The sequence below is a fragment of the Ornithorhynchus anatinus genome, chromosome 7 (assembly GCF_004115215.2).
Source record: "Ornithorhynchus anatinus isolate Pmale09 chromosome 7, mOrnAna1.pri.v4, whole genome shotgun sequence".
NCBI lineage: Eukaryota > Metazoa > Chordata > Mammalia > Monotremata > Ornithorhynchidae > Ornithorhynchus > Ornithorhynchus anatinus.
Genome location: NC_041734.1, coordinates 11,347,034 through 11,419,122, shown reverse-complemented (window position 1 = coordinate 11,419,122; position 72,089 = coordinate 11,347,034). Strand labels below are relative to the sequence as shown.

The 72,089-nt window shown below is 42.6% G+C and overlaps 1 protein-coding gene and 1 non-coding gene across 6 annotated transcripts; both read right to left on the bottom strand.

Moving 5' to 3' along the window:
• Positions 1-19,263: 19,263 nt before the first annotated feature.
• On the bottom strand, positions 19,264-66,817 carry PCMTD1 (protein-L-isoaspartate (D-aspartate) O-methyltransferase domain containing 1). 5 transcript variants are annotated; one of them, XR_003760827.1, is made up of 7 exons: positions 66,748-66,817; positions 56,381-56,815; positions 46,611-46,713; positions 32,100-32,271; positions 28,855-28,978; positions 23,757-24,003; positions 22,148-22,275 (listed from the first exon to the last, which is right to left on the bottom strand). XR_003760827.1 is itself a non-coding variant. In XM_007667373.2 (6 exons), the coding sequence occupies exons 2-6, from the start codon at positions 56,685-56,687 to the stop codon at positions 21,905-21,907; spliced, it is 1,077 nt and encodes a 358-aa protein (XP_007665563.2). In that variant the 5' UTR covers positions 56,688-56,815; positions 66,748-66,817; the 3' UTR covers positions 19,264-21,904. The 5 variants fall into 5 exon arrangements, 4 of the variants coding, with proteins under 4 accessions (XP_007665563.2, XP_007665568.2, XP_028924373.1 ...); XM_007667373.2 differs by lacking the exon at positions 23,757-24,003 and having other exon boundaries at positions 19,264-22,275; XM_007667378.2 differs by lacking the exons at positions 23,757-24,003; positions 66,748-66,817 and adding an exon at positions 61,931-62,139 and having other exon boundaries at positions 19,264-22,275.
• On the bottom strand, positions 49,207-49,344 carry LOC114813390. The gene has a single exon (XR_003761112.1). It is a non-coding gene; the product is annotated as a small nucleolar RNA SNORA7 (small nucleolar RNA).
• Positions 66,818-72,089: the final 5,272 nt, after the last annotated feature.

Genomic DNA, 72,089 nt, shown 5'->3' with positions numbered 1-72,089 from the left:
TACACAAATAACAATGAAAGGAATAGAAAAAGAATTTCCATGAGGAAGGTGAAAGCAAGTGGGACTACTTACTCAGCCAGAGCGGGTTTAGCTACCTCCAGGTATAAGCAAGGTTTTTAGAACAGGGATGTTGACAATATTTGCTCTGGGACCCCAAAAGGCAAGGTTTTAAATGGCAACAGGAGCCCATTGAGTTACACTGAGAAACAACTTTTTGAATTTGAAGTTGGACACTAGATCAGGCTACTGAGGGCAATTAAGGATCGCTCCCCTTGAAGATCTTCTCAAATCGCCTGCCTTGGGTAGTTTTATCCTGTGGACCAATCCCACAAACCAATGACTTCAAGGGCTTTAGTCTATGTGGTTTTTTTTTTTTTACACCATTAGCTCTGCTCATCTGCTAACAAAATAGTTCCTGCATGAGAGTTGTCACAGATTTCCATCTGAATTGAGTTACAACCAACACTCACAGACTGCTTCTTTAGGCAAACTTGGAATGCTTTCCAAGTCCGCTGTCAACCCTGCATGGGTTTTTCATCTAATTCTCTTAGCCTAGGGGTTGCCCAATTCGAGTCAGATCCTTGGGTGAAGTTGGCCTCCCTCACCCTGAACAGGGTGTGACTGGCCACTCACAATATACCGTCTGGGTTGGGTCCTGGGTGGTGAGAATGCCTGGAGACAAACAGCCAGCTGCACTGGATGCACCTAATTCGAAATAAGCATCCAAAAAGAGCTTAAGACATCACTCCCCTTAGCAGGCTTAGTGTGTCAGCCTTCCCACCATCACCTGAGACACAGCCTTTCAACTGCAGGAACACTTTCTCTCTCTGATTGGCTACAAATAGAATCATCACTACACAAAGTGCTCAATAAATAGCGATTGATTGCTCGGGGTCAAGGGTTCTGCCCCTTACATATTTTGGACCTGGAATTTATGCTTCAGCCCTAACTCTCTAAGCTCAGCTGGAATTTAGAAGCTGCCTCTCCCCTACTCAGCCACCCTAAATAATTTTATCAACCAAATGAGATGGGTGCTGAAGGTGATGGTTAATAAGGAACGCTTATGCTTCATCGTCAATGGTATTTGAGTGCTTACTGTGTGCCAAGCACTGTACTGATAGCTTGGGAGGCTATAATAGAGTTGGTAGACACATTACCCGCCTGCAACGAGCTTTCAGTCTAGAGTTTACAGTCACAAGTAATGCTTGTAGCATTATCAGCAAGTTCTAGGCCAACTATACCAAATCTCCTCAACTCTATAGTATTGCAGGTGACACTCCTTTGTTGGGCAGGGTAGATGTACGCAACAGGAGGCTGTTAACAGATGTTTTCTTCAGAGATGCCTCCCCATCACTTTGCCTCGATGCTTCTGCTTACCAGAATTGAAAAATCAAATGATGTAATGTTGTGTGCCAATCATGACCTGTTGGCACCAGAAACAACCTGGAGAGCTGGTAAACCTATTTAAATCTGGCCAAATAATAATGATGGCATTTGTTAAGCACTTACTATGTGCCAAGCACTGTTCTAAGTGTGGGGTAGATACAAGGTAATCAGGTTGTCCCATGTGGGGCTCACAGTCTTAATCCCCATTTTATAGGTGAGGTAACTGAGGCACAGAGAAGTTAAGTCACTTGCCCAAAGTCACACGGCTGATAAGTAGCGGAGTCGGGATTAGAATCCAACACCTCTGACTCCCAAACCCGGGCTCTTGCCACTAAGCCACGCCAAATGTTCTAATTGCGGATCGAAAAAATGCCAATATTAAGTACCGCAATATGGGAAACACGTTTTTTCCATGCTGGGAAAAATACATAGACATTGATTCATACACTATCCTTGGCCCACAAAGGACTCACAAAACTAAAGGGATGGGGGTGGGGAGATAGAAACATTCAAAAGCAACAGGAAAAGTAAATAGTTTATTATTACTTGGCCCAACTGGGATGACGGACAACTCCTTGGCCTCCTAACTGCTATGGTTCAGGCTGCCCTGGCCCAAAGAGGTTCTGCCTGCCCTCTGCTTCTGCAGGGGAATGGGGCTCTACTCCCATGGGGTCTTCAGGGGTAAGATGGGGCAATCCTAGCTGCCAAGCTTCCCATGGTCCCTGAATTCCACTCAACAGAAGTGCCCTGAGGGTCAAATACCTGTCTCAAGTGAGTTTTACATAATCATTTCAAGCCTTCTAAATTCTTCAGAGATGATAATAATAGAAATAATATTAAATAATAACACATAGAGGAGTCAGGATGGAAACAGCACAGGCCTGAGAGTCAGAAGTCCTGGAATCTGATTCTGAGTCTGCCATCTGCCTGCTGCGACCTGGGGTGTCACTCAACTCTGTGCCTCAGTTTCTTCATCTGTAAAATGGGGATTAAATACCTGTTCTATCTCCTACTTCAATTGTAAGCCCCCATATGAAACAGGGACTGTACCTTACCTAATTATCTGGTATCTACCCCAGTGCTTAGCACACAGTAAGCACTTACGAACCACAGTAATTACCATCAGCTGACCTCCTAGTTCTGCTTTTTTCCTTTATTATATACTGAGGTGACCTCACATGAATGATCTATCTTTCCAATCCCTGCATGGAAAATGCTTTTAAAATGGGAGGTGAGCCAACCTGTCCCCATCTGGTTCACATTAGACCACCCTTCCATCCAACCTGCTATGATGGGGACCAGCATTATGGTGCTGTCGCAGTATTAAGAGACTGATTCCCCAGGTCCTCAGGCAGCCAGAATAGCATTCAGTTATTTTCCTTTCATGTCAGCATGCAAAGATATGCAATAGCCCATCAGTCACTCAGACAATCATGTTTATTGAGTGCTTACTGTGTGCAGAGCACTGTACTAAGAGCTTGGGAGAATATAATATAACAATAAACAGAAACATACCCTGCCCACAATGAGCTTACAGTATAGAGGGGGAGACGGACATTAATATAAATAAATTACAGATATATACTTAAGTACTTTGGGGCTGGGAGATGGGATGACTAAAGGGAGCAAGACAGAGTGACTCAGAAGATAGTGGGAGAAGAGGAAAGGAGGGCTTAGTCAGTGAGCAGGAGGGATCTAGAATTGGTAGGAATAAGCATGTTTACTAAGTCAACAAAGACCCATTGGGTATCTTGGGGTTTGCACTACTGTGGTACTCTTCAGAACACCATGAAGAGTAACTCTGCGGCACTTTGTGAATTTGGTATGGCTGCTGTTCAATGTTCAGGAACAGGTGCTTGTTTTCTCAAAAAAGAACTACACACCTAGCTCATTATGTCTCTTGGTTCCTGTGTATTAAAACTATGAAAAGCAAAACCTGGTAAAGTAGTTCAACATAAGAAGTGTTTCCCCACCTTTTCCTTTATACCAGGTCCACACTGACACTTTGCTGTGTCGGTACTCTGTTCAAAGAGGAAGTTATGACAGCACAATTGTGAGTGTGTGTGTGTGTGTGTGTGTGCATTGCACATCTCCCTTAACCACCCCTTCATGGGTTATATTTCTGGACCTTTTCAAGTGACCCAGGGTAATAAAAGATGCACAAAAGATGCTCTTTAAAATCTTAGGTTTTTCAAACATTTTTTTTCTTTTGAACCAGAGGTCAGCAATCTCAGGGCCCAAGTCAGAAGACGGAACTCCTTGCCTCTGGGCCATGGCTCAGACATTGATGCCCTCTCCCATGTCTACTCCCCTAGTTCCAGCCAAAGCGCTTCATCCTCCCAAGTGCCTTGCTGCAGTTCCAGATCCCCATAACCAGTTACCCCCCTTCTCGCTCCAGTCCCTGAGTCACAAGCTGGGGCCCCGGCAGGCATTAGGAGGTTCTGCAAAAACATTAATGTGACACTAGATGAGGCTACAGTGACCAGAACATGGACTCATTTCCCTCAACACAACAACACACCCTCTTCCCCCGGCTCCTTCGAAACCCAGAATCATTGTCCGTGCCTCTTATAGGCTCTTAAGATACAAATTCATTTTAATAAGTTAAAAATATATCCTTAATTCCAAAACTAGCACTTACATCAATACCCTTACATAATGTGATTTCCCCTATCTGTCATTTATTTTAATGACTGTCTCCCCCTTCTAGACTGTAAGCTACTTGTGGGCAGGGATACTATCCACCAACTGAATTGTATTATACTTTCTCAAGCACTTACAACAGTACTTTGCACACAATGAGTGCTCAAAAAATACCACTGACTTGAATTGATCATTCAATCATATTTATTGAGCACTTACCATGTGCAGGGCACAGTACTAAGCATTTGGGAAAGTACAGTATACTAAGTATATTCCCTGCCCACAGTAAGCTTACAGACTAGATGGGGAGGCAGACATTATATGTACATAAGTGCTGCGGGGCTGGGAGGGGGGTTGAATAAAGGGAGAAAGTCAGGATGAGGCAGAAGGGTGTGGGAGAAGAGGAAAGGATGGCTTAGTTAGGGAAGGCCTCTTGGAGATGTGCGTTCAATAGGGCTTTGAGGTGGGGGAGAGTCATTGTCTGTCCGATACGAGAAGAGAGGTTGTTCCAGGTCAGAGGCAGGATGTGGGCAAGAGGTCAGCAGTGAGAGAGAGAGCTAGGTGGGATCAAGGTACCGGGAGAAAGGTACCATTAGAGGAGGAAAGTATATGGGCTGGGTTGTAGGAGGAGAATAGCAAGGTGAAGTAGGTGATTTAGGGCTTTAAAGCCAAGGGTAAAGAGTCTCTGTTTGATGTGGAGGTGAATGGGCAACAACTGGAGTTTCTTGAGGAGTGGGGAAACATGGCCTGAATGATTCTGTAGAAGGGTGATCTGGACAGCTGAGTGAAGTATGGACTGGAGTAGGGAGAGACAGGAGGGAGGGAGATCAGCAAGGAGGCCGAGACAGCAATCAAGGCAGGATAGGAAAAGTGACTGGATTAACGATGGTAGAAGTTTGGATGGAATTTGAAAATGGTGAAATTTATTTATATTAACATCTGTCTCCCCCCTCGACTGTAAGATCACTATGGGCAGTGGTTGTGATTTATTGTTACATAGTACTCTCCTATGAGTGTAGTACAGTGATCTGCACTGTAGAGAAGCAGCGTGGCTCAGTGGAAAGAGCACGGGCTTTGGAGTCAGGGGTCATGAGTTCGAATCCCAGCTCTGCCACTTGTCAGCTGTGTGACTGTGGGCAAGTCACTTAACTTCTCTGTGCCTCAGTTCCCTCATCTGTAAAATGGGGATGAAGACTGTGAGCCCCACGTAGGACAACCTGATTCCCCTGTGTCTACCCCAGCGCTTAGAACAGTGCTCTGCACATAGTAAGCGCTTAACAAATACCAACATTATTATTATCTGCACAGAATAAGCAATCAATAAATATGAATGAATGAATGGAGAGGGAAGGGGAGACTTTAGCAATGTTGTGAAAGTCAAACATACAGGATTTAGTGATGGACTGAATAGGTGGATTGAATGAGAGAGAGGAGTTAAGGATAATGTCAAGGTTACAGGCTTGTGAGACAAGAAGCATGGTGGTGCCGACTGCAGTGATGGGAAAGTCAGGGGGAGGACAGGGTTTGGGTTGAAAGATAAGAAGTACTGCTTTAGACATATTAAGTTTGAGGTGACAGGACACCCAAGTAGAGATGTCTTGAAGGCAGGAGGAAATGCTAGACTGCAGAGAGGGAAAGAGATGAGGACTGGAGATGTAGACTGATAACTAGACTTCCACAACCCAATATTTCACCTGCCTTTTTCAGATGGGCTGCATCTGGTCTGATTTTGCGCCAGTCAAGTGCAGTGCACAAAATCACTATATCGAAAGTTGCATTTATACATGTTTCAAACCTTAACTCATGTTTCAAACCTTAATTTAATACTACAGATCACCTGATAATCTGAAAGTAAAGTTAGATACTGTTGCGTATGAAAAGATTCATCATCCTGGTTAAAATGCATATGTCAAATTACTTGTTCATTTTACTGTAAGCAACATCAAGCAGATCAGTGCGTAAAAAATAGTTTGCTCTTGAAGCAACAAGGTTAATATTTAGGTGTCTAAAACTCATTTTTCAAAGACTGTGTCTTGTGAATCTCTTTCTGCCAGGAAGTAAATCTATTAAGTCCCAGGACTACAGCAGCTCTACATTCTATCCATAGTGCTGGAGGTGAAGGGTACTGTGTAGTACATAACACTGTACTTTGCCTTTAACTTTGAAAATGAATTTGAACAAAATTGTTTGCTAATAACATGGAATGTTTAAACACAAAATTCTTAAGCACCCAATTGCTACAACATGAGAGCTCAAAATACATTCTGATACTAAAAGTACAAGACTGCAGTTCACTTTAAGCCACACTCAGACTAGCAAACTTTCTGGGAATTTCAGATTTACCCCTCAGTTTTCATATTTTCTTAGCAAGGGACATATTAAAACTTATTACGCAGCAATTCCCAAGTGTGCTCACCAAATTATGCCAAGTAGAATAAGGATAGTAGCTCGCCTGTGAAAACATACTATCTCTTGTGTGATGGTTACATTTCAGAATGGATCGCCTATCCCCTATTTTTCTAGGAGCGTGCAACACCTCAATTTGGGTATGTGAAAGGAAATATGTGCTTAGGTCAGTTCTTTCCATGGGTGGACAAACTTTCTCGAGGCTCCTGAAGGCAAGCTCTGCTTCAGAGCTAAAAATTAGAGGTCATCCTAACCTCTGTGGCTTAAATGAAATAAAAGTGCTCTCTGCTGGAATAGGAATTGGAAAATGCTGAAAAACTCTCTAGTTTTGTTCTCAAATAAGCAAAGCTCTTAATAACTGAACACGTCTTTCTGACTGCATCCAACCCCAGTTTCTGACATTCTTCAAGTGTAAAGAAAGCTTCTAACACAATGGCACAACAATGAAAGAAGCAGCCACACCAATTGGCTTATTACTGTAAGTATAAAAACTCATCTAAGACAGTGAAGTCTGGCACTACACCAAGGTTCGAAACTCCCCAGCCTACCCAAAACTTCTTCAAACTTACTGCAACGTGTGCATTCAATTTATCATAACTATCTGACTTTCCCTCGACTTTGCCTAGGAACACTGACATTTCAGAGCCTGCCCGTGAAATTACAGAATTGTGCAATGTGCAGGCAAAAGAATGACTTCGAAATCAAGAAAATCAGCTTCAGCCAAGTGATGTACTGCTTTTGATTAACAAGTGGACAACATGAAAAACTCTGTTCATTGCCAGAAATCTTTTAGGCAGAACTAGAAATCTTTTATCCACAGCTTCCCATTTCCTAAATCCTGTATTTTAAGATATTTACAATGGGTAATTTCCCCCAGGTTGATCTATGTAAATCATATAACAAAATTTAGAACAAAAACTGTTATGACTATTAACAAATGAGACTGTGAGCTAATGTAGTTGTGTAACAGGACAGAATGGGATTAAATTTGAACATGTAAAACCTCTACTGTATCTATGCTGAAATGGGGGAAAAGAGCAGGATTCTGGTTTAAGGCATGTTGAAGTAGTTGGGGAGGAGAGAAAGGAGCGAGGAGGAATGTCTGGAAGTACTGTCCTAGCACATTAGGAAAATCTAAGTTTATTAGTTGCAGAATAAAACTGCTCCTTAGTTCTTTCCTTTGAAAAAAATCCTATCACTTCTGGTTTTTAGCTCATTGTGGGCAGGGAATGTGTCTATTTATTGTTATACTATACTCTCCCCAAGCACTTAGCACAGTGCTCCACACACAGTAAGTGTTCCATAAATACGATTGAATGAATAAACTTAACTTCCAGTTGAGTTCCTTTTTTTCTTTTAGAGAATTCTTGTCTTAATGAAGCTTGTCAAGGGAATTCACAAACTGTTTATAACACAATGCAATCCAGTGACGTTGGCTTAACTGGGTTTAAAATAAGCCTGCCCAATTCTTAGAGGTTTCAAATAGCTCATCATTTATTTCTCTAATTCTTTCTGGGGTGCTTTTCTTCTCCCTCCCAACCTAATTATCATGGCTTAATCACAGGTGAGTGGTTGCCTCACCCCAGAACAAAATTGCGAGCTTTTTGGATAAGGTGAGTTGAAATCTTTACTACATTATTCTTTAAGCCACGTGGCTTGGATGCAGCCACCACAGTCCTTAACACTGTGCAAGTGGTCCATCTTGGGCCTATGTGAAACAGCATCATTCAAGAACTGAAAAGTGCTAACACTTGGGTTGTCCTTTCCATGGTAAGCACTTCCTCCTCCTAATTTGACGGATATATCACCAGCTGTAAATAATTTTAGTACTCTGAGTGTTATTTGGAGTGGCAAGAAGAAATCAGAATTTACAGATACTATGTCCGTAACTGCAAAGTTCCCCAGAACTCTGCATGTGAATTTATCCGTCCGTAATAAACAATCATTTCCTCTAGGCATTTAAGATCCGATGTTCTGCTTTCTCAATTTTGGAACCAAACTGAACTAACTCTTGAAAATCCCTGTCAACCTCATTCCAGATTGATTGCTGACAGGAGCCCCCAAGAGTTGGATTTTAGGCCCACTGTTGTGTAGGCCCTAGTAGTATAGGCTGATTGAATGAAGACGAAATTAAGTGAAGGTAGCTGCCTTTAGAAATGAGCTAACAATGTTGGAAGATGCTAGAAAAGACTAATATTCCAAGCATCAGAGAAATATCACAAGCTTTCCCTGATTAATTTCCCAGCACTTTGAGCCACAGCATCCCTTCAGTCAACTCTACATCTGTCTGCTTTATGGATTTTTGACCTCCCTAGGTGTAAATGTTTTTGAGTCAACCTTATTAGGGTGCAAACTGCATGTGGCCAGAGAATATGCCACTTTCACTCTGTACAGTCTTTTTTAGGTATTTAAGTGCTTACCATCTGCCAAGCACTGGCCACACTCAATAAATGTCACTACTATCAACTATGGCTAGTAATATGGCATAAATTTTGGGATCGTTTCATGGTTCTCAGAGGAAAATGTTCATTTTTTGATAGTCCATTTTCTGCTCAGAGGATAAGTTTCTGTGAGCAGTTCTTGACAGGTATCCTAAGGAAAGTGTAAATGAGTAAAGTGGGTCAAAGAGCGAACAACAGAATGGCTCAGGGGCTAAAGCACTGGCCTGGGAGTCAGAAGGACCTGGCTTCTAATCCCAGCTTTACCACTTGTCCGTCGTGTGACCTTGGGTAAGTCATTTAACTTCACTGGTCCTCAGTTACCTCAATTGCAAAAATTGGGGATGAAGACTGTGAGCCCCATGTGCGACAGGGTCTGTGTCCAATTTGATTAACACGTATCTACCCCAGCGCTTAGAACAGTGCTTGACACATAGTAAGTGCTTAATAAGCATCATTATTATTATAGACAAATCCCCCTGCTTTTGGCAGGGCCATAGAGCAGCTGACTGTGCCACGAAAACAGTAGCTACCACAATATGAACTCAACAAAAGTGCCTCCTAGTAGAAACAACGAATGAGGCTCGATCCAGGCACGAAGACTTCGGGATTGAGAACCTGGATGAAGAAATCGATTCTAGTGCTAGTGGTTTGCACAAAACAACTTGCATTCTTGGTCCCTGACAGTCAAGTTCCAGTCAAAGCACGGAAGCAGCATATTGTGAAGTACATGCAAGTACTGACTCCCATAACTGCCCCATTTTCTGCAACCCCAAAAGAGGAGAGGGGCTATGTGGAGAAACCTAGCAACAGGAGGAGAAGGAAAAAGAAAAAAGACAAAGAGGAAAGGAGAGGAGAAAGAAAAAGATAAGAGGGCAGATCTATACAATAGGTACTCAAATTATGCTAATCCCCTCTACCTCTCACTTCCCTTCCTGCCCCAGGAGGTGGTGTGCACTTCAAAAAGAAAACCCAGGCATCCTGATGCTACTCTTCCTCCTAGCCTGGTGAGAGCTGCCAACACTGCCTTAAAAATATACATTTTATTTCCAGCTCAAAAATGGGGTTGGGGAGAAATTATATGATGGAGGTGATCTTGTGAATAAATACGATATATACAAAAGTCACTTAGGGCCCAAGTGATCACAACGCAGTGGTCCAGACCAGCAGCCGATTGGCAAGGAAGCCGCTTCAGGAGCTGCTGCAGTCTTTGTCACCTACCTCAGCTACCTACATTTCCAGATTCCTTCTGCAGCTATTCACTATGAGATGCACCAGTTGACTTTTGGGTTAGAGGAAGCCTTCAACACTGATGACCCCCAGCCCACGGTGATGTGTGGGCTCATCTTTGGGGAACACTTCATCGTGGCCGAGACAGACGATGATGGTCCCATCAGCTTCATCAGCCCTATACAGACCACCAGCAGCTCCCTCTTCTGCAAATGCCTTCTCCAAACACATCCCCTCGGACTACAGACAGCCTTGCCTCAGGCTCCAGCCCAGTTATAAAGATAACCACATTGAAAGAGCCTAGAGTCATCTTCACTTTAGGGGCACAGGGAAGTTTTGGGAGGAAAAAAACCTTTTTGACCAAATTAGGAGAAGCCCCAAAGTGAAGTTTCGGGTGAGAAGTAATCACCTACCACAGCGGCTTGGTAACCAACAGATAAAATCATGATTCAACAAGATAAGTCTCACCCTCCCCCTACCTATGAAGGTGAATCCTGTCTGTTTGAAGGAGCAGGACAGTCACTCGTGCGTACACCTGCATGTATTCAAATCAAAACTGCTCCACCTGTTGGTTGCCTTAATTGAATTTTCAATTAAGTGGGAAACATTTCAGCCGTGCATTTTGTTTTTTTTTTTTTATCAGTTAGTCAAATTCCTCCTAAAATTCCTCCAAGGTTCTGGTTTTAGGAAACGTCAGAACGGCCTCGCAGTTTCTAGTGTCTCTAAACCCTGTATCTACCACCACCATCAGTCAAGACCCTTGTATCCCTTTTTACTCCATCCTAAGCAGCCTTCTCCGCTTTAGGGTAAATCCTCTCTTCATCCTCCTCCAAATTGTTCTTGCTGTTTTATAGACATTCATGAAGTCCTATTTATGGTCATCTAACTCTGCGCTCCGAAGTGCCTAAATAATGGGGTCAGTGGAGATGATATTTTTCAGGCTAATTATGCCACGTGTGAGGAACCTGGCTATCAATCCCCTGTGCCTTCGGGATCTCTCAGGTAGACAGGAATCTTCATTCCTGACACCCGCTTACAACTCGCCCACTTCTTCCAATATCCAGCTACAGATCATTTCATTCAACGGTTCCTACGCGTTTGGAAGAAAGAGTTTATAGATGGTTTCTCCGGCCCTAAAAGAAGGGCGGGATTTCTCTTCCCCCGGTTAGCAAGACACTGGCCCAAACTAGCTAAACGGCTGCAGGTGATGTGAATCCTTCCCTCTTATCTTTACTTCCCTTCCCTACGTGGCTTGAAGGATGGGGCCAGTGTTGAGAGGGTCTCTTCTAAAATTCTCTTCTTGAGACCAAAAAGATGGTCTCTTCTTGATTCTATTTATTGCTGTTGTTCTTGTCTGTCCGTCTCCGCCGATTAGACTGTAAGCTCGTCAATGGGCAGGGACTGTCTCTGTTAGCGATTTGTACATTCCAAGCGCTTAGTACAGTGTTCTGCACATAGTAAGCGCTCAATAAATACTATCGAATGAATCTATAAAAGCCACCTAAGAGGCGTCAGTGTGTGGGCAGGTGTGCAGTATAATCCGATAGAACCCAGAGTGACAACGACACGGGACAGAGGCGGGTCTGCCTTCGCAGGAAGGACCCTTATCATCATCATGAGTGGTATTTATTGAGTGCTCACTTTGGGCAGAACACTGTGCTTGGGAGAAGCAGAGTGGATTAATGGATAAAGCCTGGGCCTGGGTGTCAAAAGGCCCTGCGTCGAATCCCCACTCTGCCGTATGACCTGGGGCAAATCTCTGTGCCTCAGCTTCCCCATCTGCAAAATGGGAATTGAGACCGCGAGCCGCACGTGGGGCAGGGCCTCCGTCTCCAATCCGACTGGCTCGTTTCCACCCCAGCGCTTAGTCCAGTGCCCGGCCCACCGCGAGTGCTTAACAACCCCAACTCCATCGTTATTCGACCAACCGTATTTCCCGGGGCCTTACCGTGGGCGAGGCACTGGACTGAGCGTTACAACAGAGCCGGCCGAGCCTTGTGTGGGAAAAAAGATCCCACTCCAGTGCCCCCGTTGCAGCCCGACACCCGGAGGGGAGGGAACGGGGGGGGGGGCCGGGGGAAAGGGTCGCGGGGTAGGCTGAAGCCATCCGGGGAGCGCTCTGGAGGGAGACGAGGAGGTGGGGTGGCACTTACAGGACGGCGGTGGTCTGCGGGCCCCTGGGGAGGTGGTCGAGCATCAAGTGCATGCAGCGGACGGTGCCCTTGAAGCAGAGGCAGCGGCTGGGGCAGGCGAGCGCCGGCAGGGCGCAGGATGCCAGCAGGAGCCAGGCGGCCAGGCGGCCGCGTCGGAGCTCCATGGCTGCGGGGCTGTGCGGTGCGCTCGGCGCCGCTGGGGAGGGAGGGCAGGGCCTGGAGGCGCCGCCCCCGACCAATCCGAGAGCCGCGGGATCGTATTACCCTCCCAGACCCCGGCCCCGACCGCCCCGACCTCCCCTCCCGCCCCACGGGCCCCTGCCCCCGGCTACACTGCGCTGCACTACACTGCGCTGCACCCTGCGGCCCACCCGAGGCGCAGACCCTCTCGCCTCATTCATCCGGCCCCACTTAGTCATGCATTCGCTCAACAGTATTTATTGAGCGCTTACTAGGTGCAGGGCACTGGACTAAGCGCTTGCAATGGACAAGTCGGCAACGGATGGGGACGGTCCCTGCCCTTTGACGGGTTTACGGTCTAGTCGGGGGAGACAGACAAGGACAATGCCAATATTCACTCAATCGTATTTATTGAGCGCTTACTAGGTGCAGGGCACTGGACTAAGCGCTTGCAATGGACAAGTCGGTAACAGAGAGAGGCGGTCGCTGCCCTTTGATGGGCTTAACGGTCTAGTCGGGGGAGACAGACAAGGACAATGCCAATATTCACTCAATAGTATTTATTGAGCGCTTACTAGGTGCAGGGCACTGGACTAAGCGCTTGCAATGGACAAGTCGGTAACAGATAGGGACGGTCCCTGCCCTTTGACGGGTTTACGGTCTAGTCGGGGGAGACAGACAAGGACAATGCCAATATTCACTCAATCGTATTTATTGAGCGCTTACTAGGTGCAGGGCACTGGACTAAGCGCTTGGAATGGACAAGTCGGTAACAGAGAGAGGCGGTCCCTGCCCTTTGACGAGCTTAACGGTCTAGTCGGGGGAGACAAGGACAATGCCAATATTCATTCAATAGTATTTATTGAGCGCTTACTAGGTGCAGGGCACTGGACTAAGCGCTTGGAATGGACAAGTCGGTAACAGAGAGAGGCGGTCCCTGCCCTTTGACGAGCTTAACGGTCTAGTCGGGGGAGACAAGGACAAAGCCAATATTCATTCAATAGTATTTATTGAGCGCTTACTAGGTGCAGAGCACTGGACTAAGCGCTTGGAATGGACAAGTCGGTAACAGAGAGAGACGGGCCCTGCCCTTTGACGGGCTTAACGGTCTAAGCGGGGGAGACAGACAAGGACAATGCCAATAGTCATTCAATCGTATTTATTGAGCGCTTACTAGGTGCAGAGCACTGGACTAAGCGCTTGGAATGGACAAGTCGGTAACAGAGAGAGACGGTCCCTGCCCTTTGACGGGCTTAACGGTCTAGTCGGGGGAGACAGACAAGGACAACGGCAATATTCACTCAATAGTATTTATTGAGCGCTTACTAGGTGCAGGGCACTGGACTAAGCGCTTGGAATGGACAAGTCGGTAACAGAGACGGTCCCTGCCCTTTGACGGGCTTACGGTCTAATCGGGGGGGGGGGGACGGGCAGACGAGGACAATGGCAATAAATAGAGCCGAGGGGAAGAGCATCTCATAAAAACAAATGGCAACTAAATAGAATGGGGGAGTGAGCGCTGAGACCGTGCAGAGCACTGCCCTAAGCGCTCGGGAGAGTGGGGTGTAGCCGGCCCGACTCCCTTTCCCGAATTCTTCTTCGAATCCCGGCTCTGCCACTTGTCGGCTGGGTGACGGTGGGCCGGTCGATGAACTTCTCTGGGCCTCACTGACCTCATCGGTAAAATGGGGATGAAGACTGTGAGCCCCACGTGGGACAACCCGATTAGCCTGTATCCACCCCGGCGCTTAGAAGAGCGCTCAGTACAGAGTAAGCGCTTAATAAATACCACAATTATTATGCGATTCGAGAAAGCGCGGCTCGGTGGAAAGAGCCCGGGCTTGGGACTCAGAGGTCGTGAGTTCTAATCCCGCATCCTCCACTTAGCTGTGTGACTTTGGGCAAGTCACAACTTCTCTGTGCCTCGTCTGTAAAATGGAGATTATGACTGTGAGCCCCACGTGGGACACCCTGCCTACCTTGTCTCTACCCCAGCGCTTAGCACAGTGCTTGGCACATAGTAAGCGCTTAACAAATACCAACATTATTATTATTATTATAGTAAGCGCTTAACAAATACCACCATTACAACTTCTCTGTGCCTCGTCTGTAAAATGGAGATTATGACTGTGAGCCCCACACGGGACACCCTGCTTACCTTGTCTCTTCCCCAGCGCTTAGAACAGTGCTTGGCACATAGTAAGCACTTAAATACCACCATTACAATTTCTCTGTGTCTCCTCTGTAAAATGGAGATTATGACTGTGAGCCCCACGTGGGACACCCTGCTTACCTTGTCTCTACCCCAGCGCTTAGAACAGTGCTTGGCACTTAGTAAGCGCTTAACAAATACCACATTTACTATTATTCTTCTTCTTCATTTTCCAAATATACCTTTAAAATCGTTGCTTGCTGCCGCTGCTTTTTTCACCACAAAATAGTGCTCTTAACTTTCAAAGGAGAAACTCATTAAGAGAAACATTGTGGTTCAGTGGAAAGAGCCCGGGCTTGGGAGTCAGAGGACGTGGGTTCTAATTCAGCTCCGCCGCTTGTCAGCCGTGTGACCTTGGGCAAGTCACTTAAGTCCTCTGTGTCTGTTACCTCATCTGCAAAATGGGGATGAAACCTGTGAGCCCCACGTGGGGGAACCTGATTACCCTGTATCTACCCCAGCGCTTAGAATAGTGTTTGGCCCATAGTAAGCACACAACAAATACCGTCATTATTATCGTTATTATTATTATTATTCTTTATTTGCACTTTTGACCAGGCACGAACAAGGAAAAAATGAGCTCTAAATGCTGCAGGAATATTGGTCCTAAATCCCATCACTTCCATGAAATGAATTATATCTTCATGAAATAATAACTATGGTGTTTGCTGCACTTACTAATTACAGTATTTGTTAAGCACTATGTGCCAGGCACTCTACTGAGTGCTGGGGTGGATACGAGCAAGTTGGGCTGGACCCAATCCCTGCCCCACGTGGGGTTCACAGTCTCAATCTCCATTTTACAGATGAGGTAACTGAGGAACAGAAAAGTGAAGTGACCTGCCCAAGGCCACGCAGCAAATGGCAGAGCCGGGATTAGAACCCATGACTTTCTGACTCCCACTGTGATCTATCCACTACGTCAGGTTAAAAAAAAAATAAATTGTGGTATTTATTTGTTAAGCGCTTACTATGTGCAAAGCACTGTTCTAAGTGCTGGGGGGATACAAGGTGATCAGGTTGTCCCACGTGGGGCTCACAGTTTTAATCCCCATTTGACAGATGAGGTAACTGAGGCACAGAGAAGTTAAGTGACTTGCCCGAGGTCACAGCTGACCAGCGACAGAGCCGGGATTAGAACCCGTGACCTCTGACTCTCAAGCCCGCGCTCTTTCCACTGAGCCACGCACTATATCCCAGGCACTGTTCTAAGTACTGGGGTGGATATGAGCCAATCGGGCTGGGCACAGACCCTGTCCTACATCGGGTTGACAGTATAAACAGGAGGGATTTAATCCCCATTTTGCAGATGAGAATATGAGGCACAGAGAAGTTGTGACTTGACCTAGTTCACACATGAGCCAGGTAGCAGAGTTGGGATTAGAACCCAGCTCCTCTTTCACCTCTTTTCAAGTTTCACTGCTACCTCAGAGAACCCCCTTGTCTAGTGGTGAGCTGAAGAAGGTAGGGTCTGGGATATGCAGGCTTTCAAACCCTTTCTCTGGCACATCTCAAACTCTCCTTTTCTATTATCAAAACCTAACAGAGGTAACTGTGGCTCATTCCTAATTTACAGGTTCTGCTGAACAGATTTAATAAACCTTCTGGAAGAGGGCAAGAAAGCACAACGGGCTTCACTTTGGCAGGGAAATGTTTAAACCCAAAAGAAGAGTCCTTTTAAATGTGATTAATGTCTGAAGCTCCTAAACGATTCCAAGCATCTCCAAGGCACATTTGAAAGTCTAACCCCATCGAAAGATAAAGCCTTCTATTTGAAACACCACCACGCAATAACTAGATTAGATCATTAAAATTTCAGAACTCAATGAAGGAAGTGATCATTTCATTTTTAACACCAGCGAACCCTGCTCTTCATATAATCCCCTCATTTTGCTTTTGCTGTGGTCTAAGGGATATTTTATGTTCTATTCTTTGTTAATGCTGCCCTCTTTTGGTAAAGATATGTTTTGGTTTTAGACTGGTAGAATGTTTTGGGCACGTTACAAAGTTAAGGGAAATATTTTTTGTGTACTCAACCCCAGTGACAAAGTCTCATCCAAAAGTTTGGTAATACAGACCTTTGACTGAAAAGGTTAAAAGCTCACTTGAATGGAAAGAACTGTTAGAACAGGAAAGGTCGGGGTGTGGAACTATGACCGTATGGAAGAGAGTCCATTCTGAGCAATGTCACAACCCTGAACTTCACCACCCGAACTGAGAATGCAGTTGAAATCCAGCTTATCAAATAGGTGCCCGTACCGGTGAGGGTTCCGGATTGTTCAGTCAAGGTGGGTGGCTGGGTGAAGCCTCAAGACCTACTCAGAGCAGCTTCCAGGACCACTTTCTAGTTCAAAGTGAACACTCAAAATGTTTACACTCTTCAAATTCCACTTAATTGGTGAAAAGAAGTATCATCAAGAACTTTGGGAATTCTCTTGCATCAATAGTGCAATACTATTGAGCCTAGAGCATTCTCCAGGGTTTAAAATATCATTGATCTGGAAGAAAATGCTGACTTTTCATTCCTTTCTATACTCACACTTTCAGGATTTCATGACAGCTCTCTACAGGCCCTTTTGCAGCAGCATTTTGCAACATAGGCAAAATGGGACAGGGAGTGTTGCAGGCTATTTAATAGTTGGGGACAGCAAAGCTACAAGGGACAGAAGCATCTAAAAATTGAAGGGCCCAGGCACACACTAGACAAATTTTCTGTCTATTCAGATGGACATTTCTCTCCTCCCCTCAATATTTCTGCAGCTGGTTACAGGGGGACCAGGCGAGAAAACGTTGTTGACTCTGTGCAAACCATCACCACTAATGCAAAACCAACTCGAGTACAAATACTACTGATGGTCAGATGTTGGTCATTCGATTATTGATGAGGCAGCTGCATGAGTGAAAGTGGGTACTGTTCAAATCGTTGCACGGGCAAAACATTGTGCCACTGCAGGTATTCTGATACATATTATAAAATTAAAGCGAGGTTTTCATTTTTTCCTTTAGCACTGTACTACCATGGCTCTACCCTGGAAAGAACCACTTGACCCTGGCTACCCGCTGTCTTTTCTCTAGGAAGAATCTGGTTAGAAACAAGGCTGGTTAGGAGGTCAGGCTGACAGGTTAGCAATGTCCGGTCAGGTTAGCACTTTGGTACCTAGTGTTTCCAGACAAAAATCATGGCTAAGGCGGCTGCACCACGATTATGTGGTTATTTGCCTCAGGACTGGCAAAGTCCTTCAGGATCATGTATAAATTTTCCCCAGCCCAGAGAGAGCCCACACTCCATTATTATACCAAACCCTGGGATGGGTTTGTGACTCCAGTCTGCCCAGTTGAAGTCACTGGACGGGGTCCAGGAAAGGACTGGTGTATCTGATAAAGACTGTGGACTTCACCGTGGCAGGAGGATCACTCTGAGGTGTGTCGGGCGGGAACTGGCTCCCGCTTCTCTCGGCAGACAGGGCCCAGGAGGCGACCTGTATGGCTCTTACCGCCCTCACCGGTTAGGAGGGTGAGCTGAAGCAGTCCTGGCCTGCCCCTCGCTCCCCGCCGGCCTCTTGCACTACTGGCCCCTGCTGCCCTTCTTCCCCCTGTCTCTCTTGGCAACACCTACTTGCTGTTCAGGTCAAAGAAATATTATACTTTTGCTGTTCCTAGGCAGCACTGTCCCCCTGGGCCACCCTAGATGTCTGAGCAGCACTACTCACCCTGAATGGGGGAAGGAGCTAGACAAACTGCCCTAAACATTGCCTCCCTCACCAACCTCCAAACTAGTTTCCAGTCACAGGGATCGGTTCCGGCCTGGGGCCAATGTGGGAGAGGGTGGTGAGCCCACATCCATCTTTTCAGTCACATTTGCATGCATGGATAAGACCTCACCGTCAGTAGGATCTTCTTCAAACAGGGACAGATACACATAGGCAGATATCCATCTAGATGTAGATCTAGAGCAACAAAAAGATGTTGAAAAGAGCACAGTCCTGGGAGTCAGAGGACATGAAATCCAACACCAAGGGTTCTAAACCCAGCTGTGTGATCTTGGGCAAGTCACTTAACTGCTCCGTATCTCAATTCCCTTGTTCATAAAATGGGGATTCAGTGCCTCTCCTCTTTCCTTCTTTAGACTGTGCTTCCCATGTGGAACAAGGACTGTGTCCAACCTGCTTAACTTGTATCTATCTGCCCAGTGCTTAGAACAGTGCTCGACAAATTGCAAGCTCTTAACAGATGCCATAATCAGTACCAGTATCAATCTAACTGAATATATCTCCCTAAGCCCCCCGTGAAATCAGGTGAAATTTATTTCAGGTTCAAAACCAAAATAAACTGTCCTATAAAGTAACAGACCAGTCGGGCCGAAGGAAAAAAAAAAATTAGACTCAGAACACCTGGGCCAATTGAATACAAAATCTCAGTACCAAGAATAAGGGAAAAAAAAAACCCAGAAAAAAATTGCACTTTTTAAATATGTTGGTGCTTCTATTTTTTTTTTTTGGTGAGCATTTCTTTTACTGAAACAGTATATCCTTCCCTTTATGGCTTGAATGAAAAAATAAAATGTGCTTTTAAAATTCCTGTTCCAAAACAGAAGTAGAGGTTAAAAACAGAGTGCTTATTTTCATTTTCTGTAACTTTATTTTGACATACACTTTACATTTGGTTTTAACACACAATTCTTCCTCTATAAAGTGAGCACTATTTAATGAAATCTATAATATAATAAGACGTATGAACAAGAATGTTTAGCCATTCCACTCCCAACCACTTTCATTTTTCATTGCAAAGCAGGTGTGCATTTAAAAGATACACTGCCTTACCCATTTCCAGCTGTCATTTATATGAGACTTATAAACATGAGTTGTCCTCAAAATGAGAAATGTTAAGCACAAACCACCAAAAATATTTTATTTATTGCAATTCTGTCCCCACTCTCAACAAATGCAAAAGATTTCTCTTGGAATTTTAATTTTGCGCTGCTACCTCTTCATTTAAAGTCTATAATAATAATAATAATAAAATGAACCCATATTTAAAAACACAAAAGAAATATATCAATGACAAAATAATTACACATTGAATAATCATGAATATCTATCTACTGTCCATTTTCCCTACTATACAACAGAATAAAAGATGATGCAGAAAAGCCAGTCTTCCAAAGCATAGTGCACATAAGTTCTCTCCTCAAAGTTAACAGGCAAATCCCTAATAAACAAACTTGGTACTTTACCACATCATCATCTGGATGCAACCTCCAAAACAAAACAAAAATAAAGGGTAGAAGATAAAGCGGTTACCCAGGTTGTCTGGGAAAAGGATGCCTTGACCTTAAGATCACAGTTTAGCCCAAAAAAAATGAAGTCTGAAGATAATTAATGAAATCCATGGCTGAAGTTTCAAAAACCTACCCTAGAAACATCACTGAAAACTTGCACATTTCTTAACAAATATTTCCAGCCTGGAAACAAGGTCAGGAAACTTCTAATAATTTTACAGTTTAATCTATCTGGTAAAAAAAAAAAAAAAAGAATATTTATCTTCACTCCCTGGTACTAAATATTTATCTTTCTCCTAGATACCATTTCAATATTACTAAAATACTCATTTGTTTATGGCAAACAATGCACAAAATACATAATCCAAAAATCTGTGCATAAAAGAACTAAGGATCAGTGTGCTCCAAAATCTTTGACTTGACAGACTGATTGTAGAACTGTCAGACCATTGTCACAACTGGCTGGTTTCCAGTAACAGATACAATCCAACAGTGAACATTTTAACAGCTGGTGGCACTGATGACTGATGAAACAGAACTGTCTCAGGTTTTAAAAATGCAACTGACGAAATGCTGAATGTTATTATAGGCATGTGTGTTACAGGATTTTTTTTTTCTCTGTGGAATGACTTCCATTAGGCCAAACAGTCAGGCTGTTTCCTTTCAAAGTTACTCCCACTGCCTATTTTGTCCATTTCTCAACAGCATTTTTCCCTGATAAGCAAGCTATGACTTGGTAGAAATGGGTAAAAGGAAAAATAAAGCACTTCATCAAACTAAGATAGACACTGAATCAACTATAAAACTGTGGGACAAAAGAAGTTAAACCAGCACATTGTAGGTCCCCACGTTTACACCACTTGTTTCGTTCGGACTTTTGCCGAAAAGGATACGTCCACAAGAACTCTGTGAAAACCCTTTCGTGCTAAAAACTGGTCTTCAGAAGCAAAGGGAGGGCAGCAGAGCCCTGCCATGTCAAAGATACTCAGATGAAGTATAAAAATCCACTTACTAAAGTGCGTCTGCTGAACAATTACTCGAGTGCTGCTATTACAGCTTTAGGAGGAAGGGCGAGTAGGTAATGGTAGTCACGTTCTTACATACTAAAAAATCTTGTCTTACCAAATATTTTTACTCCTAGCCTGGGAACTTTAGAAATTCTTGAGAATAAGAATTCTCATTATTTATAAATACTGAAAATGTCAACAATTCCTACAAATAAGAGTTGCACTGGAGATCTTTCTGCTTTATATTCAGATTGTTTGTTCCCTTAAGGTTATCTCTATGAGAGAAGCAGTTATTTTTTTCCAGATCTTTTGGCGATAGACACAAATGCAAAAGTAGCAGATCTGCTAATATCTTCGAACTTGCATTTATATTAAAGCCAAATTTTTCCATATGCTTTATGTTTTATTGCACTTATGTATTCCCAGGAATACATGTCAACTGTATCAACTCAGCAATGATGACTGCAACAAAACTATGGTAAAGTAACTTTGAAAAGGGATCGATTTCCCCGTTGGATGTGGAATCGGTCTGCGCGTTCTAAAAATCCTCCTAGAAGAAATGCAAACTGCTATTCTGTCTTGCTGAAAGACACAATTATATCTGCTATTCAAGGCAAGAAAACGTAACTATGCAGGTACATATAAAATCACTTACCCTTTACCAATACAAATCTGTTAGGGAATCAAAAAAGATGGACCATGCAAAGTCTTGATTAGTGTCGCATACCATTACAGAATATATTTCCATCAGCTTTAAAACAGCATTTTCCAAAATTTAAAGAAAATAGATTTTTAAAAAGGGATTTTACTCTTGAATGCAAATCTTCTGTGTGACCAAGACAGAGATGTTATATTTTTTCACCATACTTCTGCCTTGCTGAAAGACACAATTATATCTGTTCATCTATTAACAAATGCTACATTTCAAGGAGAAAGGAAATATCAGTAGGCATATTTTTACTTTGCTCGAGTTATTTCTCTCTAAAGTATGTCAAGTATGCTTTTAAAGATTCAGGGAGGGGTAGACTCATAATTTTTTCTCGCAGCAGATTTTGAGGCGGTTCCTCGGGCTTCAAGGGTTCAGTGAGGTCTTTGTCATCCTCCTCTTTGCTGTCTTCCTCCATTTTTTCGTCATCTTCACTGTCTAGTGGCTGAGGGATGAGCTGATTGTCGACGAAGACATACGTATTTATCCTGCGTCGGCGGCCTCTCTTCCTCTTCCTCTTGGGAGGAGCTCTCTGAGGAATGCCCTTGGCTTGCGTCTCATCATTTATGAAGTTTCTAAGCGTGCGCCGGATGTAAATTCGTGCCAGGTCCTGTAGGTTTCTCACAGCACACGGGGCTAAGAGGAAGAAGTAAGAAGAGGGATCGTCCTTACAGTCTTTCAAGTCACACAATGGAAATGAAGGGTTCTCATTCTTGATTGAAATGACTCGGAATTTAGGTTAAATTTTGGCTGGATCATATGGTTTGGAACTAAAATTTCAAGTTTCCGAAGCAAGACAATGCCTACACTAGTGCTTGGTACAGTGCCTGGCACAAAGAAAGCACTTAAATTCTACAATTGTTGTTACTGTTATATATGAACTACACAGACTATTGTACCTCTGAAACCATCCCGCCACTAAAAAATCCCAAAACTAACATCTATTATGTGCATAACTAAAGCATAGAGATTTGATTTAGCCAAGAGGCCTAGAGTTAACCAAAAGCAACTTACATTTTAGTAAAAATTGTACGTAACAAGGTCTAACACTAAAGCGATATTTCTTGGGGCTATCGATATTAACTTACATCTGATACATCATAGGACCAATAGTAAGGGTATCAAACACAGAAACAAGAACATATTTTTGTCATTATGTAGAACCAGGGGCATCTGCTCTTGAAATAAGGCATAATTCACTTTGGCCAACGAATCATAGTAAGGGCTTAACAGAGATAAAAACAGAAGAAAAGGACAACTAAAATGATCATGGAACGCTGTCTTACACAGGGACTTTGTCCAATCTAGTTATCTCGTATTTACCTGTGATTGGCCCAAATGAAGAGCTTTAAAAATACTACGACTATTATTACTAGTGGGCTGGTGCTCTCAGACAAGGATAAATGAAAAGGAATCAGGACTCCAATTCGGAAAGGAGAAACTCCTTCAATGTGCATGAACTTTACAAAGTCATAAAGTATATCAACAGGGTGAATGTGGAATTACTGTTCACCAAACCCCACTTGGATGAACTATCCTTTAAATGCTTGAAATTGACAGTTTCAAGATACACAAAAGGCTGTAAGCTCCTAGGGGCAGTGAGGGTCTAATGAGATTGTACTCCCCCAAGCATTTAGGACAGTGCTCTGCTCTCAGTAGGTGGACAGTAAATATTAGTGTTGGCAACATTTTTTGAGTAGTAAATACGAAGTATATGACCTTTGTGACGACAGGTCATGCACACAGAAAATAGCAATAGGTTTGAGAGGAGGTTGGATAAATTCAAGGGCAAGAGATCCATAATAGCTTTATTAGATGAAAATTACATGTTAAAAGAGAAAAACATTTTAAATTAGATGGCTCAAAAAGGTTAATGATGGATCTGTAAACAAGTTTTGTGGGGAGTTAAGGATGTTAGATGGTCTATATGTAATGTATGTAATCAATCGATGGTAATTACTGAGCATGTACTATAAGTACTTGGGGGAGTAACTACAGCAGAGTTGCAGAAACATTCTGTGCCCACACAGCTTGCAATGTTGGGGGCGGAGGCAGGAGGGGAGAACAGTCTAGAGATGGGGAACAGTCTAGAGGGGGAAGAGTCATAAACAGAATACCTCAGTGGATGCAATGGTCTAAAGCATCCTAAGTATTTCTCATGTTCCAATTTCTCTTAACAGTCCTCATTTTTCAGCACACTCAAAATTGTTAAACTGATCTTTGAATATGGTAAATCTGAGAACAGAAGTTCTACAATCTCGATGGCAGCCAACTCCAGGGTTAATCATTCTTAGCTCTATTTATAGGTAATGAATTATTTTGTGCGTAATTTAAGCCAATTTCCTCTTGTTGGTTCTCTGGGGACTGAAAAAAAAATGTCAATATATTCTTCAGAATAAAATACTGTAGCCATACCCTAATGTTTAGGTGGGTGCACAGCTGATTAATGGGCTGCAGCAAAGTTTAGCAGTCAATCAGTGGTATTTACTGAACTAAGTGGTTGCGGAGTATACAACAGAGTTGGTAGACGTGATCCCTGCCCAGAAGGAGCTTGTGGTCTAAAGGGGAAAACAGACCTTAAAAAAATTATGGAATTATTTGACCATGAGAATATTTCTTTAAGTATTGTGAGTATTAAAGTGCTTAAGAGATACTCAACCAAGTGCACAATTGACGCAGAAGGAAGAGCAGATGGGGAAATAGAGGGCTTAGACAGGGAAGGTGAATCAAAGGCATCTCAGTTGTATCTCATTGAGAATGACCCTGAATCAAGTTTTATTCAATATCGTTATTGATGGCCTGGACTACAAAACTGAATCTGATTATCTAATTTGCCGATATTAAATTAGGAGGGCTTGCTAATACCGTGGAAGACAAGAATGCAAAGTGACAGACAGACTGGGAAATGATCCTACAAAATCTGGATATAATTCAATACGGACAAGTGCCCAGTAAGGAACCTAGAGATTAAAACAAAAAGGCACACCACTATGCAGAACAGCATAAAACTACTAGCCCTAACCAAAAAAAGACCAAGATCTATGAGTAGAAGCAAGATAAAAGTTGGCAATGGAATGCTGTGAGTTAAAGTATTGCTACTGGGATAATGCACAAGATATCTGATATGTAAGCCACGGAGAAATCTTTCATCATCATCACTGTGGTGCTTACTTTGTACAGAGTAAGGGTACTAGGTATTTGCAACAGTCAATAAATTTGAAAATTAGGATCTCTACCACTGTGAAGGCTGCAATCTAATGTTTTCTGCTATAATTGGTACCTTAGACCCTCACCGGACAGAGACCAGTTTTGGATTTAGAAAAACTGGACAGCAGCCAGAAAAGAGTGATAAGAATGAATAACAGACTGGAAAACAGGCCTTTGTAAAGCAGGGTTCAAAGTCCAGAGAAGAGAAAACTAAGGGGTGGCTTAACTTGTCTTCACAGACATGAAGTTTTTTTCTTTTTGTTTTTAAAAAGGGAAGGTGCTGTTCTTCATTCCCTCTACAGCCTGAACAAGAATATAAAGACAAATTAATTTAATTCTGATTAATAAGGAGAGATTCTGATTGGACATGCAGAAAGAATTCTAATAGGTGACAAAACACTGAAATGAGCCATGAAAGGTGACTGAGGATCTTCAGGAAAGAGAAGTCATCCATCTATCCAGTCTTTTTTCCTTATATCAAGGATTGGGTCTACAATAGTACTGTAATGATAATAATAATTATGGTATTTGTAAGTGCTTTCTATGTGCCAAGCACTGTTCTAAGTGCTGAGGTAGATACAGGGTAATCAGGTTGGACACAGTCCCTGTCCCACAAGGGGCTCACAGTATTAATCCCTGTTTTACTAATGAGGTAACTGAGGCACAGAGAAGTGAAGTGACTTGCCCAAAGTCACACAGTAACAAGTGACTGAGCTGGGATTAGATCCTATGACCTTCTGACTCCCAGGTCCACGCTCTATCCATTACACCACTTGCTTCTCCCAATACCATGTATTGACTGATTGGCAGGTTAGTCAATGACCTGTATATTAACAGGGAACAAGACAAGTTGATTTCTAAGAATTCCTTACAGTTCTAATGAGTTTATGAAAAGCTCATACTTTTTAAAAACGGTTTTCCCTTAGTCTGTGCTTCTGGTTTGTCCCTGGCTCTATTAACCTATGCTCAAAGGACAAGTTTTTATTGCTTCTATGCTGTCTGCTGAAACTTCTGGTTCTCCTCATCCTTTCTTAAAATCACACTTACCTTTATCTGCTACATTGTTGACTCACACTCAGATAAGGCCCAATACGGTGACAGTATACTATTATGTCATTATAAAAGCTGAATTCAGTTTTCTACTTGCAAAGGTTACAGCCCTTATTTTAAAAGATTTTGGTTTTCCTCCACACATCTTTGAGTAGAGCCACAAGGAAATGGGTGTTTCTATTTGTTTTTTCTAATGGTATTAAGTGCTAACTCTGTGCCAAACTCTGTACTAAGCACTAGGGTATACCCATATCCCATTTAGGGCTCACAGTCTCCCCATTTTTCAGATGAAGTAACTGAGGCACAGAGAAGTTAAGTGACTTGCCCAAGATTACACAGCACAGTCAAGTGACAGAGCTGGAATTAGTTCTCTTCAGGTTCAGGGGCATCCTACAGCATTTGTGCTGAATCATTATCATCTTATGAACACATTTCCAGCAAGCAGTCATTAAGCATGCAAAAGTTCCTGGATGAGCATTTGCAAGGCTTCTGAGAATATCCATATGTAGTCTGTTGGGTTGGAAAAGTTTCTCAGTGGACTGAAGGGTCTAATACCTACTGCCAGGTATTGCTGTCAATCAGTCAGTTAGAGAAGCAGTGTGGCCCCAGAGATAGAACACGGGCCTAGGAGTCAGAAGGACCTGGGTTCTAATTCTGGCTCCGCCACTTGTCTTCCTCGTGACCTCTGGCAAGTCACATCACTTCTCCGCACCTCAGTCACCTCATGTGTTAAATGGGGATTAAGACTGTGAGCCCCATGTGGGACAGGGGCTGTGTCCAACCTGATTAGCTTGTATCTATTTCAGCGCTTAGCACAGTGCATGCCTGACACATAGTAAGCACTTAATGAAGACCATAAAACAAGCAATAAATCTGTCAAAAATATTGAGCATTTGCTGTGTTCAGAACACTGTACTACTCGCTTCGAATTCTCAAGCAGGCCAGCCTGTGATAGGTTGGTCTGGATCAGATCACACAGCCCTGTTTCTCACCAATGGTGCTGAAAAGGGTCAGGTGCATTTCCAATTCTGCCACTCGACCAGACATTTGTGGAAGAGGCCGAAGAGGCTTTCTTGGTGAATTTCAACTTCACTACAGAAATGAGTTTAATGAGCTACATGGGGTTTAAGGCTTTTTTTACACTTAAAAACACAGGTGGTCCTTTTTGCTTGGCAATATCTAAACTACATGACAAATTTCCACAAACTGAAATTCCCACAGAGTAACAATTGGCAAAAAAACACACCTAACTTTATATTTTAATTCCAACCCGAATATTGACAAGAAATGCTAACAGATCACACCCCCCATCAAGACTGTAAAATGCTTGAGGGCAGGGATCACGTCTACTAATTCTATTGGAAACCTAGAAGTGAAACTAAATTTTACCAAAGTAGTTTGTGTAATGGTAATTACTTTTTTATAAATAACTCACTCAGCATGGTGTTTCTATTTGTACTATATAAGTGTTTTGCTTGCTTTCTATTACATTCGGACTGCCTATAATTATCAGCATATTGCAGTTAGAATGGGAGCTATTTTATCTTTTAGGAAAAGGAACCTTACTTTGTTCACTGCTCATCTCCTTGGGCTTTGCAAGCTAATTCTCATTTTAAAGATTTTTATTTGCTCTTTAGCTAAGAAAAAGCTACCAATGAAAAAAAAAATAAATAGCTCATCACTCTAATAAGACTTTTGTACTTCTTACAATAAAGGTTAGTAGCAGAACAAAATGATTTGAAACCAGCTATATGAACTGTAGAATGCTTTCATCAAAGATGTATTAATTTGACTCCATCTTCATGCTAGAAAGATGTTCCTAGCTTTAATCATGTAGGCTGGCTTGACTGTTTACAAATGACAGTGATAAATACAGCTCAACTATTGGGGGCCTTTAAATATTTCCACAATTGGCCTTTTTAACAATTGCTGTGAAGTATTTATTATGGACAAGAGAACACCACTATTCTTCCTCCTCACACCCTGAAGCCTAATATCCCTCTAACAATAACTTTAAAATTCTGCACTTTATCTCATGAATTCTATCCACAAAAGGTTTGGAGGCTATATGCTCCTCAGCACTATAATGGATCTGAATGATCTCCAGATAGTGCAAGAAAAGGAGAAGGGATGGAAAAGATGAAGCTGTTCAATTAGTCTCATCTTCACCATCACCACCATCCCACATATCAGTAACATTCAAGATTAAAAAAGAATGTAAGATGTGCTTGGTATAATCAAAGTGAATAAACCACAGACTAAAAAATTTTATTTTGTTTTTTGTTTTTTTAAATAGTTGGAGAGTTGAAATTCTATTCAGTTGGCACTTTCACTTAAAATGGAAACAGATCTTAATTCTCTTCTTAACCAATCACGATAGGGTTTCAATTTCTCTTTCAACAACCACAATGGGATCTAAACTGTAGCATAAACATACAATTGAAAGTGTTCCAAAAGGTGGGGCATTTAGAAATGCTGACATTCAACAGGAGCTATTCAGGAAATGTCGTTCATATTTATCCTCTCTCCTTGTCTCTGTTTCTCTTTCCACCACAAATCCTAATTTAAATATCTTACGGAAATGAATGTCGAGTTTGACCCAATTAGGACAAGACTATTTTTATTATATTAGCACCACAATGCATCAAGTAGCGAGTAACAATATTTCAGCTTCAGAATCTGAAAGGCTGAATCAAAATGACATGTAAACACGGTGCTGAGTATTTTCAGGACAAATCTCTTGGGGAGAAAAAAGGTTGTCAAACTATTCTAAGAGACTCACATTTGGAACAGGGCAACCTGACTGATCCGTGTCACCGGAACACAAGTTTCAGTCACTGGGAGCTAGGAAGGTCTGAATACTATGTAATTCAGTGTCATTTTACAACCAGTTTTTAATAGGCCACATTTACCTTAAACACAACAAACAGTGAAGTCAAACGGGACAGAAACACTTACGTAGTCCCACTGAATCGGGTTTGCTGTTGTCGTTCCTAGATGGCTGTACTAGTGGAGCGAATGAAACAGCAAGGATGTTTTTACTTTCCCAAGTGTTTTGTCCTGTTCTCATAATTTGAGTTAACTACATGAAAGAATGAAAATATGAAATACAATGGCTTAATCTTGGATGTCAGTCAGATCACTCCAAAATACTCTTATTTTAATAGAACAGATCTCTGATTAATGAATATGAGTACATAAGCACTTCTTTTATATATCCATGAGCCATACACTAAGAGAAGCCTCTCAAAAATAAATTTACTCCAATAGATTATAAACAGTAAAATATAGCTCTACCTGATTTTTATTATTTCTATTTGAACATGTACCATGAGAAATAAAAACGACTTGATGCTAAACACAAAGGGAAAAAACTAAGACAAAGCTTGAAAGCAATCACGAAAACACCTAATGGCAGTGAGAACAAACTTGGGAATATTTTGTCCTTACATATAAATGCAACAATGTACTGAGGGGAGAAACTGTAAGAAAACTGAAATGTTAAAAATGATACTTGATTAGAACTACTGAGGAACATGAAAACTTTTCCATCATGGATACTTTTCAGTATATAATTGTCTTTTATTGAAATGAATTCCTCAAATTAGCTTTTTCAGGACCTTTATTCATGATGAACTTATCAATTTCTTTATCAAAATACATCATAAAAAATCACTTCTAACACACGGCCAACAGACTCTTGAAGATTTTGTATAGACAGTTGAGAGAACTTTACAAGGACTGCTTTTCTAAAATGACAAATTACCTTCCCTTAAACCTACTGATTTTTACCTGCTTGAAACAAAAAAATGAAACTTAAAATTCACAGCATTTCTCTTCATTCCAACTGAAAAATCTTTTTCTTGATGGGAAAGGTGCAACTGAGAATAAAGCTTTAAAATATTTTAAATAGCAAAACCATTTCTTTAGAAAAATAAGATCCCCTATCTTTATATCAAGAAGTGCTTCTTTGCATATTCTTGGATGATTATATAGCCCTTTTCCTCAGAGATTCATTTTCCATAATTTTTGATCCCCAATATGTTTTTGTTAGCAGTTTTTGGTTCAACTGATTGTAACCCCAGGTACTTTTCACTACTGGATTCTGCTGTGAATTACTAATTTCACTGCAAGCATCTTCTAGAATAAAGAGCTATTTTAAAGCTTCAGGTCATTAAAAAAAGTCTTGAAGGCTTCAGTTGCTGCTTCGTTCACACCAACCATCAGTCCTGGGCCAGCAGCCACCCAGAAACATCCTACTATTTTGAGAGACCGTAAGCTCTTTGTGGACAGGGGATATGTCCACCAACTCAGTAGTACTATACTCTCCCGAGTACTTAACTACAGTGCTTTACAAACACAGTAAGCACTCCATAAATACCACAGAATCACAGATCCTGGAACCAGGGAGAAGTTGGTTACCAAGGTTTCAGGAAGGCAATTGCACATACAATCAAGAGCCACCCACCTAGTCCCGGACTTCATTATCTACGGGCCTTGGACGGAAGTAGGGCTTAGGAGAAAAGGCTCCCCTCCTCTCATAATGTGATTAGTGGAGCTAACCGCTGTCCATCCATCCTCAGCTGTAGAAAAGTGCACCAGGGATCTCAGAACCATGGAAAAGCGCTATTTGTATCATCCCTCCCCGCTCCTCGCCCCATCCCATCCTGCCTCCAGACCAGAAGCACAAAGCGACTAGAAAGTTATGAACCATTTGGATACACCTGGAGCCTTGGGAAGGCTACTGCTATTGGAGTTTGTTTGTAGGACTTTGTTGTGCCTTCCCAACATTGTTGGGAGTCCTCAGGGAGGATTTTTATGCTTTTTCTTCCAGTTTTGGGATAAATCATTTCATGGCCATGGGATTAAGTCTGGGGCCAAAAACGTCAAAAATAAAACCATGATTGCCTACCTTGTGAGACAGAGACCAGGACCAGAATGCTGGGGAGATGGCAATGGTTTCTAATCACAGTCATTGCCTGGAGCCCTGGGGAGTGTAAGGACTCTCCCCTCAGAGAACTGTGCTCACTTACTTTGTTGTTAGATTACTGAATGATCAAACACTTAGTACTGTGCTCTGCACATAGTAAGTGCTTGTTCAATAAATACCATCAATTGAAAAAGCATCCATTGCTTGATTTTATAATTTAATGATGCTTTACATTTCAGTTTTTATTTTGTGTGTTATTGCCAGTCGGGTTAGGACCTCTGATCTACTCACCTTGAAATTATCCCAGCATTTAGTATGGTACTACACATATAGCGATCACTTAATAAAGACCCTTAACACTGTAATACAGAGCAAGAGTGGGAGATGATTTGGCCTGGTGGGCCCTATCACTGAATTTCCTAAAACTCCTGGGAAACCTACATTCTCTGTCCACAACAATGGCAAGGAGGGGGAGTAGGGCTCAAAAAGCCATAGGCAGCTGTACTTCTGCTGGCAGAAATTCCTAGCCAAATCTAGATGATAAGCTCGTTGTGAGCAGGGAACACGTCTACTGTTATACTGTTCTCCCAAGTACTCAGTACAGTGCTCTGCACACAATAAGTGATCGATTGATTAATTCCAAGCCTGGCCGCTTTGATGACCATGTCGTGGACTCATAACCATTACAGCAGGTTACAGGATGCTGTAGGCTGATTTTGTCCATATCTTAAAATAAAACCATGGCAGTTGAGAAAATGGGTTGGCTACCAAATAAATCTCTCTACCCATAACCCACTGACCCGCACCCTGCCCAGAGACTTCACAGCTTCTCTGAAAAGGGGCTATCAGAATTCTCACTCTTGTTTTCTCTCCCATGGCCTCCTCTGCTCCCGTGTCTTCCATCATAACAAAATATGAAAGCTCACTCTAGACCTTAGAGAAAAACCAAGGAAACAGAGGAAAATTAACTTGTTTCCTTTCTAAAAGAGAAACAAGGTAGAGCAAAGGCCTGGGAGTCAGAAGGACCTGGTTCTTATACCAGCTTCTGCCACTGTCTGCTCTGTGACCATGGACAAGTCACAACTTCTCTGTGCCTCAGTTAACCTCCTCTGTAAAATGGGGATTAAGACTGAGTCCCATGTGGTACAAGGACTGTGTCCAACCTGTTTAATTTGCATATATCCTAGATCTTAGTAGAGTGCCTAACACATGGTAAACATTTAACAAATACCATTTTAAAAAAAGTGTAGCAAGGGAAGAGAGTGGCAATCACCTGATCTTCTATAGGCATGACTAGAATGCCTCCAACTTTCAATAAAATTTTCATGTAGTTTTCATGGTCCTTCTGGACACCTGCTCCACAATAAATCCGGTCATACTGATGACTGTCAGATGATATCTCAAGGCAGTTACCAACTACAAAAGCAGGTTCACAAAACTCAAATCTGAAATGAGAAAAAAATGAAAACACTTCAAGACAGAAACATTGTTTTTAGAAAAAAGAATCAACCACACAAGTTCAAATAGCGGAAAATTAAACTTGCAAGTCTCACACTTTAGAATTAACAATGTATGAGGGTGGAATACCATATAAAATTTGATTTACAAACTTTGACCCATGTGGACATCTGCCCTGCTTGAATGTGTACTGTTCCGAAGAGACTATTTATTTTGTCAAAACAGCAACCTATGCTCGGTCCTTAAAAAATTCTCCCTCTCAAAGCTAATAACTGAATACTAAGAAGAGCAAATCATAACATAGGTCTAAAAGAACTTGCCTTGGTGCTTGCCTGTAGGATAGTGGGAGGATAGTTCAGGATGTAAAGAGTATGAAAAATATAATGTTCAGCTCCAACTGTTCTCCTCAGAAAAGGGAAACGAGTTCAGCAGAGAGAGGCAGAAGTACTTACCTCATCCTTGGGCTTCTCAGGCTTATTTCTATTGCCAGTAAAAGCTTTTTTGGAGGTAGGATTCCCACTCACCCTGAGCATGGAGGAATCCCACACACCTCCCCACCCCGCCTCTTATGAACAGCCTACAGTGTGACCTCACTGAGGTGAGGGATATATTCCTCATTCCCTAATTCCTGGCTGGCAAACTTCAAGGGCAGGACAATGACCAGGAAACTGACAGGGTAGCAAAATCTCTCCCTTCTTCATGCACAAATGCCTCTGCTCCTACTTAAGATACCAGAATAGCGGGAGAATCATGCCAAGAATCATATAAGCTTGCCTGCACCACTTACAACACAACTCCAGGCCAGGGTGGGTCCATTTAAAAAAAATAATTTTAATGGTATTTGTTAAGTGCTTACTATGTGCCAGGCACTATTCTAAATTCTGGGTTAGATACAAACTAAACAGTTCAACACAGGATATGGCCCCCATGAGGCTCACAGTCTTAAACCCCATTTTACAGATGAGGGAACTGAAGCACAGAAAAAGTAAGTGACCTGCTGAAGGTTTCAGAGCAGACTGCCAGGCCTTTCTATCAAGACTTTATTTAAATTGTTTCTCCTAAGATACACTTTCCTATAAGTATAGCCTCCTTGGAAGCTGCAATGACTCTTTCAGTCCTTTGGGGCAATACTTAGAAATATGGAACAATAACATTAAAAAATGCTCCAGGCCCTGAAAGAGTTAATGCAGCCATCAAAAGTGCTAACTAACTTTGAGAGAATAATAATAATGATGGTATTTTTTAAGTGCTTAGTATGTGCCAAGCACTGTTCTAAGCACTGGGGTAGATACAAGGTAATCAGGTTGTCCCATGTGGAGTTCACAGTCTTAATCCCCATTTTACAGATGAGGTAACTGAGGCACAGAGAAGTTAAGTGAAAAGGTTAAGTGACTTGCCCAAAGTCGCACAGCTGACAAGTGGAGTCAGGATTAGAATCCACGACCTCTTACTCCCAAACCCATGCTCTTTCCCCTAAACCATGCTCCTTCTCTTATACATTTGGAAAATCTGACACTTACCTTCCACCCTCCACTCACTAGTTAATCTACAAGATTAGTTATAGTACAATATACTATGCTTCTACAATAATACATGGATTTTAACAAATCACTAGTTTTATGACTTCAGATCAAGTATGCACACTATGCTGGAACCAATGGACATCATACAGATCCCACGTAAAAATCACACAATTGTTCGCTGTCGATTTTAATAATCTCCTCTATAACCAACACCATTCTGCTCCCATAGTCTCCTGCCTCTGCAGGGATACAGCATGTTTCACAGGTTTGAATGTCCAAGTCTCTGATAAGACCACTGTGAATTAAGGGTCAGGTTTTTAGGGGTGGACTAGAGAGAGCAAAAGGAGGTGTGAAAAACAGAGTGCCTGAGGAGCAGAAATTGTACTATTTCCCTTTGTCACTCTTCTTGGTGAGGTTTGAAGGGGGCAGTTGTGACACACAGCCAGGCAGCAAAGTAGCAGCATGCTGCAGCTGGAGAACTTTCACAAGCTGCTCAGACCAACATGACTACCCTAAACTAGAAATGGGCCCCACAATTATTCAGCTGTCGGTGTGCGTTGCACGCATCATACTCTTAAACAGTGTGTCACTGGGCTGTCCAAACCAGAGTTCTCCTCCTCCTCTTACACTCTTCCTCTTTTACTCTTCCTCTTTTTCTTATGATACATGTGCATCTCATTATCTTCATGTTTTTAATCCCCTTCCATATTTTCTTTTGCTGGACATCAACAAACCCCATAAAAATCTAAGCATAGTTGATGGAGATCACACTATTGGGTTTCTAGCCTAAGGATTACGGAAGTAATAAGAGGATGGGGAGGGGCTAGAAATAATGATAATAATAATAGTGGTATTTTTAAGGCTTACTATGTGCCAAGCCTTAGGGTAAATGCAAGATGATCATGTGAGACCCAATCTCTGCCCATTATGGGTCGCACGTCTAAGAGAAAGAACAGGTATCGAATCCCCATTTTACAGATGAGGGAACTAAGTCGTACAGAAGTTAAGTGACCCGCCCAAGGTAGAGAGCAGACAGGTAGCAGAGCTGAGACTAGAACCCAGGTCCTCTGACTCCCAGGCTGGTGCTCTTTCCACTAAGCCATGCTGAAGCAGACAGGAGTTGGAACTGAATAAATGACGGTGGGTGGTGGCAATTTTAGACTATCTTTAACATCGAATTTTGAACAAAAGCTAAAGAAACACTGGAAAAATTGGGGATAAAACCCTTAGTAAAGAGTAAGGAAATAGTAATCTCCAACTGAGTTTTTCTGTTTTTTTAAGGTATGTGTTAAGTGCCTATTATGTGCCAATCACTGTACTAAGTGCTGGGGTAGAATCAAGCTAATCAGGTCAGACACGATCCCTGTCCCACACAGGTGGGCTCACAGTCTTAATCCCCATTTTAAAGATGAGGTAACTGAGGCACAGAAGTAACTTGCCCAAGGTCACACAAAAACACATGGCAAGCTAGGATTAGAACACAAACCCTTCTGATTCCCAGGACTGTGCTCTATCCACTAGATAAAGTTACTTTACGGATGATGCTCTCCCAAGCACTGCACTAAGTGCTCTACACACAAGAAGTGCTCTATAAATAACACTGATTAATTGATGTTTCACTGTTTCCCCCCCACGCCACCCCACCCCAAATCCCTGGCACCCTCCAGATTCTGTTAAAAATAGGCCCCAAGCGGCAATCCATTCCTGGACAAATGGTCAGCCACCTCAAAAAATTCTATTTGTTGCCAGACTAGCCCAGGCCAGGCCTTGGAGAAGAGCCACCACCACTTATATAAAAGCAACAGCTTCCAGCGTATAATAGGAGTGTTGGGGGAGCTTAGAGGGCCTAAAAATTACACAAGAATAATTACAATATTTGATTTAGCATTACAGCAAACACATTTTGCTACAACGCACTCCGTTAATGTATTTTTTAAAGGTCATCAACATGCCACATATTTTCTATCACACTTTAATGCTGCAAGATTCATATACACTAATGTACTTTCATATGAATTTCAACTCAATTTAGCATTCTTTCTTTAATCACACTGGCACTCTAGGATGCCACCTTTGATTAACTCCAATCACACTACCTCATATCCATGAAAATGGCCTGGCAATTCAATTTCCATTCTTCTGAAATGTTAAGAATCTCTTTTACCCCACCCAAAAAAATAACTTAAGATAATTCATAATTTTTAAGGCAACTGGACTAATGGATGCACAAATATCAGAAGGATGCAGATTTTACTAGGTTATTTAAGTGAAATGGAACTGAAAAAATGTTCTTTGCTAGACAAATGCCAAACATGAATCACCTCTTAGTAAAACCCATGAATATTACTGGCATCTAAACATATCAAAGTTCTTAGACAATTCTCCATAGAAAAAAATAAAGCTAAGAAAGGCAAAATTTAACTGTGAAGCTGACATATTGCACATAATTAAAACCATTTCCTTCCAGGCAGAGTGCTTTAGTAGCATCTTAGATGAATGACGAGATAGCAAACATTTAGCTCTTTATCTATAAAGCAGCAGTTGAGATAAATTCCTTAGTTTAAAATAAACATCTGTCTGATGCACATGGTACAGTAGTTTATCTCTATGTAATTAAGAGGCATGATTACTTTGCAGCTTTTAAAATTTTGAGAGGGTCTTCACTTTAATCACAAGCCCATCTCTAAAAACATGCATATATTATAATCAATATCAGGCACTGCATGGTCCATTACAATTGCATTTAAACTTTTCTAAACACACAGTCATCTGCAAGGTCAATGATCCAAGAAGTTTAAATGACTTCATGCTTTTCTCTGTTTTCTGCTTAATACCAATTTCCATGAATACGATTTAAATAAATTTATCCTCAAGGAAATGCAACAAAGGATTTCTCGTAGGATTAACACCCTTAGAGAATACTGCTCTAGAGTAAGTGGACCTTAGTGATGATGCCACTTCAGACAGAGTTGATAAAAGTTTCCCCATCTCCAAACTCAGGTGAAAACAATGGGAAGCATATGTCAGTCTGGCACTATTTCCTTGGGTGATGTAATGCCAGCAGTATGCCTGGAATATTGAACCTTTGTAACACTACTGTGAACTCAATCGTATTTTACAGATAAAATAAATAAATGGTGATATTTGTTAAGCGCTTACTATGTGCAAAGCACTGTTCTAAGCACTGGGGGATACAAGGTGATCAGGTTGTCCTACGTGGGGCTCACAGTTTTAATCCCCATTTGACAGATGAGGTCACTGAGGCACAGAGAAGTTAAGTGACTTCCCCAAAGTCACACAGCTGGCAAGCGGCATAGCCGGGATTCGAACCCATGACCTCTGACACCCAAGCACGGGTTCTTTCCACTGAACCACGCTGATAATTTTGGGCTTTTTGATCCTGTGTAACATTATTCAAGGGGGACATCGGTGCAGTCTCCACTGCTTAGGCCAACTGGCAGCTAGTGGAAAGGACATTACAGAGCTACTGCCAACCCTGACATTAGCCATCAGTCGGGTGAACATATGAGACCAATTAGAAAGTCCACATCGAGATTCTTGGAAATATACTGCACCAATTTAATCAATTGCTTTTCATCCTTTTGCTGAATTGCAACAAAATAATAATTGTGGTATTTGTGAAGTGCTACTATGTGCCAGGCACTGTATTCAGCGCTGGGGTGGATACAAGCAAATCTGGTTGGATATAGTCCCTGTCCCACATGGGGCTCACAGTCTTAATCTCCATTTCACAGATGAGGGAACTGAAGCCCAGAGAAGTGAAGTGACTTGCCCAAGGCCACACAGCAGACAAGTGGTAGAGACAGGATTAGAACCCATGAGCTTTAAACTTCCAGGCCCATGCTCTATCCACTATGCCATGCTGCCTCCCCATCCTATTAGCAAATCTATCTAAGGTTCTCTAGATGAGTCAGAAATTGCTGGTATCATTAAGCTACAAACAGAAGCCAGGAAAAATTTTCAAATCACTAGATCTGCCCGGGGCAAACCAGGGTAGCGAATTATGCGCTAATGGGGATGGGGGATGGGTTGGGGTCTTTCACTGCTTGGAGTTCCACAGAACAAGGGGGTGAGTTTAATGACCCAGAAACTCTTTTGCAGGCATCAACTGAAAGTTCCATACTCCATGTTCTCCATAATTTCACAGAGGAAGATCTACTAGGAGAAGGGGACTTTTGAGAACCCAGCACAATATTGAATCCAGCCCTCTACCTCCAGGCAGTACTGATCTCCCCAAAATGCTAGTCTGTTCCTTAAAGGGTTCATTTGGCTAAACTAGGTACTTTCTTACAACCCTTCATCACTAATATTCTTCAAATAGACTGCTATCACAAGTGCATTTTGGCAATCACAAAATAGTTTTTCAAGATAAAGTGATTCCTGCAGGTTACTAGCTGCAAGAAAAATACAAAAAAAGATATATTGCTGAATCCAAACTTTTATTCAATAATTTATCCATTTCCCTAGAATTTCTGCCTTTCCTAATAGCTTCAAGATACACACAGGGAGTCCTACATATGCTGCCTGGAGAGCATTTTGGAGATTTGAAAAAAATACAAAACAAGATGGCTGGTCAAATAAAAGACTTCAACAATTTAAAATAATTCTTGGTGGGCAGTGAAAAGAGATGGACTAAATCCACAATGGTGAGGAACAAATATCAATGCACGAAATGTCTTCAAGAGAAAAACTTAATATGTTTTGTGAGAAACTTCTCATTTTCAGAATGGATTAGGATATCCTGGCTTTAGAATTCTGTATATACAGCACCTTGATATTCTCATTTACCTTCTTTGAATTTACTTTAGTTTACCAGAATACTCTGACAGTCTTTTTTGACCTGAATTTGAAACTGGGCCTGAAGAGACTGCCTGAAAAATAAAAAAGATATGAAATGCAAATTCAAAGGAGAAAAGACCAAAATGGATGAAAAGCTTGGAAGTTGAGCAAATATGTACCCTTGATGTCTTTCAATCGATCAATGGTAAAGCACAATACCAAGCAGTTGGGAGAGTACAATACACCAGGGTTGAAGGCACACAACAAGCTTACAGTCTAAAAGGGGAGATAGACAAACAAATTATTTATAACACATAATTTTTTAGATATGTACATTAAGTGCAAACTTTCCATTGAAAAGGAACTCTATCTGGATATTTCTTTGAATGAAAATCCGACTGCTATATTCTTAGGTAGAATTTGTCGGCCAGCAACGTGTTGCTCAAAAATCCACAGGAGACTGGGCACTCCGGTGAGGGGAATTCCGAAATCATTCTTTTTATTTGATTGTGCATCATTCTTATACAATTGCTCCCAATCACTAATCTTGGACAGTAAGTAATATGGTCAAAAAATGCAAACAATTTGGCTATAAGGGAATTATAAAAATAAGTTTTAAAGTTTTGAAAAAATTAATCCACCCTCCAAAGACAACTACAAAGTGACAGATCCATGATTTTCAGATAACTGCACAAGAGGCTTGGTTCAGCCTAAAGGAAGGTATCACAGAATGAGATCAGCCTCAAAGTTTCAGGGGTCCTTTTAAGGATGGTCCTGGCATGAGATAGTCCCTTACTGTTGCTGAAGAATCACAGTCAAAGGACTCAGAAGAAACATACTTAAGAAGTTAACAGAATTATCTGACAGGAGTCAGCAGTTAAATATGGAAAAACTATTCATCCAAGAAGCATTTCTGAAAAACTTTACTGCTTATTACTACGTCCCTGTAGATTTCTGTAGGAATATTTGAGAGAATCATTTGTAGCCCTATAGGTAGCTTTAACATGGAAGGCTGCGGATTTTATAATATGTTCCTTAGCCCAAGGAATTCTAAAGGATATCAACAATTTCACAAAATAAATCTACAGTTTTTCAGTAGTTTCCCTCTAGGTGTAAGCTCCTCTTCTACCAACTCTATTGCACTGCACTGTTTAAACACTTATACAGTGCTCTGAACACAGTAAGCACTCTATAAATACCACTGATTTCCAAAGCATCATTACAATTACCTTCAGTGGGATTTTTTCTAGATCAGTGAATCCTTAAAGAAGTTTTACCTGGAAGAATTTAGCCCTTTGGTCAATGGCTTCATGCAGCTGACTGCAAACATAATAATATTGCACTTGCAAGTCATGGAGACAGCAACAATTTAGAAAAGAAGGTTCCATCTTCTGAAATTTCCTGCAGTATATGACATTGGCATTGCTACAGTTCTGAAGGGAAAATAAATTTGGCAAAATAAAAAGTTGCCAGTGATGCACAAGGTTATAATCTCCCCCATGAAGCCTTGATTTTCAAAATTCCTGATTCTTCATGCCATTTCACTTGATTTGGAAGAGTTTATAAATCTGTAATCAAAATGATCGCTTCCTATTTAAGAGGAAAAATACTGCAGCAAATTTTCACTTCTTTCATAATTGCTTACACTCTCAAAAATCAAGACATAGTTTGACTTTTGTGATCAAGAGGATCTAGTCCAGTTAATATCTCAAGTTTGGTTTTAAGAATCCTTTGTGACATGGTCACTTGTGGCACCCATGACAAAATGACTTTAGAAGGGGAAATTCTGTGGCTAGATTAGTTGCTGGAGTCTCTTCGTGATCCATTCTTACAAAAACTTTTTTTAACTCTAGGAAAATTGTTTGCAATATTCTCCTTAAAATAATTTATTAAAAATAATTTTGAGGAAATGAACAAATGAATGCATAATTCGATGAAGGAGTTCAGAAGAAACAGTTACCCTGAAATGGACACTAGGGTAGTGGCCACTTACCTTCATAGTGATTTCCTTTAGAGGTGAGTGTTGTAATCTCTTGGTCTTGAGATGGGTAGGTAGACTGTTGGTGTCTTTCACAGCAGGGACCTTGCCAACTTGCCCATATAAGTCTTTTGATAAGCAGCTAGGAGACCGGGGTGACCTAGCCTTGCCCTGTAGCTCTCCCTCTTAGTCGGATACTCTAGGTCTAGGAGCTGACTGAGAGTAGAAAAAACAACATTCCCCTTCAATACACTGCTAATGTGGGCTCTGACACTTTGCACAATGTGCTACAGGAATCAACCAAACTCAAAATTTTGACAATTATTTCAAATGAAGAAGGCAGTTTCAGAGACACGGAACAGAATGTTACCATGTCACATCGAGCCAAGAAACCGCCAACTGATTTACATCAAGCTCTCAATTCCCTCATAACAATTCACCTAAGTAGATATACTTTTAATGGAATGGAAGTTACTTGTACAGGTACAACTTCTACTTGGAAAAAGTTGGGGGTGGCAAAGGAGGATGAACATAAGAGTCCCCATTCTCTTTACATATAACCAGAAGATTGGTGGATACAAGTGAAAAATAATTAAAATAAGGTTACGCGAGGGGAGAAGAGGGTCCAGAGTACAGTCTCTGTTTTCCAAAAGAGGAGTGATGCCAGTACTTGGAACATCCATCAGAATAGACTAATAGCATTATTGAAAGACAGTGATCACGTTCCACTGCAGTCAAGCATGCTGATTTCAGAAGGAATGATGCCCGGAGATTCTGAAATAGCCAGAAGAAGCCTCCAGCAGCACAGATATCAACCCTGAACAATTACTAAAATTTTGCAGAGAGATACTAGATATTCCACCTGTTGCTCCTCTTTTCCAGAAGATCTCACTTTCTTTTCTGAAAACTTGATTGCTCAGCTTCATACATTCAGCAAAAGGGGTCAGGTGGGGTGGGGGGGGATTTATTTTCAGATTCACCATTGGCCTTAGGTTTTATTTAGCCCTTTTCCTCCCTCTCCAACTGCCTAGAAAATTACTTTATTCAAGAAATTTGAGGTTCTAAATTTTAATATATATAAAAGGTATAAGCTGCTTCACGTGAGGAATCCTCTTGTGATTACTATTTCTGAACTAGTACTTTTGAATTGTATTAGGAATGAAGAAATCAAAACCCTCAGTTTTCAAAAAATGGAAATAGAATCATGCACAGTTGCCAATCACACCCCTGAAAACTCAAGAAGAATTGAAGACCAAAAGAAATGAGACTCCAGTTTAAAAATGACAATTCAGGTAATTGGAGCACAAACATCAATCACTGTAAACATTTTTTTTGTATCCACTGAGCAGTCAGTGCAAAACTATTCAGTAGTCATCTGAATTAGGTAGTTATTTTAACAGAATTACTGCTCTTGAAAAATGTAACATTAATACTTCAGGAGTCTTACGGCATATTTAAAATGGGTGCAATACACTGAATACAAGTTTACTCACCTTTGAATTGTTCTTGTACCCTAATGTGAAGAAAATGGTCTAAAGAAATAGCACCCTGCCTGAAGCCTGAAAGGACTAGAAAGCACAAATGACACAGCCAGAATATGAAGCTAGACTATGCTAATCCCTCAAATAAAGCGGAAGAGAACCAAGGAGAAGAACTAACAGACTAGGGTTAAGTCGGCACAGTAGCAGTTAAATACTGCTACATATACAGTGGCCGTCAGTAAATATTTGAAGATTAACAAAGATAATGACATGGCTTTCTGGCACCTACAAACTTTTTTTTTTTGGAATGGTTTTGAAATGCTTACTGCTAGGGCAAATCAAATACAAGGTAATCCCGACTCTGCCACTTGTCAGCTGTGTGACTTTGGGCAAGTCACTTACTTTCTCTGGGCCAAAGTTCCCTCATCTGTAAAATGGGGATTAAGACTGTGAACTCCATGTGGGACAACCTGATTACCCTGTATCACTCCCCCAATGCTTAGAACAGTGCTTGGCACATAGTAAGCGCTTAACAAATGCCATCTTTTTTTTAAAAAAATCAGACTGGACACAGATCCTGTCCCACATAGGGTTCACAGTCTTAATCCCCATTTTAGAAATGAGGTAACTGAGGCACAGCGAAATTAGGTGACTTGCCCAAGGTCATAAAGCAAAGACGTGGCATAGCTGGGATTAGATCCCAGGTCCTGACTCCCTGGGACATGCTCTTTCCACTAGGCCTCACTGCTTCTCTTGCAGATTTACTACATTTTAAACAACACGTTCATTTCAGAAAGAAGTGGATTAAGGCAACACTTCTTCCTGAACCTATGGTCTGTCTAAAACCTTCCCACCAACGACCTCTACAAAGTTTTCCTCTTTCAAACCTACTGCTTGGATTTCTTGGCACTTTCAAATCAGATTAGTCTCAAGAAAAATTCTCCCTACCTCTTAGATTGTGATCTCAATGCAAGTCAGAGGCTGCAACTGACTTGATCATCTTGTATATTTTTTATGGTATTATGTTAAGCACTATGTGCCAAGCATTGTACTAAACACTGGGGTACATACCAGCTAATCAGGTTGGACACAGTCCATGTCATACATGGGGCTCACCATCTTAATCCCCATTTTACAGATGAGGTAACTGAGGTACAAAGAAGTTCAGTGACTTACCCAAGGTCACACAGCAGATAAATCATGGATCCAATATTAAAACCCAGGTCCTTGTGACTCTTTAATCTACCCTGGATTGTAGTACAGTGTTGGCCACTCTAGGAAGCTTTTAATAAACGCTTTATATTTAAGGTGGCAGAGTACTAAGGTTACTCATTTTCCATTTGGAATTCTCCATTTTTTTTTCTTTTGGAGAATGAGGACGATAAGGCAGACACGTGGCAAAGTGAGTTGAATTATGCTCAAGGATGAGCTAATGGCCAAATGACCAAGTAGCTACTGGGGGCCAACAGTGTGCAGCCTGTCTGGAGGGGAAGAGGTAGGACTGTGTGATAGTAAATGCAAAACCAGGTGGCAAGTGAAAGGCTGGGGTGGGGAGAGAGGGGAGAAGGAAGGGAAAGACAGGAGCACAACCAGGAAAATAAAGGGAACCCATAGGCAGAGAATGAAAAAGCTGACTTCTCTACACCTAAACCCTTCCCCCACCTCACTCCTTCCTCCTCCCCAACTCCAACCTTTCTTTTATATTATTTACTTCAACCTTCTATCCCTATTTTCCCTTTTCTCCTCCATACGTTAACACTACAGCCTATGTTCTGACCCAGAGGAGGGTAGCATCCAAGTGCCCGGTGCCTGAATTCCTCTGTTTAGCTAAGGGATGTAATAATAATAATAATAATAATAATGTTGGTATTTGTTAAGCGCTTACTATGTGCCGAGCACTGTTCTAAGCGCTGGGGTAGACATAGGGGAATCAGGTTGTCCCACGTGGGGCTCAAAGTCTTAATCCCCATTTTACAGATGAGGGAACTGAGGCACAGAGAGGTTAAGTGACTTGCCCATAGTCACACAGCTGACAAGTGGCAGAGCTGGGATTCGAACTCATGAGCCCTGACTCCAAAGCCCGTGCTCTTTCCACTGAGCCACGCTGCTTCTCTATGTATTGTACTCTTGCACAATAATATCACCAGGCCTTGGTCCACACCCACTCAAGAAGCATACTCCAGAGTGTGTAAAGGAATCAAATCAAATGCTTATTTCCCCCTCTAAGATTACACCTGGAACAGCCATAGTATGAAGCCAAATGCTTATAAAAGGCCCTTTGATCCCACTTCATCACTCAACTGAAATCTGTTTATACCAAAGTTAACACTGAGGTCAAAGTTGTCATTTTTACTCTTGAGTTTCTTTATTCAATTAAAATACCTACATTGTTGATAAAGTTCACTTGCTTAATCTTATTTAGTAAATAAATCCCCAATCATTTTAAATCCATTTAAAAAGATTAAATGATACATCCATCCAATGCTTGAGGAAAATACAGTCCAAATAAAACATTGGACTCTCTAAAAACAACTGTTAATAACAAAGGACTCAATCAAAAGTCCACACATGCTTGGAGTTAGCGTTTGCAAGCCTTAAAGAAAACATTCTGCCTCTTTAGCTGAAGGCCTTGGATGTTAAATATAAAATGAGTAGGCAAACTCTCCAGATATCCTGTATATCCTAAAGGATACTCAAGGGTAACAGGCTAAGGTAAAAAAAAAAAGAAATCGATCTTTTTCAAAATTTTATAATCATAAAATAAAAGGGCTGAAAAGAATCTCAGAGGTAGTCTGGCAATCAAACGGGAAGTGACTTGATCGATTTAATTCTGCTTTAAATGCATGCCTAATTATAAGCTTGAAAAAATATTTGGGTGTGACTTCTCAAAACTGAATGTTAACAATAAACACCCATGGGAAAGTTTGCACATAAATACAAATTAAAATTAATCTCAACAACATATTTTTTGAAGGTGAAAAAAAAAAGAAAGCTTTGCCTCAAATATAGTTTTTTGAAAGAGTTACAGGTTAAGCTGTCATTTTGAGCTTGACTAGTGAAATACATTTTTGCTTGTGTACAACTACCCACTCACTATGTGCAGTGCCTGTGGCTGAATATGAGATAACATTGTTCTCTTAGGATGATCCCCGGTTTTCAAAGTTCAGTTCAGTTAAAATATTCAAAGAAAATTCTAACAATTTCTAGTGGAAAAACCAAGCTATTTTACTCTCATTATAAACCTAAGTAGATTTGGCCTATAGAGCTTTGAAGTGCTACTGAAAATATATTTGGTACTACTTATTATGTGACCTGTTCTGAAATATTCCACATCATCACTAGTCTGTCTATGTTAATCTCACATGTGGGTTCACTAAACTTCAAAGTCTAGGCAGGGATTAAAAAACCTTTGTGCCAAATGTGAGACAGTAAAGAAGGCAAGGAAATGCCTTTAGGAAGTCGTTTTCTTATTTTAAAAAAAGTTTAAAAGATACACAAACTATTGAAACAATGAGTAAAGGCTAAGAAATTAAGGTCAAAAAAAGTCATCAAGTAGAGTACAGGCCTAACAGTAATTACTTACCTTATTCCATTTACTAACTGTGACCAGTCATAAATCTGGTTGTAGTATGAGATAAATACCTAATCTCTAATCAGCAACACTTAACTATCCTCAGAGAATGTGAATGAACACTTTGGTGTCTAAAAAGTAATTCAAATCATAAATGAAGTGATAAATGTTTATAAACAGAAACATTTAGATAAGGGGAGATAAAGATACTTTCTTTTTCAGAAGTAGAAAAACTCTGGCAAAGAATTTGAGACTCACCCAACACCAGAGTCCACAATAGGAACATTATTAATTCTACTTTGGTAAATGAAAACTCCTTTAATTTTCTAGTTTAGCTTTCTTTGGAGTTCCTCAAAAACCTCTCTACAAATGAATTCACTTATTCTAAAAAATTATCTGAATGCAGCTAATTAGCAAATACAAGCAGCATACAGTAGAGCTTAATGAAAGCTGTAATTATTATTTGCCTTTTACTGGTGTGGAAATTGAGGGCTGGACATCCTAAATTTGTACAATTCCCAACAAAGATCAAATTTCGGGACTCTTCTCATGTTGCCGTGTTTTTTATTTCCAGAAAGTCATCCTTATCATCTAAGAGCATCAAATGCAACTACAGTTCAACTAAAAATCAAAGATGTTTTATGCCAAAATAGACCTATCGCTATTTATGCTCCTTTTGAAAAAAAATAGTAATACCAGACATTACTTCAGTTACTTTCTACTCATATCTAAATTTAATTCTGAAGCAAAAATAAAATGATGAAAAGTAAGAAACCTATTCCGGTGGCTTCTGCCGGCCTTCACTTTCAACTCATCTGTTTTGGGACTTTCAAAGAACCCGAGAAACTCATTTCAATACCACCAAAAACTAAAAAATGTTGAAAAACATACAGACATGTTTTTATGAAAATAATTTTGAAAGCACTTAGCAGTGGATGATCTCCAAACCAGTGCTGCAGATTTCAATACTTACTTATCAAAGCTATCACTATTTTTGATGAAGCTCTCCAGTTTTTCCTTGGCATATTCCACCACATCTGAATGAAGCTCAATTCCATGATTTATTCCAAAAGGACCTGCAATTGTAGTAGTGGTGTCATAAAAGAGTCATTATAATGTGCATTTCTTTCCACAGCCCTTTTAACCTACAACAATTTAGTGATATACCTCATGAGTTATGGGCAGAGCTAAAAATATACATTGATCTAGACTGTATGTTCATTGTGGGCAGGGAACGTGTCTACCGACTCTGTTGTACTGAACTCTCCCAGTGCTAAGTACAGTGCTCTGCACGCAGTAAGCATTCAAAAAATACCACTGATTGATATATACAGTGATTATCACTGATAAGAAGATTAAGAGTTCTGAGTAACAGTCTCTCCCTAAGTCTCTGCTTTGGTGCTATACAAAAATTGTACAAACATCCCTGGCCACACTGGGGAATTAGGTTCAAAAATGGCTTTTAGTGCTCCTCACACAGTAAGTGCTCAATAAATACGACTGAATGAACAAATTTACAATCCCTTTTGGAAGTTTTGGATGATCTGCCTGGGAAAGTGTTGCCAGGAGTACAGTAAGTATCAAGCTGGTTTGAGAAATCTGGCTCCTCATTCTACTGAGAAGTATCATGGTGAAGTGGAAAGAGCATGAGCCTGGAAGTCAGAAGGGCATGGGTTCTAATCCCGGCTCCACCACTTGTCTGCTGTGTGACCTTGGGCAAATCACCTCACTGGGTCTCAGTTACCCTATTTGTAAAATGGGGATTAAGACTGTGAGTCACACATGGGACAAGGACTGCGCCCAACCCAATTTGCTTGTATCCACCCCAGCACTTAGTACAGTGCCTCGCACATAGTAAGCGCTTAACAAATACCATAATTATTATTATTACTGTTCCAGTCAACTAAAACTGCTCAGTTAAGAAGGCCTAGAATCTTGGTTATACATTGAAAATGCTGATACTGAATGTTTTGTCCAAATTTATCTCAGTTCAAGAATTGTGCTTCAAGGCCATTAGAAGTTGAAACTGAAATATGAAGCTAAACAGCAAAATTTCATGAGCAGTTTGGGCTGTGTATATCTTTTAGACCTCCCTCACCACCCTGAGCCCTATTTTTCACCATGAAAAAACATTTTTAGCCCTGGGTTATTTGCTTTAGAAGCCCACAAACCAGGGCTAGGCCAGAAGCCAGAATCAGAAAAGTGGAAGACCTCAACCCGATGTCTCAACTCTCTCTTGATTACACTTTACTTGAATTCACAGTTGGCTGATCCCCTGTATTACTCTGGGTTATAGTGCTCATTTGGGGTCAAAAGATGGGCTTTCACTTAAACCTAGTAACTAAGACAAATCCACATTATATTAGATAGCAATAAAGATACAGTCCTGAATGCTGGCTTGCCTATATGGACCTTGGGAGAGTCACTTTCCACATTCTTAAAGGATCACTGTAACCCATACAAACACCTTTTCATTTGATTCTTTCAAAATCAATATTGATTTTCCGCTCTTTGCTCCTGGGGCTGCTTCGGCCCTAATAAACAATACCTTGCTCCTCTGGGTTTTCTACCACTGTTTTGCTGCTAGGTCTCCTCCCACTCCACCTTCCACTACTACCTACACAAATCAAGTGTCCTGCTCACCCCAATCTCCCACACAATCAGTTCTGGCATCATCTCTGACTTCTACCCATGGAAAGGAAGAGGGAAGAACTTTTCTACTATGCCCAAAGCATAAACCTTCCAGACTTTGAAGAGCCAATGAGACCAGTGATAAAGAGAGGTACATGGCAAATTTCAAAAATATAGCAAAAAAAAAAAAGATTTGCATGAGTTTTCTGCATTTCTGGCCTATATAATCCTGCTGCACTGAATTGATAACCCTTCAAAATATGGGAACTGTGAGCCATTTTTTTATTTTACACCACTGACTAGGAAGTCAACTGACTCTCCCCCTCTAAGCTGTAAGCTCGTTATGGGCAAGGAATGTCCATGTTTATTGTTTTACTGAACTCCCCAAGTGCTTAGTATAGTGATCTGCACAAAGTAAGCACTCAATAAATACCATTGATTGGCTGACTGTTGACCAGCTTTATAAACAGTGTTTTATGTCCTGATTGTGAGCACTACTATTTATCGACTTGTATTTTTAAGGCCTCACAAATTAATTCAACCATTTAGTAATTCCATATTGATATCGCAGTTGCTTCTTTATGCTTCTACACTAAAAGAATTCCTATGATTGGTCCCCGTTTGACTACTTGATTCATAAACTAGATTGAGGATGGCCAGATAAGAAACTGGATTATTTTTATATTAAAACATTTCAAAGCTAAATACTACTATTTTAATGAACAGCATGTCTTGTCTTATGCTGTCGAGTTGTCCCCGACCCAGAGCGACACCACAGACACATCTCTTCCAGAAGGCCCCACCTCCATCTGCAATTGTTCTGGTAGTGTATCCACTGAGTTTTCTTGGTAAAAATACAAAAGCGTTTTACCACTGCCCACTTCCGCACAGTAAACCTGAGTCTCCATCCTCATCCTGCCCAGCACAGGTGAGTTTTGACTTGTAGCAGATTGCCTTCCACTTACTAGCCACTGCCCAAGCTAGGAATGGAATGGGTATGTGTCTGTTTGACTCTCCCTTCTGTAGTCAAGACTGGTAGAGTACTGTAAACTCTCCAGGTGCGACCCTGAAAGGGGCGAGCAGCATGTACTCACTGACATTAAGAGATATACTAAGAAATATTACGGATATTTTAAATGTTTCTGAAGTTTGACCAGATTTCCATTTGGCTTTTAGAATCATACGTTTCATCAGTAGAGAGCACTGGCAAATGGACCAAGCTTTCAATAAGGCTTTGAGAAGCCGCACAGCCTAATGGAAAGAGCATGGGCCTGGGAGTCAGTGGACCTGGATTCTAATCCTGACTCTGCCAATTGCCTGCCATGTGAACTTTGGCAAGTCAAACTTCTCTATGCCTCAGTTTCCTCATCCGTAAAATGGAGATTCAACAGGTGTCCTCCCTTCCACTTATACTGTGAGCCCCATGGAGAACAGGGGCTGAGCCTGTACATACCCCAGTGCTTAGTACAATGCTGGGCATGTAGTAATACTGTGTTTAACACATAACACAATTATTAAATCTTTCTAAGCATTCATCTAGAATTACATAAAACTAAAGAATCTTAAAAGGGTACAGAATACTAATACAATAAGACAGCTAAGAAGAATACTGTTTAAATGTTAAGACTAACATTTTAAAGTGAAAATTTGCACACAAAGGGTTGGATGAGGAAACAGCTGCCATACACTAGAATGAAGTGATGATTTACCTGTGGTTACGAAGAGCTGAAAATATCCTTTGAAATATAGCAGAATCAAGCCCCAGATACCTTAAGGCTATCTCCCAGCCAATATTGATCCAGATAGGGTGGAAAGTAAGGCATTATTTAGAAACTAGAGTCAACTCATTACAGCTTGGAAATTCACAGCAGCAACTTTCACTTCTGTGACACTCTGGAATTTCCAGACCGTCTGGAACAGTGACGTGATGCTGCTACTCTGCCCAAATCGCAAGAGGGTGAGATGCTCTTTAACATGCTAGGACTTGGACAAACTATGGCAAATTAGAACTTATCCTCCTTTGTATTTCACCCTCACATTGTCTAACTGTGGCCAATAGGAAAGGAGATGAGAATTTAACTCTGTCATCGGCACAGGTAAGACAGGGTGCTTTAAGTCATGGGTGGTGCCCATGTTAACTAAAGTCATGGGGAAAGGATTGAATACATCCCCCATTGGGCACTGCATAAGGACAACATATGACACGCATTCATCGAGTGTGCAATCAAGAATGCCCAGCCTCATTTACCAGTGGGCCCAGAGGCAAATCAAAATGGAGTGTCTGGGCCGTCTGTGGGAAATCAAGCTGTCAATAGAGGTGCCGACTTTTCGTTTTGAATGTGGGATGGAAAGAGGGAGGGGACTCGACGGGGGAAGACTAGGGGGGGACAAGACAGGCCAGGCAGGCTTTCAAGAGCTAATCAGTTAGACTGCCACATTGGGAGTTTTGAGCCCTGCCTGGAAGCTCTCGGGTCTTTTCAGAGACAAGGTGGATTATCTGTAAACCTGAATACCCTGGCACCTCCATGAAGTGGGCACCTATGGCTCTCAGAAACCCCGATGATGTAATCCCTGCGACATCTACAGCGTCTATATGGTGCAACTTGAGCTACAGGGGGCAAGCAGGGCAAGCCACCCAGTAAGTAATTCCCCACTTAGAGCAGACACTCTTCGAATGGGGAATAAGGACAGGGCAGTGGTGGCAGGTACTTCTTCTCCCATGGTTCTGGATCATTGTGTGGCAGACTATAATGAAGAATAATGTGTCATATGGGTGACAAAACCATGTTGTTCTAGCACGGAACCGTGCATGGGAACAAACAAGATTCTCTAAAGTGAAGTAAAAATGCTGAACAGGGAAAAATTAAGATAAAGGAAATCCTGCATTAATAGCAAAATGTCAATACATTTTACTGAAGTGGATAAGAAACTCGTTATTAATCATACAGAAATGTCACATTGTGAAAGGAATATGGTAGAAAGACGAGACTGAGTACACAAAAAATTTCACAAAAAGAATGGTATATGCTAATCGAAAAGGAAAAAATGGTGGAAAATGGATATTTTATGTATATTTATATATTTCTACCATTTTTCTTCTCTTTAAAAAATCTTTTTCTTTACCTTTTTTACTTAGCATGTGACATAAAACAGCCAAGTGCATGGAAGGGTTAATGCCATCTTTGAAACTAAGAGTCAGCAAGAACACACCAATAGCTAATTAGAAATAAAAAGGACTATCCATTTAGCTGTCTGTTTCAAAGATGACGCTACAGGGAGTAGGAACCCATCCATGAAGCATAGTGTTCTGGTGAGGAAGGAAATATTAACCTTGCCCCAGACATGTCTGCCTAGGAATTAAATGATCCCCTACCTATCCATCCCCACCTTATCCCTCCCTATCACCATAGCTTCCTGGTGAGGAGCTACATAAAGAAGTCAATCAAGGACAGTAACTAAAAATCTGAAATAAACAATAATAGACACAGTGGAAACAAAAATACAAAAATAGCACTGCAAATCCAAGACAATAATTCCATGAACATTTCAATTAGAAAAATCTTGGAGAAACAGAAAAAAGGATGTTTGTCGGTTGAAAAAAAGGAAATCTACTACTGAGTCCACCAAAGCAAAGCTTTTTCAAAAACAATTTTAGAAAATACTGTCCAGTTTGGGAATTTCTAACAAAAAAAAAAGGGAAGGGGGGAGGGGAATAATATAGATAACTGGCATATGCATATATATACATATAAGATATTAAGTTTTAATCATGGGGAAAATGTCACATGATAAAGGGAATCCTGAAGAATTGGCAAGAGCATTTCAATTTTCTCTTCATCGCACTTCCTGACTTACTGTGTGACCTTGGACTAGTCACTTAATTTCACTGGGCCTCGGTTCCCTCATTTGCAAACTGCGGATTCAGTCCCTGTTCTCTTTCCTACTAGCCCCGTGCCTCATGTGGGATCTATCTTGTATCTACCTCAGCACTTCGTATAGGGCTTGGGACAAAGTAAGCTCTTAACAAATACCACAATTATTAATATTAATTATTATTATTGTTTTTGTTGTACTTTTGAGGACAAGACCCTATAAAAATATCCAAAGCCTACCAGCATGGAGACGTGTCACTCATCCCACCTGTCCCATCAAGATCACTTTCGGGCTATGCTCAACATCAAATGACTGGACAAAATCATCACAACACAGCTGCCCTGGGTGTGACATCTGACCAGAATGGATGACAGCAAGATACCCAAACAGCTGCTGTAGGGGACACTGAAATTAGGAAATCTAAAACAAGGAGGCTAAAAGAAACATTTTAAAGCCTCAGTGAAACAAAGACCCAGACAAACCCTCATTCCAGCTGAAACTTGAGAGTTGTCACACTGAATCTGGAAAGGAATTGTTTTGCTGGAGAAGGAACTCTATAAGGACTGGGGAATACGAAGGCAAAAGCAAAGTAACAAACATAACAGCCCTACAAAGGGCAGTAGTTTCTGGGTGAAGAATTCTTATCATCATGTTATGCTCTGGTCAGAACAGGTAAGGTATGGAAATGACACTGGTCAATAGTGAAGGAATAGGGTGGAAAAAGTTAAAAATCCACATTCTGCACCTACCCAACCAGGAGTGAAGGAACCAAGATTTCCCAAAAGCTCCCTGGGTTAGGTCAGTGAAAGGCCACGTAAAAATGAGACATGCTCATTGCCCACTACCTAATCCCACCCTTTAACATTCTCTTAGAACATACTTGCAAGTTATACTGTATCTGCATTGGCAGCTAGAAACTAGAGTAAATGTGTAGCAAATACATTAAAGAGTGCAAAAATACCTCTTTGCTTCTCTACCTTCCCTGGAAACTCAGTGATTATTTCACTGAAAATATTTTCCATCCAATTTGGGAGTAATTTTTAACAATCTCAAATTTTTAGTTGATTATGTAGGGATTTAAATAGGCTTTAATGACCATACGATCTAAATAAGGAGGTTGTGAGAGCTACATCAAGCAAACCATTTACCATTTCTAAGAAGCATTTCCAGGACCCCTTAATTGCTTCAAGGGTGCTTTCTAATATCTAGGCTAATCAATACCATAGGGTATGATAGATTGCAAACAGTCTTTTAGAAAGGACCTATAAAAAAGCAGGTAACACCTTACGGAGAAATACAAAGACACGCTTCCTACAACTAATAACCTTGGATTGAATTGCCACCAAAAAACGAAAGCATCTAATGCAATGACATATCCAAGAGTTGCCCCCAAATACCCACAGCTGTGACAAACATCCACTGAAATGTCAAAGCATTTGGGGTAAACACAGGTAGTCCTTCAAAATCCAAGAGTACATAACTGTCAATTCTCAATTGTAGGAAAAAACATAAACAAGGCCTCTTTATTTTAGCCTCAAGTGACCTGACTGCCATAAGCAAATGCTTCCCCCTGTGTACCAACAATACTTCTTCAAATTGGACCTATACCAGTTGGCTTCTGGCCATGACCTCAACTCAGCAATAAACTGGTTATAACGGTGACTGGGCTGTCTGCAGCAGACGAAAAAAAGATTTGGATGCACGAAACTGTTACTGAAACCCAAGAGTCTTTTATCATTTCTTCAAGGAGCTGCTGAGAAAATAAACATAAGAGTGCTGGATGCGAATGTATCAGGTATCACTATTCTCTGCATCTAAAACTGCTTTGCTAACAATGCTCTTTTTGTACCGAGACATGTAATCCTTGTTTCGGACCCAGGACTAAGTGCAAATCGTCACCACGCTGGTTTGAAGGCACACTCTAAAAGGCGTGATGACCAAGATGCCTGCCATCTTCTTTAGGTAAAGCTTGGTAATTTTGCAGCCCAACCTCCACGTCTTAGAGCAGTGGTTCTGAAATCTTTTCCTCCTAAAATACTCAAGTCTCCATAACACCTGTTTATGTTCGCGCACGCGCTCTTTCCCACACACACACACACACACACACAGTCAAAATAGCTTGCTGCTGAGAAGCAGAAGGTCACAGTAAGACCTTTCCTTTGCGCCACCTATTTTAATAATATGCTGGTTCTCCTTTAAGGTGGTTTGGTCTTGCATAAGGTGGAAGGAGAAATTATTACAGGAAGGGAGAATGGCAAACAGAGACTCAACAGGTAGGGGTAGGCAGGAAGCTATGTCGAATTCTAAAATAGAGTCCACAAACCAAGAGAGCTAGACCTGGCTAAGTACAGATTAAGAGGGCTGAAACTCATATTCTGAGCACCCTCTGGGCAGAAGTTTGGAAGGGGGGACGTGACCTCCCAGCAGATCCAGGAAGCGTGGTGTCACATGGATAAGTCATGCCTGTTGTTCAGATCTCTGAATTGTACTTTCCAAGCGCTCAGTACAGTGCTCCACACACAGCAAGCACTCAATAAGTATGACTGAATGAAGGAACTGGGTCTACAAATTTCAGCAGCCCACAGAAGCCACATTCCTGGGGCCACCCTAATTTTCCCTTTGCCTCCCGCCTCCTGCCATTACTGGCTTTAGGACCAGCCAAGTGTAACTTTAGGTCAGGGTTTGATTTCACTTTTAAAATTCCTACCAGTTTGGCACTCCACTCTAAGGTAGTTGGAAGGAAGAGGAGAGTAGTGCCAATAGGGTTGATGGTAATCAGCGTATTATGCTAACAAGCCATGCCGAACTCTATATCCAGGTCATTTACCTGGTTTAATCCTGGTCACTCTGGTTTTCAGGTAGCTTCATCCCTGTCTGGTACTAATATGGCACAGGACACTTCTCTACCCATTCTTTAAAATGCCCAGTTTGAAATTTTAAATTTTCTTTAGATCATTTACAAGGGAGAATTGTTTTATGTTTATCATCTTTTTTAAATCTACCCCCAAACTCCTGGCTTCCTGGCTGATATTTTCAATTGGTTTTATCACGAAAAAGTCAGTCAGTGATCTCAAATTTCTAGGTGATACTGTAGTGGAAAACAGGAAGGTCAAAGAGTTATCTCCTACATACAGCATCACCCTGAAAGTAAGGAAATCTATTTTTTGACATTTCTTTGACTTCTTCTGAACAGGTGCCATTAACTATTTAAATAACCACACGCCCAAGGACTAGAACATTTTGAGAAATATAGCCAATGCCTGTGAGGTGAGTTTAAACGATTTGGAAAAGGAAACTAGATACATTTTACCTAGCAACTCATGGTAGCATGCTCATAAAACAAACTTTAGTTCAAATAAAGAGAAATAGGAAAAAGCAGGAGTTGCATCTCTGTGAGGGATAGTCTCCAATTTGCTTTATGAAGTGCTATTTACTCCAGCAACTTTAGTGATTTTCAATACCCTGAAATGCTCACTACCAAATTCTGTTTGGATTTCACACTAGAGGGATTTCCCACACTTTGCATGGTTTCAAGAACATGGGGCTTGGAGGGCTGGGGGGTGGGGTGGGGAGCAGAGGTTGGAGGGGAATGAAGTAGACATGGGGTCAACAGATACTCACCAAAGGGGAGTCCTTGAGAAGCTGCAGAAGAGAGGAAAAGAGCTGCTGCCATGTCACCACAAAGCCACCACGACCACCCCCGCTCAAAGCGGAGGTGTGGCCCGGTCCCAGAGGGCTGCAGCTGCTCTCTCTCACCAGCTCAGGTGACTGTGGATCCCCCTCCCAACCCGCCCCAGGGCTCCCCGAACCCCACCTTCACCCAGAGCCCTGGAAGAAGTGGAGCGGCAGCACCCAGATGAAGGATGAATTCCACATCTGGCCACTGCCGCCCTTCGGATCGCCTTCCTGGGGACACAACCCCTTCTGGGCCCCGCTCTCCCTGCCAGACAGGCTTTGTACCCCTGAGAAGACCCCAGGAAACAGTCATCTGTAAGAGTTATTAGATACTGATGCACTTTTAACACTTCACTCAAGTAGGAAAACACTCCAGTATTAACACCCAGCACTGTACGCATCAAGCCCCCCCAAAACTGAAACACCATTTCATCTTTTAGGGATCTCTTTCAGAGACAGAGGGAGGGAGAGAGAGAGAGAGAGAGAAAGCGAGAGGAGAGAAATCCCTAAAATTTTAACTATATGTATATATTTCAAATTAATTTCTAAAAAAAATGCAATTACCTAAAATTAAGCCCACCATTGTACTCAAATATCCGGTTCCACTTCCCAGATTAAGGAAAGACAATCCTGGTTGAAGTTTCAATGCCTCCATGACTTCTGAATAAATGCAAGGTGCTGATAAATGTATGTTTCCATGCTTCCACGCCAAGTCTTTATATGCATTGTCCCTGTAACCCTCCAGATAGTAATCGCCTCGATCAATAGCTCTGAAGGCTTGCTCCACTCTCTCAGTGCGAATGTATTGAGCCTCTTTCAAGTTATCAATTAAATCGTCATTGTCTTCCCCAGCACTCACAGCTCCTCCCATGGCGATATTCAAATGTGGCAATTAATTTGGAAAAATCATTAGCAGAGATCTGTCCCAAAGCCAGTGTAAAACGATGAAGTGACTGTTTCCTTTCAAGAGGGCATCAGATCAGCACAAATAAATTAATCCTGGTAGAAAAAAAGGAATAAGTTTAAATTTCACAGGAATATCACTGTTTCATTAGTTCACACAAAAATAATTCACATAAAACATAATGATTTGAGCTTGTTGTAAATATTTCCATTTAACAGGATTTCTGAAATCCGGGACACTCCTTAATTTTCATTGCATTTTCAAATGCAACTATGAGGAATCCAAAAGACCATTATCACACTGTTCTGAAATAAGACCAGGATTTGCTACTTTTGAGTGGGGGCCTCCGGGGAAAATGTCTCACTAATTTTCATCAGTCGACGCATTCTAAAATCCAAGCCACGAGAATCTAAAAAAACTACTACATTTTCTGAAATGAGGCAAAATCTTGGTGCTACTTGGAGCTTCCAAAACTGCCCCTCATCTTCAAAACAGTGTTCTGAGAAATCAGTCCAACCTCAGCTCCAGCATCAGCATCTGCCATGCAATCTGCCACCCACCCCTACCACCCCTTTCTCCGAGTCTCTCCGGGTCTGGTTGCCCCAGTCGGCTCTCGGGGCCCATTTTCCGGGGTTATTTTGGTCCATGCAGATTTCTGCTGTCTCAGTGTCCTAGGGCTACTCTGGAGCTATTTTTACCCTTGTGGCTCGCTGCCATGGTGGAGCTCAAAAACCAGAGTAGAGGAGCTGAAAGACCTGTGAATCAGACCAGTCCCGGAGCAGAGCACCCCGTCCTTCTTTAGCCAGGCCCCGGAAGAGTCGGAGAGACCGGTCTGGACTGCTGCTGACTTCAAAACGAAGAGGGGTCAGAGGTGTGGGTGTGAGACGGACAACAACGATAGACAAGGAAGGCGAGGAAGTGGAAAAAATCAATCAAGGAGGCTTGCTCATCCTTTGGGAAACCATCCAACAGAGTGTGGCAGCCATATGGTATTAAGTGGCAGACCAAATGAAAGGACTATGGAACTGCACTGCTGTTCAACTTCCCCTGCAGCTGGGAGTCCTGGTCTCCCCACAGACTCCACATCTGACTCTCTGAGCAGCCCCACCAGCGTCACTGACAGGCTATACTTAACATCAAATGGCACAAACAACAAAGAGCCAGAAGGAAGTCCGTCTCCTAGCACTGTCGCTTTGCTCACCTCCAACACATCTGCTCTGAATGGGACGTGACAAGAATGGATGACAGTGGGACACCCGTACAGCTGCTGTATGGTGAGCTGAAGTTCGGGAGGGCAGAAGAAAGTTTTGAAGGAGGCTATAAAAACACCTCATGCAATACAGGGTATCAACTGAAAGTTGGGAGTCCACTGCCAAAATCAATCACATCCATCAGTGATGTTCCCTGAGCACACTGTGTGCCCAACACTTTACTAAGCAGTTGGGAGAAAATGAGAGTTGCTAGATGTGATCCCTGATCACAAAAAACTTACAGTCTGGAGGGGAAGAGCGACATGAAAAAAAAAAATAAAGCAGAGATCAAAGAAATGGCAGCATATGTGGATAAGTACCTAAGTGCTATGCAGGGGAGGCTGAGGGACACAGCAAAGCCCTCAAGAGGTACAGATGCAAGTGCAAAGGCGATGCAGAAGGGAGGGCAAATGACGATTTAGCCAGGTTAGTCCTCTTAGAAGAGATACGATTTTAGTAGGGCTTCAAAGGTGGGGAAAGTGGTGGTCTGTCCTATATAAAGGAGGAGAGAGTTCCAGGCCAGAGGGAGGGCAAGGGGTAAGCAGAGAGAGAGAGATTAGACTGAGGTACAGTGAGTAATAAATAAGTGAGTAAGCATTAAAGGACCCAAGGCAGATAAGCATGAGCAGCGCAATCATAAAAAAGGAGTGGCTCCTCTCGAGCAGCAGTTTTGTAAGAATAAGAAAACATGACAAAAGTAAAAATAGTGCCGAAGGCTGGAGACATCAAACAGCAAGGCACAGTTCTTGTGTACACTCTGCAGTTACAGCTATGAGTCCCACACTGGCCTTACATGGACAAATAGGTCAACTTGACCAGTAGCTTTTACTTTTATAATTCACTTCCACCATCAACCGTGAGCACTTTTTTGGTAATATTACTTAGTTCACTGCATTGCACCCAGGGGGCACTCAAAAAACGCTGTGACTCTTTTACTCCTTTTCAGTCCTTGCAGATGGCATGTGACCAAAGAAATCCCTGAATCCCAGTTTGCTTAATTTAAGGATTCAGATTCCAATGGCAATCCTCATTTTTTTAAAGTATTTGTTAAGCACTTACTATGTATTGAGCACCATTCTAAGCACTGAGGTTAGTTTATCAGATTGGACAGAGTCCCTGACCCACATGTGGCTCCCAGTCTAAAGAGGTGGGAGAACAGGTACTGAATTTTGGGTTCGAACAGCAGATTCTCTATTGGAGTCAGACAAGATGATTCCCAATTCTACCTCTCCAGCCCTGACTTCTCTACTTCTAGTGCTCAGTAAGTACGATTGAATGAACGGAATGGAGTCTCACCATTTCCTCTCTCCTACTTGGATGACTTACTGACTCAGTCTTAAAATGTTCAAAACAGAACTCATCTTTCCACCCAAACCCTGTCCTCCCCATGATTTTTATATCACCATAGACAAAACCACCATCCCCCCGCCCCACAAGTCTGTAACTTCAGCATGACCCACAACTCATCTCTCTCATTCAACCCACACATTAAATCTATCATGAAATCTACTTTCGCAACAGCTCTAGAATCCACCCTTTCTCCTCCACTACAACTACTTCCATACTGATCCAAGGATTTATCTTACCCCACTTTAACTATTTCATCAGCCTCCGCACTGACCTCTCTGCCTTCTGTCTCCCCCCTCTCCAGTCCATACTTCATTCAGCTGCCAGGATCAATTTTTTCTGAAAAACCTTCAGTCCACATCTCCCCACTCCTCAAAAACCTCCAATCTATTCAATCTACCTCCACATCAAATTCCTAACCATCAGCTTTAAGGCACTCAGTCTGTTCTCTCTTACCTTAGGTCGCTCATATCTTACTATCACAACCCACGCACTCTGCTCCTCTAACACCAATCTACTCTCTGTTCCTCGATCTTGTCTACCCCACCACTGACCCCTTGCTATGGCCTTCCCCTTCATATTCAACAGCCCATCATTCTCCCCATCTTCAAACTCTCCTAAAGTCACATCTCCCTGTGGCAAGTTCCTTGTGGCCAGAGATCATGTCTACCAGCTCTATTGTACTGTACTTTCCCAAGCACTCAATACAGTGCTCTGCACAGTGAGTGCTCAAGAAATACCACTGACTGAACTCACCCAAGTACACTGTACTCAGTGGATGCTTAATAAAAACCATTCATTACTATTGCAAGAGTGAAGCATGAACCAACTCCAGGTACACATCATCAGTATAAACTTTAATATTCCATTAAGCGGAGAAGGAAATCCCCTAGATTAACAATGACCAAATCCCCCAGATATTACAGTCAAAGAACACATGCTGAATCTACAGCAGGTGGAGATGACAACTAACGGATCACAGCAGAATTAGAGTGATTGAGGTCAGACTGGCAGTGAAATAAATTATTCTTACACTCTGTTAAAATTATTTTTCAAGTTTTGGGGGGGTTTAACCTCAATTATCAGGAAAAAACTGGGACATAAGGGGTAGAAAAATTACATCGGCTAAATCCTTAAAAAGCCAAACTGTACCTCAACAGTGAAACTTCTATTCATTGCATGAAATAACATTTTAGCAAAAAAGAATCCTATCATGCTAAAATCTTCAATAATTTCACCAAATTATCAAAAAAAGCTTTATTATCTCTTAGCAAGCTAATTATTTATTTATTGAGCACTGGGGCCAAAATGCTGAATGTAAGTAAAGGCCTTATATAATCACATGCCCACGAAATGTACTTATTTAACCATGCAAAGTAACAATCTTAACAAGAAGCATGGCAGCACCTTAAAGAAAGCTATCTAAGTTTTTATGCACAATATAAACATTACACTGATCAGGGATAATAGGTGAGAATCCAAGTAGTCACTAACAGAAGGCGAGGAAATACACTCAACTAAATGCATGCATTAAAAATATTGAAAAGGAAATGTAACATTCTCTTCGAATCAAAAGCAGAACTATTGCTCTGCAGGTCTCTACCACTGAAACGGAAGGTAATGGAATATTAACACTCTGGAAAAAAACCACTTAGTCTTTAATCTTGTGGCGGGGTTTTTCCATTTTTAAACAAACTCTCTCACCTATATCTATCAAGGATGCATTTTTCCAAGTTCTCGATTAAGTGCCTGATCTAAACAAAGAAAAAAAAATCCATCAGGTCTGAAGTCTACTTATATCTGAACTACGATCCCTTGGTGTCGTACAGAGTAGAGGGAATCAGAATGAACATACAATCATACAGACATACATACACACACACTGGTGTATCTTTAACGCATAAAAATCCCAAATGCACCTTTACACAGTTGTGGCCTTGTGGAAGATGCATGAGCAGTCAGGAGACCTGAGTTCTGGCCCTTCTTCAGACACTACCCAGATGTGTAACCTTGGACAAGACATTAAATACGTGTCTCAGTTCCTTCCTCCATAAAATGGGGACAAAATCCTTGCTCTCCCTATCTCTCACATTAGAAATCCCATGTGAATTAAGAATTGACTAATCTGATTAGCTTTTTTCTACCCCCAGCTCTTAGCACAGTGCCTGAAACATTATAAGAGCTTAATATAAAGCCAAACTACTCATTCATTCATTCAATCTTATTTATTGAGTTCTACTGTGTGCAAAGCACTGTACTAAGTGTTTGGGAGAATACTATATAACAACAGACACATTCCTGCCCACAACAAGATCACAGTCTAGAGTAGGAGCGACAGACTTCAATGCAAGTAAATAAAATTGCAGATATGTCTATAAGTGCTTCAGGGCTGGGAGGGGGAAAGAGCAGAAGGAGCAAGTCCGGGTGACGCAGAACAGAGTGGCAGATGAGGAAAAGTGGGGTTTAGTCTGGGAAGGCCTCTTGGAGGAGATGTGCCTACATATATATTATATTCCCTATATATAAGGTTACGCAATTAGTTGCTTTGAACAGAAAAATCCAATGGGGCCTTTAATTGCCCAATTAATAAATACGTCTCAGAAGAATACCTACCTTGACAAAAGAAAATGCTGTTCACAGATCTCTCCTAAATTCTAGAAGAGCAGGATGCCTGACAAATGAGACGCAGTTAATGACCCATGCTACCTGCTGATAACTGACAGAGGCGGATTCAGTTCCGGCTCCTCTTTTCATAGGGGGAGAGGAGGGGAGAAGCGCCCTCGGGGAATTGGTAAGTCCCCTATCATTGGCTCTCTCATCCTCTGGATGTTTTGGAAAAGTCTGGAGAATGGAATATAATAATAATAATAATAATAATGTTGGTATTTAAGTGCTTACTATGCGCCGAACACTGTTCTACACGCTGGGGTAGAAGATATGGGGTAATCACATTGTCCCACATGAGGCTCACAGTCTTCATCCCCATTTTACAGATGAGGTAACTGAGGCACCGAGAAGTTAAGTGACTTGCCCAAAGTCACACAGCTGACAGGTGCAGAGCTGGGATTAGAACCCATGACCTCTGACTCCTAAACCCGGGCTCTTTCCACTGAGCCACGCTGCCTCAGTCCGAATATCTGACTCCTCCTGGCAACTCAGAGGCAGGCAAGTCAGCCAATGGGTAATTTTCTTATCCTCCCACAACCACCGGTGTGATCAATACTTCAAAATACGAAAACTCTTCAAAAGGCTTCGAATTTTTATGAGCATCTTGCTCTTCAATATTTTGATGACAGTGATAACCTGCCAACCTACAGCTTCAGAGTGGGCCAATCTCACTGCTCCTTTGGCTGACCTCTGACACCCTTCTCCTCATTCCTCCTCCCTTGGAGGAGTGGAGAAGAGGGCAGAGGACAGTTTGGAGATTCTGGAGGAGTGGAGGAGGGGGCACAGGCGAAACACAGTAGGCAGTGAATCCGGGTCTTGGCGGCTCTGCCTGCTAATCTGGCCTTGAGAAAAGATACAAGGGTTAGGAACTGTTCCGACCTATTTCCCATCGCAGGATGAACCACATATCTGGTTTCGCCAACCCCCTAAAAGGACCTAAAGGACAACTGTGAACGTCTGAAATGTAAGATCATTCATTAATTTAATCGTATTTCCTGAGTGCTTACTGTGTACAGAGCAGTGTACTAAGCGCTTGAAAAGTACAATACTGCAATAAAGGGAGATGAAAGGGGCTTTCGTAAATACCCTGAGCCCATATATACTCCACAGAAACTGGATTAGCGTCAGGCAGCGTTCACCTGCATTAAATTTCCCGGCAAGCACTAAGTTTTCGACACACTTTTACCAGGGAAGGCCATAACAACAAGCCACATGCAAACCACATGGGTTAACCTCATGCTTCAATCCTCCTCTTTCAAGCCCACCCAAGGTACCCTGACTCCACCATACTGTTTGATGGAAGAGCATCTCAGGCTTTGCCACTGTCTTGGGTAACTCCACCAAATCTGAAAAGCTTCTGAACAACATCTAGAGCCTGGGCAAACAGGCAGCACGGTGGAGACGAGAGCACCGGACCACTAAGCACCCCTTTAATCTGTACCACCCCATTAAGTAAAATCAGCAGTAAATCATACACGCTCCCGATCCAATCAGGAAGCGTGTTTGGGTAAAAATAAAGAAGTCACGACACAAGACTAGCTTTCTTGTGTTACCAAGCCCACAGGACTTGATTGGGAAGCAGAATGAAGGGCAGTGAATGTCACCATTGGCCAAGGCCTGGTGCGAGAGGCTGAAAATGAAGTCACAAACGGATGGATCATTAATAGGCAGAAGGGATCCAGGAAGGTGGGGGGGTTTGTCACGTGATCTGCTTCAAAAGGACACGTTGACAGAGGGCACAATTATCCGCGCCACTGAAAAGAGCACAGTAAGAATTGCGGATTATTATTTTTTTTTTAATGGCTACTAGAATCAGCAGACATGCTCAGCTGGCCCCAGGATCGGGTTCCCTTCTCATCAGGCTGAGGAGCCAGTTCTTCCCATCAGCCAGATTTAAAGACATTTCCCTTCCATGTATTCACCCTTAGATCCACGTCCCTACTCTCCCATTAGTAGCTCACTGAAAAAAGAAAAAAGTTTGGAGGGGGATTTTAAAGTGAAAGTCAACCACTCTCACCCCCACCCCCAAGGAATCTGCTGGTAAGGAAGACAGCTTCGGATAAGCGGGGAGCCAGAGAATGGGCAAGAAGTTGGAGGTTATGGCTTCTGGGTGGATTGAAAGGAGGAGAAATCGGCAGAGACTCGAGGGATACATTAAGGAAGTAAAGGAGAATCAGCCCGAGGAGGAGGAGTTAATTTGCAATGCAGATAAACCCAGAGCATATACAGTTCCCCACAGTCAAAAATCTAACACCAGTCTTTCCACATGCCAAACGCTTAGTCTCATCTGTTTATTACATAATGACCTATAAACTAGCAACTCTGAAACAAAAGCAGAGCAGCCATTAAATCCACTAGTCATTAAAAACAGCAAGCTACAATGTACACACAAGATACCCGTTGGTATCCTTTTAAGTCAGCTAAGTGGGCAAAACGCATTTTCTAACTTCTACCAGTAAAGGTTGCGTGACTGCTCATCACAGGATTAAAATCCCAGCACACATATTACTGAACCCAAAACACTGGGCTGCGCTACAAACCACCACGAGTTCACCTAGTGAGGGTAAGGACTGTCCAATCTGGCTGGGATCCACCCCAGTGCTTCTGACAGGGTGCTCGCAAAATCCCCCCATTCCGACTTCTTCTGATTATTTCTGATTTATTTAGCGGCAACAGACATTCCTTCTCGCGTTGAGAAATCCGCCCCAGCAGCCTAGACCTAGCCTGCAATAAACAAGGACTGGATTGGACTTGAAGAGTGTTTTTGGTCCTGGAATCAGGAAGTTTCCTTCTTAGTAAATACCCCATGGCCTTCTCGCGGGGCGGGGGAGGGAAGTCAGTCTTCTTCCTTCCAAAATTCGCACCGAGTCCCACCAAAAAAAAGATCGTGGCACCTGCCAAACCCCAACCACCCTGGAGGAGACTCTCGGGGTGAGGGGGGTTGGGTTGGCAAACCCCGAGAGGGCGGGCGGATGAAGCAGTGTGGCTCAGTGGGCAAGAGCCCGGGCTTGGGAGTCGGAGGTCATGGGTTCTAATCCCCCCTCCGGTACTGAGCAGCTGTGAGACTCTGGGCGAGCCACTTGACTTCTCTGGGCCTCGGTGACCTCATCTAGAAAATGGGGATGAAGACTGGGAGCCCTGCGTGGGGCAACCTCATTACCCTCTACCCACTCCAGCGCTCAGACCAGTGCTCTGCACATAGTAAGTGCTTAACAAATACCAACATTATTATTATTACTTGACTTCTCTGTGCCTCAGTGACCTCATCTGGAAAACGGGGATGCAGACTGTGAGCCCTAGGTGGGACTACCTGATTACCCTGTATCTCCCCCAGCGCTCAGACCAGTGCTCTGCACATAGTAAGCCCTTAACAAATGCCAACATTATTATTATTACTTGACTACTCTGTGCCTCAGTGACTTCATCTGGAAAATGGGGATTCATAGTACCTGATGACCCTCTATCTACTCCAGCGCTCAGAACAGTGCTCTGCACAAAGTAAGCGCTTAAGAAATACCAACATCATTATTATTACTTGCCTTCTCGGTGCCTCAGTGACCTCATCTGGAAAATGGGAATTCAGACTGTGAACCCTACGTGGGACTACCCGATGACCCTCTATCTACCCCAGCGCTTAGAGCAGTGCTCAGCACCTAGTAAGCACTTAACAAATACCAACATCCTCATCACTATTACTTGCCTTCTCGGTGCCTCAGTTTCCCCATCTGGAAAATGGGGATTCAGACTGTGAGCCCCAGGTGGGACTACCCGATGACCCTGTATCTATCCTAGCGCTTAGCGCAGTGCTCGGCACCTAGTAAGCGCTTAACAAATACCAACATTATTATTATTACTTGACTACTCTGTGCTTCAGTGACTTCATCTGGAAAATGGGGATTCAGACTACCTGATGATCCTCTATCCACCCCAGCGCTTAGAGCAGTGCTCGGCACCTAGTAAGTGCTTAATAAATACCAACATTATTATTATTATTACTTGACTTCTCGGTGCCTCAGTGCCCTCATCTGGAAAATGGGGATTCAGACTGTGAACCCTACGTGGGACTACCTGACGACCCTCTACCTACCCCAGCGCTTAGAGCAGTGCTTGGCACCTAGTGAGCGCTTAACAAATACCAACATCATCATTATTATTACTTGCCTTCTTGGTGCCTCAGTGCCCTCATCTGGAAAATGGGGATTCAGACTGTGAACCCTACGTGGGACTACCTGACGACCCTCTACCTACCCCAGCGCTTAGAGCAGTGCTCGGCACCTAGTGAGCGCTTAACAAATACCAACATCATCATTATTATTACTTGCCTTCTCGGTGCCTCAGTTCCCCCATCTGGAAAATGGGGATTCAGGCCGTGAACCCTACGTGGGCCTACCCGATGGACCCTCTATCTACCCCAGCGCTCAGAGCAGTGCTCGGCACCTAGTGAGCGCTTAACACATACCAACATCATTCCTATTATTACTTGCCTTCTCGGTGCCTCAGTGACCTCATCTGGAAAATGGGGATTCAGACTGTGAGCCCCAGGTGGGACTACCCGAAGACCCTGTATCTATCCCAGCGCTTAGAGCAGTGCTCGGCACCTGGTAAGCGCTTAACAAACGCCATGATACGATGCGGCTGCTGAAGGGAGCTGTCTGGGCTTGGGGCCCCGCCCCCCACTAGCCACAGGGAGGGGGGTGTCTGTCCTCCGACCCCCCCCCCCCCCCCCCCAGCGGCGCCCCCCTCCCCGTCCCGGCCCCTCTTACCGGCGCAGTGCGTTGCCCACAGGGCTCGGGGCTTCGATGGGTGGGGGGGGGAGGGGGGCAGGTCCTGGGGGGGGCAGGAGGGGAAGAAAAGGGGGCGGGGAGAAGAAGGGGGCGGGGAGGAGGAGGACGGGAAGAAGAAGGGGAGGGGGGGAGCGCTCCCGGCTGGGAAGTTTGGGGGACGGACGGACGGACGGTCTGTGGGTCTGTCTGTCCGTCCGTCTGTCCGTCCGTCCCTCAGACAGACCGACCCCTCTCCCTCCCTGCCTCCCTCCCTCCCTCCCGCGCGCCCGCCCGCCCGGCGGCCCAGTCCGGGCTTCCGGCCAACGCCAAGGCTGCCGGGAGAAGGAGGCGGTGGTGGCGGAGGCGGCGGCTCGGCGCATGCGCCGGGGCGCGCGGCCCCCTCCCCCCCCCCCCCCCCGCCCGCCCGCCCGGCTCTCCGGACCCGCGCGCGCCCCGGTGCCTCGTCCTTGCGTTCCTTCGTTCGTTCAGTCATTCATTCATCAATTTGTTCATTCATTCACTCGTTCATTCATTCATTCGTTCTTTCATTCCTCCATTCGTTCATTCCTCCATTCATTCATTCGTTCGTCATTCATTCACTCGTTCATTCATTCGTTCTTTCATTCCTCCATTCATTCATTCGTTCGTCATTCATTCATTCGTTCTTTCATTCATCCATTTGTTCATTCATTCACTCGTTCATTCATTCATTCGTTCTTTCATTCATCCATTCGTTCATTCCTCCATTCATTCATTCGTTCGTCATTCATTCACTCGTTCATTCATTCATTCATTCGTTCTTTCATTCCTCCATTCATTCATTCGTTCGTCATTCATTCATTCGTTCTTTCATTCCTCCATTCATTCATTCGTTCGTTCATTCATTCACTCGTTCATTCGTTCATTCATTCACTCGTTCATTCGTTCACTCATTCATTTATTCATTCACTCGTTCGTTCATTCAATCATTCATTAGTTCATCCATTCACTCGTTCATTCATTCATTCATTAGTTCATTCATTCATTCACTCGTTCATTCATTCATTCGTATTTCTTGAGCTCTGACTCTTCATTCATTCACTCATTAGTATTTATTGAGCGCTGACTATAATAATATTGGTTTTTGTTAAGAGCTTACTATGTGCCAAGCCCTCTCCTAAGCGCTGGGGGAGATACAACGTAATCAGGCTGTCCCAGGTGGGGCTCACAGTCTTCATCCCCATTTTAATCATGATCATAATAATGTTGGTTTTTATTAATAATGATGTTGGTATCTGTTAAGCATTTACTATGTGCCGAGCACTGTTCTAAGCGCTGGGGGAGATACAAGGTCATCAGGTTGTTCCGTGTGGGGGTCACAGTCTTCATCCCCATTTGACAGATGAGGTCACTGAGGCACCGAGAAGTTAAATCACTTGCCCAAGGTCACCCAGCTGACAAGCGGCAGAGCAGGATTAGAACTCATGACCTCTGACTCCCAAGCCCGGGCTCTTTGCACTGGAGCCTATTCATTCATTCAGTACTATTTATTGAGCGCTGACTATGTGCAGAGCACTGGACTAAGCGCTTGGCATGTACAATTCGGCCCCAGATAGAGACAATCCCTGCCCAGTGACGGGCTCACAGTCTAAACGGGGGAGACAGACGGACAAAAACAAGACAACTTCATCACGATAAATAGAATGAAGGGGATGGACACCTCATTAACAAAATAAATAGGGTCATAAAAATATATACAAATGAGCACAGTGCTGGCGGGGGGGAGGAGCAGAGGGAAAAGGGGAAGCTCAGTGTGGGAAGGCCTCTTGGAGGAGGTGAGCTCTCAGTAGGGCCTCGAGCCCGGAAGCCCACGCTCTGGTCAACCGCTGCGGCCGGGGGAGGGGGCGGGGGGAGAATAATAATAATAATAATAATAATAATAATGGCATTTGTTAAACGCTTACTATGTGCGAAGCACTGTTCTAAGCGCTGGGGGGAGACAAGGTGATCAGATTGTCCCACGTGGGGCTCACAGTCTTCATCCCCATTTTCCAGATGAGGTCACTGAGGCCCAGAGAAGTAATAATAATAATAATGTGGGTATTTGTTAAGCGCTTACTATGTGCGAAGCACTGTTAAGCGCTGGCGGGGCGGGGGGAGGACCAAGGTGATCAGATTGTCCCACGTGGGGCTCACAGTCTTCATCCTCATTTTCCAGATGAGGTCACCGAGGCCCAGAGAAGTTAAGAGACTGGCCCAAAGTCACACAGCTGACAAGCAGTGGAGGCGGAATTAGAACCCATGACCTCTGCCAAGCCCGAGCTCTTGCCACTGAACCGCGCTGTTTCCCCAAGCATGAGGTGAGATGGGGCAGAGGGGGAGGACAACCTGAAGGGGTCAGGCCGAGGCCTGACGACTTGTTTTGGCCCCAGACCCCTTGTTGGAGAAGCAGCGTGGCTCAGTGGAAAGAGCCCGGGCTTGGGAGTCAGAGGTCATGAGTTCGAATCCCAGCTCTGCCACTTGTCAGCTGTGACTGTGGGCAAGTCACTTCATTTCTCTGTGCCTCAGTTACCTCATCTGTAAAATGGGGATTAACTGTGAGCCTCACGTGGGACGACCTGATGACCCTGTATCTACCCCAGCACTTAGAACAGTGCTCTGCACATAGTAAGCACTTAACAAATATCAACACTTATTTTATTTTTTTGGTTCTCTTTTGCTTTGCTGTCCGCCTCTCCCGTTTAGACTGTGAGCCCGTTGTTGGTCAGGGATGGTCTCTACCTGGTGCCCAATTGTTCATTCATTCATTCAGGAGTATTTATTGAGCGCTTACTATGTGCAGAGTGCTGGACTAAGCGCTTGGAATGGACAGTTGGGCAACAGATACTCTGCACATAGTAAGCGCTCAGAAAATACTATTGAATGAATTACCTGTTCTGTTTTGCTTTGCTGTCTGTCTCCCCCTTCGAGACTGTGAACCCGTCATTGGGCAGGGATTGTCTCTGTTGCCGAATTGTACATTCCAAGCGCTTAGTAGAGTGCTCTGCACATAGTAAGCGCTCAATAAATACAATTGAACTACTTATTTTGTTTTGTTCTGTTTTGCTGTCTCCCCTGATTAGACTGTAAACCCGTTATTGGGCAAGGATTGCCTCTATCTGTTACCGAATTGTACTTTCCAAGCGCTTAGTACAGTGCTCTGCACATAGTAAGCGCTCAATAAATACTATTGATTGAATGAATGAACTACTTGTTTTGTTCTGTTTTGCTTTGCTGTCTCCCCCATTTAGACTGTGAGCCCATTTTTGGGTAGGGATGGTCTCTATTTGGTGCCGAATCGTACATTCCAAGCGCTTAGTACAGTGCTCTGCACATAGTAAACACTCATTAAATACTATTGAATGAATAAGAGAATTAATAGATATTGACGCCAGACTTCTTGTTTTGTTTTGTTATTTAATAATAATGTTGGTATTTGTTAAGCGCTTACTATGTGCCGAGCACTGTTCTAAGCGCTGGGGTAGACACAGGGGAATCAGGTTGTCCCACGTAGGGCTCACAGTCTTAATCCCCATTTTACAGATGAGGTAACTGAGGCACCGAGAAGTTAAGTGACTTGCCCACAGTCACACAGCTGACAAGTGGCCGAGCTGGGATTCGAACCCATGACCTCTGACTCCCGTGCTCTTTCCACTGAGCCACGCTGTTATTTGTCTCCCTCGTTTAGACTGTGAGCTCGTTGTTGGGCAGGGATTGTCTCTGATGCCAAATTGTACATTCCTAGCGCCTAGTACAGTACTCTGCACATAGTAAGCGCTCAATAAATACGATTGATTGAATGAATGAATAAATATGATTCAATGAATGAGTTTGTGAACTCGGTCCTTCCACAGACCTCTTTTGCACACCCCGTCTCCACACACATCCGCTCTGCACGCATAATCCTTTCACACTCACACAGACACCCTCCACACACATCCCTTCCATGCACATCCCCCCATGCATAATAATAATAATTCATAATTATTAAGTGCTTACTATGTGTCAGCCACTGTACTAAGTCCTGAGTTGATTCTGACAAATCAGGTTGGACACAGTCCCTGTCTCACATGGGGCCCACAGTCTCAATCCCCATTTTACAGATGAGGTCACTGAGGCACAGCGAAATGAAGTGCCTTGCCCAAGGTCACACAGGTTATAAGCGGCAGAGCCGGAATTAGAACCCATGGCCTTCTGACTCCTAGGCCCCTGCACTAACCATTATGGACACATCTCTTCCACACACACCCCCAAAGTGTGAGAGAGTAGCGAACTGTCAAATTGCCACCTTGGACATGAAACCTTTCTTAGTGACTCCTTGCCACCTTCACTGCAATAACCGCCATGCCAACCCCAGTATTTTAAAAAAAATTTATCCTTGAATTCTGATCAAACTACATTCCTTTACTCCATCCCCTATTTTTAAATATAATTTTCCCCAGAGTTAATAATGTTGGTATTTGTTAAGCCCTCACTATGTGCAGAGCACTGTTCTGCGCACTGGGGTAGACACAAGGGAATCAGGTTGCCCCACATGGGGCTCACAGTCTTAATCCCCATTTTAGAGATGAGGTAACTGCGGCACGGAGAAGTTAAGTGACTTGCCCAAAGTCACACAGCTGACAAGTGGTGGAGCTGGGATTCGAACCCATGATCTCTGACTCCAAAGCCCGTGCTCTTTCCAGTATATTTTTTCTCTTTCTGTTAGTTTCTTCAGCACTTAGTTGCTCAATGAACACCGGCGATGGTGAGAAATATTCGCATTGTCATAATGGGGAGAGACAGGCTGACAGCAGAGATCCCTCTCAGTGAAAGAGGAAGATATATCTTCCTTCTCTTAACCTCCCTCCCACATCCCACCCAAATCACGAGGAGGAAAGCAGTGTTCCTTCTTACCCCGGACATTCTGCGCATTGTTATACAGCCATAATCTTTTCTTATTATGAATCTAATACAAAGTGCAATAATTGCCCCTCAGTGTATAGCTACGTCAAAATCAAAATACTCTGAGCACACTAACAGTATTAATAAGTAGGGAAAAAACACACAAATAAGATATTTAAAGTCACCCCTGGGGCAGAAACAAGACCTACGCACCCTCCGCTTCCATTTATAGCCCTACTCAAACTCAGAGTTCAAGGCTGCAGGGAGAGGAAGGGTGTGACTGATCCCCATTTGCAAGCTCTGGGGGCTCTGCGGGCTTTCCCAGAACCTAACCCTCACAGAAATGGGCCCCACTCCTCAAGAACCTCCAGTGGTTGCCCATCAGCCTCCAAATTCATTCAACTGTATTTACTGAGCTCTTACTGTGTGCAAAGCAGTGT

Bases quoted from the DNA above. Each gene is read 5' to 3' on its own strand.
- PCMTD1 (XM_007667373.2), bottom strand. From the start codon at position 56,687: ATGGGAGGAGCTGTGAGTGCTGGGGAAGACAATGACGATTTAATTGAT. The intron at 32,272-46,610 runs GTAAGTATTGAA...TTCTCATTTCAG, and splicing joins AATAGTGATAGCTTTGATAA to ATTTGAGTTTTGTGAACCTG. The intron at 28,979-32,099 runs GTGATTGCCACT...TCTTTCATGTAG, and splicing joins TCATGCCTATAGAAGATCAG to TTAACTCAAATTATGAGAAC.